The sequence below is a fragment of the Thalia democratica genome, chromosome 8 (assembly GCF_965202585.1).
Source record: "Thalia democratica chromosome 8, ktThaDemo2.hap1.1, whole genome shotgun sequence".
Lineage (NCBI taxonomy): Eukaryota > Metazoa > Chordata > Thaliacea > Salpida > Salpidae > Thalia > Thalia democratica.
The window spans coordinates 39,782,790-39,854,878 of record NC_139172.1 but is presented as its reverse complement, the minus strand read 5'-3'; the positions used below and the strand labels follow the sequence as shown (position 1 = coordinate 39,854,878).

The 72,089-nt window shown below is 24.9% G+C and overlaps 1 protein-coding gene across 1 annotated transcript; it reads right to left on the bottom strand.

Moving 5' to 3' along the window:
* Positions 1-31,027: 31,027 nt before the first annotated feature.
* On the bottom strand, positions 31,028-48,004 carry LOC145842292 (uncharacterized). Its single transcript, XM_082949716.1, has 12 exons — positions 47,905-48,004; positions 40,491-40,752; positions 40,061-40,223; positions 39,722-39,766; positions 39,121-39,367; positions 37,146-38,202; positions 33,402-33,576; positions 33,145-33,237; positions 32,437-32,681; positions 31,907-32,104; positions 31,705-31,793; positions 31,028-31,250 (listed from the first exon to the last, which is right to left on the bottom strand). Exons 2-12 carry the CDS (start codon positions 40,656-40,658, stop codon positions 31,184-31,186), a joined length of 2,547 nt encoding a protein of 848 aa, XP_082805842.1. The 5' UTR covers positions 40,659-40,752; positions 47,905-48,004; the 3' UTR covers positions 31,028-31,183.
* Positions 48,005-72,089: the final 24,085 nt, after the last annotated feature.

The following is a 72,089-nucleotide window of genomic DNA, read 5'->3' as shown; positions in this document are numbered from 1 at the left end:
AAAAACAACAAAGAATTTCAATACTACAAAAATTTTATAGTTTAATCATTTTGTAGTTTATTTGAACACTAAAACGTTTGATGACGTTGTTGAGTCATTATGACGTAATCAAAATCTGTAAGTGCGATAGGAGAGTTTTGATCAAAAAAAACATTTAGTTTAATTTACTTTTAACACAAATAAAGTTCGATAACTCTTAACACCAAATAAATAGTATAAGAAACTTGTTAAATGCAACCTAAAAACTTTAGTATTTTTTCTATTACATGCAAGATTGAATATACTGATGTTAACATTTAAATTTGTTATTTTAATATTACATTACTTTAAAGTTAAACACATTTAGCGTATTTTAATGTGATTAAAGAATAAATTATCATATTATAAGGATCGACTGCTTTTTATGATTCGCGGGTTATTTTCTATTGTTAAAGGTTGCTCAACGTAGACTAAAGCTATTAAAAAGACTAAAGTTGTTTAAGAATAGTTTTAGTAATTCACTTTAAATACTATTTTAAATCGACAATTCAATAAAGTATGCATTAATAGTTAACTAGTGATTACTAATTTATGAATTAAAACTACAACTTTAAATTTATATTATTAAAAGTTTTCTTTTATTGTTCTTAAAAGTATGTCTTTTTAACAACAATAGCTGGAAATGTACAATTTTTAAACAATAAAACTAAAAAAAAAACTCAAAACTTATAGTTTTATTTTTAGTTTTTGTAACTTTTTCTGACTTTTTTATGCTTGTTTAGATTATTGCCTTTTTTTTACATACAAATATTGTTATACTATTCTTAAATCGTTTTGATTATGCATAGTATAATTTTTTATCAAATTTTGTAAACAAAATAGTGTTTGGTTAAACACACTAGTCCGTGTAAGTCCTTTACTAAATATTTTGTTGTTAGTTAATTATATAGTAAACTATCTCATTCATTATTTCTGTAACCTATTCGATATATTTAAACGTAATCTTTAAAGTTTTATTCAACATTTTTCAACACTTTACTTATTTAGTAAATAATTAAGTTACCACATTTTAAGTAATGAAGTTTACCGCAAGATCAACAACAACAGTATCCGAGACAACCTACGGCCGGTTTCGGTAATCAATAATAAATAATGAAGTTTACCACTTATCAGCGCTTTCTCGAGAATATGCCTGCTTGATGAGTCCTAATAAGGACGAAACCGGTCGTAGGTTGTCTTGGATGCTGTTGATCTTGCGGTAAAGTTAATTATTTATAACTGATGGCGCGAAGCATCTCAACTTTGTTGGTGATGGCCGCAATAATATTGGTTGATTTGTTTAAAAATGTAATGTAACACTTTAATATTACTTTTTTAAATTATTTATTTTCTAAATATTTTTTCACATTCATCTATTTTTGGCAAAGATATAGTTTAGTATAGTTTTAAAACGTTCGTGAAAAAAAGAGTAATCTGAATTTTATAATCTCAGTCGCAAATGGCATGTAAATAACTATTATTATGTAACACTGGTATAGAATGCACATTATGTAAACACATATATCGATAAAACTTAACTACTAATTGTAAAAAAACTGTTTTATATATTATTTAGAATTTCTCTGTTTATAACACATTTCAACACTTTTTACGAACATATTTATTATGCTTGTTTGTTTGTTTTCTCTGTGAATAAACTGTGAATTAAATTTTGCTTAATTTACTTTATTTTTTAAATTTAATTACTATGAAATTGCTTCTGCCTAGGTTTCGAGAAAAAAATATGAACGTTTTTTTATTTGACAATGTCGATCTGCAGCACTCCTAACAAAAAGATCACGCGACGCCACTGGTGGGCACCACACTGTCTCCTCATTAAGATTTAATTTTTACCATTATAAAAGAAGCTAGTATCCAGAAGTGAAATCTGCGAAATATTTTTCCCAGTCTCAGCCCACACTTCATAGTAAATTATCCTCAGTTGCCTATATTAGCCAAAAAATCTTAAATTCAACCAAAAACATGCTAACACCACTAGGAAAGTTTTTACTTATTTAAACAATTTCTGTGTATGTAAAGAAGTTAAAATATTTCTTAGCGTCAGTTTACTTATGCAGAACTTTATTTCTTTGTAAGCTGTTTTTGCAGATTAATAAAATGCTGGTTTGTTTTGTTTTTTAATATTTTTCAGCAACTAGTTAAGTACGAGTGAAATAAGGATCAAAGTAAACAAAAATGTTAACTACTATCTACCATATAAATTTAAACGTTGAATTTTTTGATTTTTTTTCACGTTGCTGTTAAGGGACTGCCTAAAAATGCTTGATAAAAGGTTTAACAGTATTTTATGTAACTAAACAAAATACAAATATAAACAAGAACGAAATCATTGACGTTGTGATCTACAAAAAAAATTTAGCTTTTTTTTTGTTTAACAAGAGTCTGCCTAAGTGCTCATTAAACTATTTAACGAAAACTTTTAATTGAATGCTTTTATAAAATATCTAAAACAAAACCACCAAACTCAATTAGTAATACAAAACTGATTAACTTATTAAGTTGAGTGCAATTAATTTTTCAACTTTCATAACATTAAAACGCAGTATATTTTTTACACTTAATTTATTTTTTTATTTTTTTGTAAAACATTATATACTTAACCTAGCTTTTACAGTTAGAATATTAACTTATATGCCATAAAAAATTAGTTCAACTCCGGTGTAATACTAGGCTCGGACACAAACTTTCAATAAAGCTTCACTTTTGCACGATGCGTCATTTTCGGACGAAGTATCGGTTTGCTCGAAGCGTAACTTTTTTAACGAAGCGTCATTTTTTCACAAGCTTTGACTATTCTAAAATGAAATTTTAAATTGAAAAAAACTTTTATGTAAAGTGTTATTTTACAACAATCGAAAAAATTGTCTGCTAACTCGTTTTTAAATTGTATTTGTTTTGATTGCAAACTAGTTGGTTCATGCAAAAGTGTAACTTGCAGAAATTTTCCAAACATTTCGTATACTTTTTATCATTAACTTCAAACTTATTACAATGACTAGAGTAGGGATGGGCAACGCTTATAATGGCAACCTTGGCAGGCCGGAGCATCTCGAAGTGTTAGTCTAACAAGTCCAGCATACACATTCATCCGGATGATCCGTTTTTAGATCCGGATCTGGCCGATAGGTAAGTAAAAGTTATTATTATACTAGCTTTAAAAAACGATTCGGATTCGGCCATATACGAATTTTTTGGGTCTGGTAGATTATTATTTCGAAACCATTCAATGTACAAAATTTCTCAACTATGACATTTGAGTCAATATTTATTAAGTACTCATACTTCTACATTTGTTAAAACCGTGGGCAGAACTAATACTTTTTTTTATAAATACAATAATTTGAATACTAAAAATTACTCGAGACAAACTTTGACTTGTTAAGTTTAACATGAATATTTTCAATTATTTAAGCTTTAAATGTTTCTTTAAGGGTTAAGTTTAAAATAAATTATTTCAGTTATTTTAATTTATTTTTCTTTAAGGGTATTGTCACACTAATGTTCACTGTCACACCAAACCCATTGTAAAGTGAAACTATGGTGTTAATGTAGTTTTGCATTGATATCACTAATTTTTATATATTTACAAGTGTTGTGAAATTCGTCAAGTTATTCTTAATGAGATGACGAGAAAATAATTTGACTTTAATGCATTTACTAAAGGTAATTTCATTAACAAAAGTAACATTCAGATTAGTTTAGTATTCAGTTCGTTCGTATGCCTAAAAAATCTACCATAGATGCAAAATCTGAGGGACAATCCTTATTTTGAAAAATAAGTAAAATCTTTATTCTTTTATTTCATTTTCAAAATATCCGTAGTTTCGGTTTTAGGTCCTAAACGCGTATAAAACTCACCTTTAATGTATTAAAATGTAAAGTTGAGTTGTTTGACTGAAAATAGTTGTAAATTTCTTGTTCGGAAAAATAAATCTTAATTTTGAAGAAACAACTCCCTATTTATTCGGGAAAACTGACATTTTTAACTAGATTATTATTTATGAACATCATTGTTACGGTAGATTGCTAAATGTAGATATGTAAAATATCAGATTTAAATAAAAACTTTGCTTTGGGTAATTTGACAAAATGATGTTCCAACTGAGTTAAAACAAAACAAAATTAGTACAAAACGATGTTTTTATAACAACACATGAATTAAAAAGAAATTATTTTTAAGTCTAACTTTTACGTTTCGTTTGAAAAAATATGGTACAAAGTTTCAAACAAATTTTGTAATACTGACCTCGTTAAGCCGGTCACTTCACTCGCGGGCCGGTCTTTTTAACTCTTCCGTATCTGGCCCGCTAGCCGTAAGTAGTCTCTAAACTAAAGTTTATTAAGCATTCTTAATTCTAACGCCTTTGTTTTATTTTATCCGCTAACAAATGTCAAGAGTAATACGATAGGTACTAAATTAAATTAATTACCTTTTTCATATACTTGTTCAAATTATTTAAAAAGCTTAACATTTATCATAAAAACTACTCACAGAACATTAAACAACTTGCTAAACCCTAGACATATAGCAAGTTGTTGTAAGTTAATCTATTTAATAAAACAAAGTATCTTAAAAATTAGTAAGAAATGGTTGTTATACGTCACAATAATTTTTATTGTTTACTCAGGGTCGACAGCCTTTTGTAAAAGCCATTTTTACTGGAAAAAGTTTAGAAGTTTTCAAACTGTTTTTACTAATCTATCTCGTATAAGTTTTATTTTAGTTTTTTTATCAGTCGTACAAAAACTAATGCGTATTTCTAAAAATTATTTTGTCTACAACACACTAAACTTTTTACAATTGTTTTTTTATTGCTCACTATTTTTTTCTTTTCTTTTTAGATTGTCACTGTAAGTTATATTCTTTGTTTAACTAATTCTTATTTAAGTTTAAATTAAAAAATACTTATATTTTAAACATTGCTTTCTCCTGACATTTTAGTAAGTATATTTTTATATTAATTTTCATTGCCGTTATAGGTTGTACAAGTTTTTTTATTTTTATTAATATAAGAGCAGTTTGGAAACACTTTATGAAACTTATAATAGCTCTTTTTGCAAACATTCTTAATACAAACATTAACCGGTAAAAAATAGTTAGCTTTATTAATGCAATTTATTTTCTAGAACACTTTTATGATTATATGTTGATAGGAATTCGCTTATAGTTACTACTACTTAAAGATAATACTATTAGTTGTGTAGTTTTTTAAGCAGTTAAAAGAATATTAACTTTTTTACTTAAAACTACAAAATTGTTTAACTTTCTAAGTTAAGTGCATCTAATTTTACACTTTTTACAAAATTAAACGAAGTTTTTTTACGTTTAGTCCAAGTATAATGATGTTATTTAAAACTTTGTGTACTTAATCTAGTCGTTAATGGAAGTATTTTAATTTGATAAACAATGAAAAATTAGTTTAACACCAATGTTATACTAGAGAACGAGTCACAAATTTTTGCATAGAGCGTCATTTTCGCGAGAAGCGTCACCATTGCACGAGAGCTTAAACTCTTCTAGTTGAGAACTTTTTTGTTTAAAACATTATATTCACTAAACAAAAGCTCTTTTGTTACTATTTGTAACCCGTTCCCTACTATAACATCGGTGTTAAACTAAACTTTTCACGGCTAATAAAATAAGTATGCTACCAGTAAGCGATAGGTTAGGTACCCAATGTTTTGTACGAGAACTTTAATCATAGAGTAAATATAAAAGAACCGCGTTTTCTTGCAATATTAAGTTTTAAAATACTACGCTTGACAAAGACAGTTAAATATTTTTGTATTTCTTGATAAGTTGGTAGTAAATTCGCTTGCAAAATCATTAGCAAATTTGTCCGATACTTTTTATCGTCAACTTACAGCTTATAACAGTGGACGAATGTTTATTAAACATCTTAAATTTATACACCTAAATATTTTATATCCACTAGCAGGTGTCAAGAGTTATACAACAGCAACTAAATTGAATTAATTTAACTTTTTTGTAAGTTTTTTAAAACTATTAAAATATGTTATTTATCAGAAAACTTATTTACGGAACATTAAAAAATTTAGGTAAACCCGAGACATAAAGGAAGTCGTTGTAAATTATTTTGTTTTATAAAACAAAGTAACTAAATCATCAGTAAGAATTGGTTGTATTACGTCACAATATGTTTTAATGTTTACTCAGGGTCGGCAGCCTTTTGTCACTCACTACTAGTTTTGTTAGAAAACGTTTCTCTCAAAACGTACATTTAAGGAAGAAGTTTTTAGCTTCACAGTTGTTAAAAAAAAATTGTAATAAACTCTAGAAAAATACTATTCTAAACTAAAATTATGACAAAACAAACAATAAAAGATCACTTTCTAATACATTTATTTATCTTAGATGCTCATTGTAACATTTTTTTACCATAACTTTTATTTTATATTTTAAAATAAGTTTTTTTGTACTAGAAAGTACCTCTTGGGTTATAGATTTTGACTTTAAGGGCTGCAGTTAGCTGACCCCATGTCTACTGATTCAAAGTATCTTAGTTTTGAATAATATTTTTGGTTTATCACAACTAAAATAAGTTTTAATAAATATTTACTCAAAAAATTATAAGTATATTTAAGTCGTAGGTCCCAAAGAAAGTATATTTTTATACAGTTTTAACAAACCAATAAGTGCATAAATGATTTTTTTTGGTTTATTAAGTACACAACATAAATAAACATATTGAACAAAGCATTACAAAGTATTATTAAAATGTTTGTTTGGACATTTAAAATTTCATTTATAAAACTGAAGTTCTTAGTACATTCAAAAAAAAACAAAAACAATACAACATAATTCAATTAAGGAGTATAAATAACTAAAAGTTCTATTTTATTCAAAAAAAACAGACAATATTTGTTTTTATAATGTCTTAAAATAAACTCTACTAATGAGTATTAATTTATCCTGAAATAAAAAGTTTTTAAAATGTAAAATTTGGTTATGCAGAAAAAAATATATAAGACTTAATTGTACAAAATATACGCAAAAGAGTAAATACTAACAATTTTAAAACAGTGTTTTTTATTTGTCTTTTTTTTAATTCAAAGTTAACAGGTGAAAACCCTATGCTTATATAGTTTATATTTATTACAAAACATATACTAATTTTTTAATCTTTTAGTACCAAAAAATGTTAAAAATATACAATAAAGAACCAGTTGTTTTCTTATTTTAATAAGAATTAAAAGTGTGTATATAATTTTGATTATGGCTTTAAAAATTTATTTTTTTTCAAAAGATAATATATTGGATAAAACATAGTTTTTTATTAAAAAAAAGGAATTTATTAAGATGTTTTTTGTGTTAAATGTAAACAAAAATTTAAACATCACATAGATATTTAACTAGCAAAACTAAAGTTTAAAAGTATACACGTAATAGTAAAAAGAGATTTAAGCAAACAAATTTTGAATACAAGCTTTATAATTATCTGCTACTTTCAGAAAAATTAATTAAATAAATATTCTACTCTACTATAATTTTTTCTGTAGTTTTAGAAACTTTATAAAAATAATCATTAAATTAACTAAAACAAACTGGAAATTATGAAATTGATTGTTTATATTACATATACTCTTTTTGATTGTTGAACTATTCTTATGGTGTAAAACTTAAGGCAGATGATGATAATATAATCGGGTGATATTCTAGTATTGTGGTGTAATAACTGTTAAGAATTTTGAGTTAGTAATAAAAAACTGTTGATTTGAAAACAATCGTAAATTGTATACGTGATTTAATTGTTACGGTGCTTTTATTGTTTAAAACAAAAGTAGGACAATATAAAACCTGTTTAACAACTTAATTTTAGAAATTAACTAAGATGCAGTTAATTTACATATGTGTTAACACTTTTAAAAACTTTAATTGAATAATTATAATAAAAATGATACAAACAACTAATGCACAGTACTAACAATTTATAAGTTAACAAGTTTATATTTGAAAAATAAAAAAGTAACAACGCACAACAGCTACGTAGCTTTCAAATTATACATCAAAATACTTTTTATAAACCGAAATGACAGGAGTTAAAGTGTTTTGTTACAACTACTTATTTATTAGACAAAAAAGCTTTTGTATCAAAATAAACTTGATTTAAATAAACAACTAACCGGTTAGTAAACACTGGTGGTTGTCCTCTTCTTAATTTGGCTCCAAGTAAGGTTCGATGACCATAACCCCAATCTACTATTTCGATTTCAACTTCCTGTTATGAAAATAAAAAACTTCTTACATTTGAAAATAGTTTATAGCAATTAATATCACAAATTACAACTTTATAGTAACTTAAGTACTAAACTAATTAAATTAAAAACTAACATCATTAGAAACGATGTTGTTTGTTTGGAAGTTTGAAATTTTCTCATGAAATTTTCTACAAATTCTTAGAATTGTTTCACTGTGACCACGCAACCAGATACGAATCTTTTTAATTTGAATTTCATTGATGGAGTTGATTAACAATGAAATAAATTCCTCATTGTAATTGCAATCAAGGAAAATAAACAATTCAACCTTTTTAATTATTTATTACTTTATTTTGATAAAACTTTCAAGTTCATGTTATGCATTTACTAAAATTTTTAGCTAGATACAAAATAAAATGTTATAAATACCATATTTATTTTCGTTACTTTAATTGACACGAAACCAAATCATAATAAATGTATTTTGTCGAAACGATAAATATAAATAAATATATGTTTCAAAACTGTTGTTCGATATTAATTTGTAACATAAAATTAATTGAGAAACAAAATAAACTTCTGTAATATGAAATTATCTAAACAATATTATAAAAGAAAATAACAGTTCATTTTTTTTAACTAAGATTAAAACAAACTTTAATATGTGATGTTGATAAAGTTCTTATCATCCTCTTTAGATTGTTTGTATTTATATAAGGTAAATCGAACTTTCTCATTTGAGTTACAAAGTTTCTTATAAATAATAAGTCGGTTGTAACTTGTGTGCTCTCGGTATCAATAACAAAATGGTGACTTCTTAAAACTGACTTCAGTTCGTTTATTATTTTATAATCACAAATTTCATTGTAATCTTTTCTGACCATTGCTGGATGTAACACTGTTGTAATTTTTTGTTGTTTATTCGTAATTGTAAACTTATGGTTTATTGAGTTTTAATAACAAATTTACTTTGTTTTTTTTTTTTTTTTGCATAAAACAATATTAATATGTTTTTAATTTAAACAAAAACCTTGAAGAATGTTAGTTTTATAGGAATTTTTTAGTAAATTACTATTTTTATTGTCAAATAAGGTTATTTAAACAAAAAGCAATACAGTTTTAATAAAATTCTTCATATGCTAGTACGATAAAATTATGTATTGTATAAGTTGAAGAAACTTAAGTTAAACACGTAGGAATAAGTTTAAAGTAATCAGATAATTATATTATTTTACATCAATTTTACTGTACTTTAAGTTCTAATTATTACGAGCTATGGATTAATAAAATCATTTTTTTCGTATTAGTTCATAAAGTTTAATAAACTTTCAAACTATATTACTAACTATCATATGTTTTATAAACATTTAAACTAATATACTAACTATTACTGATGCTCCTGATAAATTCTGCCGATTTTTCAATAAACTTCATTTTCTTTATTCTCAGTTCATCATTATCTTAAAGAAATATTTTATAAAATAAACTAGAATAAAAAACTGTTCATTTATATTAAAACTTGAGACTGAAGAAAATAACCACCAAATTTAATTTAAACAAAGAATATTTTTCTGCTGTACGAATAAAAGTAAATAAAATGAAACTAACCAAATGATATAACGTTTAATAACGAAATGGTGAACATACGAACTACAGCAAAATCATCTCTTCGATTTTCAGCAGGAAAAATTTGTTGCAAAAATTCGCAAAAATTGTTGAAGTCTAGCTTCAGCCAAGCATGTCGGCTTGTTAAATATTCCTATTTGAAATATTCTTTATTCTATGTCATAGTAAAAGAGTTTTTTAAATTAAATAGTTACTCTTACAAGTAAATATACTAGTTTTATACTGTCTTAAAAAGTGTTTGTTGTAAACATTACAAACATCAAACATTAAAGTTTGCTTAATAAATGTTTAATTGAAGTGTTTAAGACACTTCAATAAAAATGATTTTAATATTAAAGTACAAACAAATTTTGAAATTTATCTTTACTTATGATAAAACAAAAAAGTTAAACAATACAACAATTTCTGCAACAGAATTAATTTTTTAATAACTAGAAAATTTCTAATAAGTGCTTAAAAGTTCTAATGCGTTTTTTCATCATAATGTGGATCAATTTAGTTATTTTGTTTAACACAAACTAAAGTTTTGCAACTGTTTAAATATATATATATATGTATCGAATACAAGTTTATAAAATCAAAATCACAAAAATTACAGCAATAAATTTTAGTTTCAGCCATAAAAAATTACAGCGTATTTTATTTTCATTTGTAATAAAATGAAAATCAAAAACGTAATAAAATGGTACCATTATCAAGTGTTCTGCAAAACATTTTTTTTATTAGTTATTAATTCTTTTTTTTGTTTTGTTTCACTTAAAACTCTATCTTTATATCTTTTTTTAAGTTAAGTTTAATTAATTTTGAAAGTTATGATCATACTTGGTGGCAAACGGTAAAATAAAAAGTTATAAAATTGTAAATTTTAAAAAGTTATAATGAAAATCTAAATACAGTTGAATTAAAAATACTTTATGAATTGTAAATTGGTTATGTATTATAAGTTAATTATGTATAAAACACTGGAAAGAAATTTCATGGTAACACTTTTCTTTTGAAGTTTTAATATTTTTTCTGCTCATTATATGATCTTTTTAAAAGCGTTCTTTTTAAATATTCTTGTATTTCTTTAAGTACTAAAGTTTTAAAGTGCGAATTTAAAATATAGTTATTGACAACTTTTATATTTAAAAGGTTTTTATTGTAAAATAGCTTGTAGTAAGTTTGATAATACCTAATACAAAAAAAAAAAACTTTTGGTGTAGAAAAAACTTCGTTTTCCTATTAATATCAAACAGTTTTGAATAGTTAGCTCTAACGGAATATTTATCTATTTTAAATACAACGTCTGAAAAATAACAAAGAGTATCATAAATCTAAAATAAACCTAGTATATTTAAAGTACTTAATCATAATATGTCAGTTGCATTATACGTCAAAACGTTTAGTCAAAACCAATTATAAGTCTTAACATCTAAAAATAACCTGTACACTTTGATGGGCGAAATAGAACAATCTTGGACCAATAAAAGCTGAGTTTGTATCTCCGTGAACTCCTATAGCTAAATTTTGAATTTTATTTGGATCAATCCTTAAACTAGACAGATCATTTAGACTGATGACAACCGATCTTTCCATTGTCTTTTTGTAAGCAAGTTCCATGATCTTACTCATGACATTTGTGTCTTCAATCTCTCCTGCATTGTGTGCACAATCCTGAAGCCTTCTAAGAAGCTCATCAAAAAGACTTGCAGTGGATTTAGTATTTTTCCAAATTTCATTAACACCAGATAAATTTACAAGTATAGCAAAAAGTCTCAGAAAAAGTGGACAGTAAATAAGCTGTTGGACTCTCGGAGACTTTTCTTGAAGTTTTAAAACTATTTTGTCAACATTTCCTGTTCGGACGTAAAAAGACATCAGTATCCTCATATTAGATTCAGACAAATCATCAAGGTACAACACGAAATCGGGGTGTATCGGTTCAGTGAAATTCAAAATAGAATGAGGTCTAGAAGTTAGTACAAGCCTTACACCGGGTATAATTCTTCGGGAAAGAATAAGAAACATCAGTTCTGATGGTAAATACTTCTTATGAACGTCTACAATTGAAGATTGTTCCACACAAATTATCTCAAACCTTGCCTGGTCCAATCCGTCCAACACAAGAGTAACTTTGTGTTGGTTGGATAATAACCAGGCAAGTGCCTCGTCTGTTTGGTTTTCACTAAAAGTAAGATCACTCGAAAAATATCTTAATCCTAAACTTATCAAGAAATACTTAAGATCAATCGGCTGTCGGGGATTAACAATCATAAGAGGAATAAATAAAGCGTATCGATTGCAATTAAATGTGGAAAGAACATAACGTTTGCTTAGGGTGGTTTTTCCTGCACCAGCTGGACCAATAAGCAAGATATATGGGTTTGGATTGGTTCTTAGTTGTTTACTGCGATCAGACTCACTCGATCCGGAATCACTTGGTTCAGTAGACTGTTGGTTTTGATTTCGACTCAATCTAAATTTATGGTTAGTTATCTATCTTTGTTATTTTACTTTGACATAAATGAAACAAATGTACATTTTTCAAAATTCTTTCAAATATTTGCACAATCATTTAATATGAAATTTAAAAGGTTTATATATAATACTTTTACCGAAAAAAAAGTTTACTTGATATATTAAAAGTGGAAACGGGTGTAAATTGCACGAAGACAAACTGCACGAGGCTACTAAACTGTACGAGGAGACTAAATTGCACGAGGAAACAAAATTGTACGAAGACGATTTTGCACCAAGATTCAATTTTGCACAAGTTACGTTTTGCACAAGAGTAAAAATACAAAAAAAAATCAGCATAAAAAAACTAAAAAATAATTTAACTAATAAAAAAGAAAAAAAAAAAAGACATTGACCGAGGGCAAGGGATAGTGGTAACAGTGATAGTAAAAGTAAAAAAAAATAAAAATAACTAATAAAAATTATTGTTAAAAAAACTTATTAAAATTATTTTTAAAAAAGTTACCGACCGAAGTAAGGGTAAAGGGTAGCAGTGACAGTGAGAAAGAAAAAACTAAATTTAAAAATTAAAAAAAAGTTATAAATAACAAGAATTAAAAATTAAAAAAATAATAATAACCCGTGCCGAAATTTCTCCATGCAAAATTTTCTGCTCGTGCAAAATTGTCTTCGTGCAAAAGCGACCCTTTGTGCAAAAGTACCTTCTTGCAATTTTATCTTTGCGCAATTTTATTTCCTCGTGCAAAATATTTTCGTGTAATTTTGTGCACTCGTGCAATTTTGTACGCTCGTGCAAATTGGACAGCTACCCATTAATAGTATAGTTTAAGCAATGAAAACTGATATAAAAGCTAACCCAACTACGTCATCAAATTGAACTACAGGAGCATGTTTGTAAATTTCTCTTTGTTCTTCAAGAACACGATACCTTCCATCAACAAATGCTGTATTCCTTCTAAAGTGATCAATACTCACTTTCAACACAGGATGGACCACTGGTATGTTTCGATTTATCTCTTCAGTGTCTTTTATTCCCATCGGATCAGCAAGAATTCCACATTTCTTCAAAAGTACATTTTTAATCTTGAGAATCAGGCATTGATCTGTTATTAAATTAACTGACTTAATAGTATTTTTTGCTTTTCCTTGTGGGATAATTAAAAAACTATAGTATTTGTATTTCATGCAAATAGTATTTAATCAAATTTACGATCTTAAAACGAAATCTAAAATGTTTGTTTTTCAAACGTTTACCATACTATTTGTTTGTAAAACGTGGTACTTAACAGATCAAAAGTTTTTAAGTACTAAGTTATCATTTTTTAAAGTTTATTTAAACCACTAATCATAAAAAAAAAATAAAGTTTTAACAATCTGTCAATAAAAATTTATTTTTTAAATTTTTATATTTTGCTTCGCCACACTTAATACTTAAAGTTTAGTTTTTATACTTAAGTTTAACAAAAAAATGTTTAAGTCTAGAAAAACGTGTAAAAAGAAGTATATTTTACCGTAAATTCCATCTTTTTCTTCGAAGATTAAAAAATCATTAGGACCTGTAACAAAAAATTTTATTTAGTTTTATTTAAAATCGTGTTTTTAAAATTTTAATTTAGACCAAACCGTAAATATCAAAATTATTTGAACTTTGATAACAATCCTCAATTTAATATAACAGTACTTTAAAATTTTTAATCTTATAAACTTTAATACTACTAATTAAGTTTTTACACACAATACTACTAACTCATCACTTTAACAAGTTGAAAACAAGTTTTAAATTTTACCTTAATGCCTTATTTAAAATATTTTGTGAAATGTAACAAAACAAAACCGCAGCAACTAACCAGGTCTGACATCATCAGCAATTTCTTTCAAATTATTTTCTTTTAGAGAATTCAGAAGTTTTTTACTCCATCCAGGTAACAAACGACCACATGCTCCATTATGAAGTAATAATTCCACCATCTTGTAAACATTTCCTTCGTTTTGAAGACGCTCTATCCCCTCCTAAAAGTAAATATATACTATTTTACTATAATACTTTTTTGTACGTACTTGCCCTTTTTCGACAACATTTACCTCATTCTTAATTAATAGGTTTAAACTATTAAAATGAGTTTAGTTAAGAAGTGAAAAGAAAAACTTACGTTCATTTGATTGTTGCAAAACTCTTTCAACGGCGTGAAAACTTCGAGTATCTCAATAGTTTTCAGTTTTTCTGACAATCTGGGATCATTTGAGATTTTGAAGATGAAAACTTTATCTCTAAGTTCTTCAGAAACGATAGATCTCGGCTGGTTCATTTGGTTACCCATTTTAATTATCTTATAAGTGATTTATGTATATAATTTAAAAAACTCTGTGTCAAAAATATTCTATGAGCCTATTATAGTTTAAAAATTATATAAGCTTTAATATATTTTTTTATTAAAAAATTGAATCATTTGAAGTGAAAGCCGAATCTAAAAACTACTTTCTCTTGTAACGATTAGTTTTATTGTTTATTTTCTAACAATGAAAGCTAAAGTTTTAAATGAAAGCTACAATATAATGTACTTTTTTATATTTTAAAACATCTAAAAACTAAAACTAAAGCTAATATATTCTAAATGAAGCATAATAAACGCAGTTAATTAGTTTTGATTTTATTAAACAAGTGTATTCTTTAATAAGTAGCTATGAAATTATTTTTATTAATGAATAAAGAAAATGAATGTTGTTTTTGTATGTTGTTTTTTGTAACTCAAGTTTCGTGCCTACGCACTTTAAAACGTCTTTGAAAAACTTCTTTACATATATGTATATATATATATATATATATATATTAATAGTTCTTTTGAAAATTATTCATTAACTTATCTGGATGATAATTGTCGACAAATTGAGTTAGAGCTAATACTTATTTGATTTTATAAATAAACAGCAGGTTATACGACAGTTTCGTATATTAGATACATAAACTCATAGACTTATCAGTAAAACTAAAGTTTATTAACAATTTAAACAGAAATTTAGAATTTGAAAATTTTTAATTGTTAGGACGTTGTAATAATGAAGGTTTTTGTACAGTAAGTTAAGCTTGAAAAAATACGCTAGTCTCGTTAGTTTAAGAATTTTTGCATTTTGATAAGTTTAGAAAGGTTACTTTAGAAAAACGTTTAAAACTGTATTAGAGAAAGTATTAAACCATTCGTGGTCGCTTTATTGATTTCTCTTTTTTCTAAGTTGCAAAGTTTGCAGCTTAACAAAATTGACAAAAGACATACAGCAGAACTGGAAAACTACATTAGGAGTTTATAAGATAACAATAAAAACTACAAAATTAAATGGAAAATACTAAACAGGAAAAAATCAAAATTTCATACTAAATCTGGCTGCAAACTTTGCAACTTAAAATCAGACAAAAACGTAACAGTAAATAAGAAAAGCGAAAGACAAAATATATGCATTTATTACAAAAATACTTTTTTAGCAAAATTAAACTGGCTAAATAGTAAATCAAGCTAAAATTAAGCCGATAACACGAATAGTTTAAAACATATTTCTAATACAGTTTCAAGCGTTTTTCTAATACAACATTTGAAAACTTTTTAAAATTCATAAATTTTTAATATAACTGAATCGGTGTTTATTTTAAAACTTTACTTACTGTCAAAAACGTTCATCATTATCACGTCATAATAGTTATAAAATTGTCTAATTGTTAATTTCTCTTAAACATTGTTAAAAAACTTTAGCTTTTCTGGTGAGTATATGAAGTTATATATCTCAGTGCTTCTGAACCTTTTACTGTTGACGGGACCCTTTTCCAAAGTTCAACTTTTCCGCGGAACCCGTAATTTAATTTTACATAAAATGTTTTATATAATATTTCCTGCAAAAAAACAAAAGAATTTCAGTGAAAAGCGATTTTTTTTTTAGCAAAACTATATCATCGTTATAAATCATACCAGTTGTAATAGTATTAAGTCGAGTCAAACTCAAAGAGGCAGTAGGTATTTTATGATTCTATAATAAATAAACGAAAACAAACATGATTCATCGCAACGTCATAAAATTTTTCCTTGCATAATAAAAACAAAATGAGAGCTACAAACAATAACGAAATGAACATGAACCTAATCGAATTCACAAATTACTGTAATAAACGGGTAAGATGCCTAGCAAAAAATAAATAAAAAACATTTAGTGCTAAACTTGAACTTGTCTCTTAGCAACAAGCATGTCAATGCGCGGCTGGATTTTGGATAGACTGAGACGGAGACAGGCAGATAAGTTTGGAGTTAGCATACAGTTCCTTTGCTTCGTTTCAATGTTTGTTACATGCGAAAAGCCGGACTCGTTAAGATAAGTGGCGGTGAATGGTAAAAAAAATTTTACTGCACGCTTTGCTAAGACGGGGTACTCTGAAATTGCACATACCCAAAAATCTAAAAGCTCCTTCCCTTTGAAACTCAACTTTAAAGACACTAAGCAGATCAATGAATGCTATAATTATATGCGTTTTCCATTTTATGTGTTCCGCATTTTTTTGAAGTTATATGATTGCTGTTTATTTTTCTTTCAAGTTTCTTTTTTATATTTCGAAAGGTTTCGCGGAACCCCTGAGAGGCGTCGCGGAACCCTAGGGTTCCGCGGAACCCCCTTTCAGAAGCACTGATATATCTCATATACGAAACGGTCTATATCGTATAAATCTATTATTTTTTGTATAATCAAATAAATATATATATTTTTCCCTAGATTTATAAATTCTCTACCGGTATTTGTTTTGACTGAACTACAGAATGGAGAATTAAACTAAAATACATTTCGCTTTCTTTTACTTTTATTGTTCGTTTTAATTATTTGCTCCGTTATTTCAAAACTAATTTTATCATTCGAACCGTATTTTTTCATTATTAGTTCGTAACCGTGCGAAACATAATTTGATATAATCGTTCTTTCTGTAGTTTAGTCAAAACAAATATCGGTAGACAACTTATAAATCTAGTAAAAATAATCAAAAAAAAAACCTAATATCTAAGATCTTTAACAAACATACTATGCGAATCGGTTATTTATGTATGGCGAATTTGGAGAGATTAATCAATTCACAAAATCAAAGAGTTTTAAACATAAGTAATTTAATCAAAAATCAGTTTAACTGCGCTGGTGGCTGCAAATATGATTTGAAAGGGGTAATTGCCGTTCGGAGAACATTATTCACAAAGCAACGATTTAACTGTGTCCTTGAAAAGAAGTTCTACATGGCTTATGCTCAACTCAGATTTCGTTAAGCTAATCATAAAAAATCTTTTAAAGGTGATGTATACGAAAATGAGACTGAGCTTTCAAAGTATGTTTGCGGCCTAAAGCGCAAAAACATTAATTTTTTTTTTAACTTGGGAGTTGATAAAAAGAGCACAGCCAATAGCAGATGGTAATACCCCTGTTTGTAGGCTGTGCTTAAAAGTATCAACAGCCGTTGTGCATGCGTTAAAAAAAGGAAGGTTGTTTAAATTAGAGGAGTGAACTCATATCGTCTTTTAGACATATGAAAAATTTCTTCTTAAACTGCTTTAAATTTTAAAGTATTTTGTGTTCACTTAACTGTTGTTTTTGTGAATTTTAGTTGTTTGACTAGATAGATGGAAGAACAATTTTTGTACTGAACTTTTGTAATGTACAATTGTCAATTTTTACGTCATACTATTTTTTGTTTTTTTTTATAACTTTTGCATCTCTGTTTAACAAAGTGCTTTTTATTTTAAATTGAACTAGCTGACGATTAAAGCATTTAGCTTTATGAAACACATGTACTAGTACTTTTTAAATCGTATTTTCCTAATAATTTAGCTTAAAAGTCCTTTTAGTGGGCTCTGTAGAAGGTGTTCAAGTTTGCATAATCACCTTATTTTATGTAGATATATATATTTATAGTACAAAAAAACAACTAACTTTCGTATTGTTTACTAAGTTTCAACGTTAAAACGTATCTTCAGAACGAAATAAAGTACATAGCAGAATTTTTAAAGAAACACACAAAATAACATTATGAGGTTTCAAATAAAATTGAATAAACTTAGTTAGCCTATCTTAAAAATGTACAAGTCAACTTATTTTAGCTTTGTTTGTTTTTGTTTTTTGTTTTACTTTATTGCTACTTTTTGTTATTGATTATTAGTTTTTGTTCTTTTCAAATACATGTTTTGATTGTGGAGACAGGGTTGCTGCCTTTCTTTTCTTTTATTTAATGGTAAATCTCTTTTTATTTTTTTTTTTATTTCGTACTTTTCTAGGCAACATAAATGGCATGTTTTGTTGTTCTTCGGTTTTATTTTAGTTATGCAGAGTATTTCCCATTTTAAATTAAGTCTTTGTTTGCTTCTTTTAATTCTCGTATATAACTCGATAATTCGGTAATGTGTCATTTTAATTTGTTAGTAAAACTTGCCTTACGGTTGCTACATTTGTTTTTAAATGTGGTACTAGTTGAACCCACGTAAAATTTTGTTATATTGTCTGTTTTTATAGTAGCTCGGTAGATTATATTTTTTGACATGCAGTTATGGTTTCAAGGGCACTTTTCTTTCCTGCAGTTGCAGGTTATTTCTTGTTGTTTGAAGTTTAGGTTGTTTAGTATTTTGTTATTGTGTTTAAGAATTTTTGTTTTGAAATTTTCCATACATCTGTTAGAAATTTTGAGTGTATTGCTGTTTAAAATTATGTGGTATAGGTGTTTTGTGTCAAAGTGTTTATTTATCAAGTTTAAGAATTCTTTGCCTATTTTAGTTGCTACAGTTAAGGAAAAAGGTGGGTTGAAATAAATATTTTTTCTTTTTCTTTGCTTTCTAGTTGTTTTATTTGCTTTTTAGTATGTTAGATTGAATTTTAAGCTGGCGGATTTTATATATATATGTATAAAATACAAAGCATTTTGGTAAAAATTAATGCAAAAGTTCTAAAAAAAAGCAGTATGACGTAAGAATTGGATATGGTACATTACAAAACTTCGGTACAAAAGTTGATCTTCCATCTAACTAATCAAACAACTAAAATTCACAAAAAGCACAGCTAAGCCTTATAAAAATCAAAACGCAAATATTATGTATATAAATAAATGTTCTAGCCATCCAAAAATTATTATAAAACAAATACCAAATAGAATTAATCAACGTTTAAACAAAAGATCAAGTAACAATAAAATTTTTAGAAGACAAAGAATGATTACAAATTAATAATGATAAAATGCGGCTTCAATGATAAACTTAATTTTGAAACAACGGAGCAAAAAAATAAAAAGAACAATAAAAATAAAAAAAAGCAAAATAAAATTGGTATAATCCTGTATTCTGTAGTTCAGTTAAAACGAATATAGGCAGAGAACTTATAAATCAAGTAAAATAACATTTTAATAAAAATAACCCATTATCAAAGATCTTTAACAAACACAATATGCGAATTATTAATGTATGGCGGATTTAAAGAGATTAATTAATAGATTATTTTAGGAAAAAACTAAATAAAAAGAAAATTTTAACAAAAATTAATTTTGAAATAGTGTAAAACGCAAAAAAACATTAAACTTAATATTTTCATGTTGGCATTGTACACTTATTTATTAGCTTTCTACGTTTGAAAATAAACAAAATAACAGTTGAGGTTAATGTTTATTTAAAGCACTAAAGTCATAGAAACGTCGTTCACTTGAATAGAAAAGTAAATATTGTAGAATAAGTATTTCATGACTTTCACAATGCTTCTAAAAGTTCGTAAAAATGCGTTTCAAAAATATATGTATTTGTAAAATTTATATCATAAGTGCTGATTTTAGGTAAACAAATAAATCTTAAACAGCCTGTAATTCATTTTGTTTTAAATCACTATAGTTGGTAAATTTTGAATAAAGATTTTAATGATTATCACAACTTGTATTTTTGTTCATCAAATATTCTTAAGAAAGTAAAAAAAAAATCAAACGAAATATACTTATAAAGTAAATAATTCTACTTTTTTAAATTAATTTGAGTTTGTCGGTTTTTACAAGTAAACGGCAATAGTTCAAAATTGCAGAAAGACCAATTTGCACACAGAAACAAAATTGCACGAGGGGACAAAATTGCAAGTAGACAATTTTTCACGAAGGGTCAGTTTTCCACGAAATTTAATTTCGCAAGGAGGGTAATTTTTGCACGAGAGTAAAAAAAACAGAAAACAAGTATTAAAAAAAAACAGAAAGAAAACAAAAAAAAAAAGCAGTCACTGACCGAGTAGAAGGGTTAAGGGTAACAGTGGAAGTAAATATTAAACAAATAATAAAATAAGAAAGTAACCGACTAAGGTAAAAGGTTAGGAGTAAGAGTGATAGTAAAAATAAATGAATTTATAAAAAATAATTATATAATAATATAATAATATATAAATATACTATAAATGTTTTGTTGTTGAATAAATATAATCAATAAATATATTTGCTAATAAGAATTTTATTAATAAATAAATTATAATAAACTAATAAATATAATATAAAAAGAATAATAAAAAACTCATCCTGTGCAAAAATGTTTTTGTGAAAGTGACCCTTCGTGCAATTTTGTCCCCTCGTGAAAATTTCACAGCTTACCACTAAAACAGTATTGAATATTGTTAATAGCAATTTACTTTAATTTATTACAAAATAATTGAATAAAAATAACAAGGTCATAACACCAAATTCTATTACTACTTTTACCATAAACTTTTTTGTAAATCTTTTTGAACTTAGTATCATAAACATCAAGTATTAAGTACATTAAGTATTATAAACGTTAAAAGTATATAAAAAGTAAACAAACTTTTTAAAAACCAAGTTAAATAATTAGTTATATTAAGAACCAAAACAAAACAGCTATACTGTTAAATTTAATTTCTATTACATTAGGCATATAAAATACTATATTTTATGATAAATAGAAACTTGGTTAAAAACAAATAACCAATTATGTTTTTATATTCGTATTGTGTTAATCACTGTAAAAAATATTTATACACTTTTAACAAACTAAATTTAGGTATGACTCTGTTGCTTTTAAAAGTTTGTCAAAAAATGCTTTAACTCGTTTGAAATTTATTTGTTTGTTGGTATAACTTGATAATTGTCAAACTACAATAACTATAATTATTACCTAACAATTAATCTAACCAGGAAATTTTTAAAACAAACAAAAACTTTTTTTATTCAAAGATGCAAAAAAAAAACTATATCAAACACTTATAGTTAGTTTACTTTTTAGACTAAGTTTTAAAACATTTTCTATACATAAATTCAAATAAAATGAATAAATATTAATTAAATAATCGTTTTATATTTGTTTTTAGAATTTAGCAACTTGTTTAGTTTCAAAAGTCTACACAGTTTAAAAATATACTTTTGAATTATTAAGAAACTACCTACTTTGTAAAAATTTGTTAAAATTAATTGTGTACAAAACTAATTATGTATTTCTAATTTAATAAAATATACTGAATCAGTCAAAAAATTATTAGCTTCTTTTTTTAGTTTAATTCATTAACTCTAGTTTTTATTGAGAAATGTAAGTTTAAAAAAATGTATATGTTATTAACAGGTTATAAAGTATCCTTTTTTAATTACACTAACACATGTTTTTTTGTGTTAACGGATTAACACACTTCGAACGAGCTTCGAACGAGTAAAAAAAATTGTAATTAAAGAATAGAAGCTAAAGTAGGTATAATAAAGAAAGAATACTGCATTAACTGTTCCTAGTTTAATTTTTATATTTCATAACAGTCTTTTCACAGAGTTCCGTTTAAGTAAGTTAATACGTTAACACACAGAAACATGTACTATTGTAAAAAAGAAAGGATACTGTATAACTTTTTTTATTATTTATTCCAGTGAACTTGTTTCGCGAGGATGTTTTGTTAACAAACGATTAAATTTATATTTTCGAATAGTTTTACTTTATTAACAAAGTATTAATAGTAACCTTCATTGTTGGATTTTAGTTCTTATGTTTATTTTGAATAACATTAACTATTAAAATACTTATGCTAAACTTGAAATCAAAGTTTAGTTTATAATTTATTAAGAAGTATGTGGTAAAAAAATAAAACCAGTAAAACTAGTTTAAAATCTTGGAAAAAATCTGATTGATATTTTATACTTGCGTATATTTTTATGTAAAGTAAGAGTTTAGAACGACAAAACAACTTATAAACTTCAGCCATTTATCAAGGCTTTATAATGTTTCACAGTAACATTAGTATAAATAGTTTTACAACAAATCTCTATTTTAAAGCCTTAATTATTCTTTCTTTAACATTAGATAAAAGTTTAAAAATATATAATTTTACAATGTCAAATAACCTCAACACTTTTCCTTACTTCTTATATACTTCTTTAAATTGTGTCACCTCTTTTAGAATCATCCTTCGCACTTTAATAGAAACTTTTCATCTAATAGTATATATTCAATCATCACTGTCGAAATTTTTTTTTATCTTTTATTAATGAAAATAGTTTGAAATATTTATTTCTATAAATATTTGTTTTATTTAAACATTTGTAAAATTATGAGATGCAGCATTAATGCAATTATTTTAACTTACAAGATTTATATAGTTTCAAATAAAATTTATAATAAATATACAGTATTAATTATACAACAACCTCGGTGGTACGTTGTCTAATTCTAAACAGTTTCGATAACTTCATACTAACAACTTAGTTCGTCTAGTTGTGAGCTACCTTTCTTCAAATATTACTACAACAAAATGTTAGTTTTATATAGGTTTATATTTCTGTAAATTTTATTCTCGTTTAAGCTTTATTTAACACCTAAAACTATTTAAAAACGTTTTTTGGATAACCTAGCTAGACATTTTTTTAATTTTAAACAATTTAACAAAAAATCGGAGGTTGTAGTGTTAAATAAGATAATCGTTTTAAAATATACATGTTTTCATATTTATAGTAATATTTTAACAAGCAAGTTTTTTTTATAAATCAAATAATAGTTTTCTAAACCTAACAATAAATATTTAAATTGATAACAAAATTTAAAAAACACATCTTTTTGTATCAATAATTTTTCTAAATTAATTAAAATTTTAACAATATTTTAATAAAAAGTGCTATGTACCATGTTTTTCAAAAAAAAAAAAAAAAAAACATTAAAAACTATACCTAATACGTTTTTAGTTATTGCTAATGTACTTTCATAAGTAGTTTTGATTTCACTTAGTAAGTATGTTTTTTATATTCTGTAATAAATTTATAAAATTATGCTTATAATAAGGAAAGACAACTAATATGGTTTTAAATATGATTTAGCAACATAATAAAACGTTTATTACAGTCTTATTAGGTTGTAAAATGCAACTTTTATATTATAAACAAAAAAAAAAGTTTTATTAATTTTAATAATATTTGTAAACTTAAACTTTGTTTTAGTATGGCTTAACTAAAATCTTAGCGACTGAACTAATTGTATGATATAAAGCTTTTTATTTTACATTGTAAAAAAGGGTTCCTTATTGTTTTTCAAATAAAATGCTTTAAACCTTTTTACAAGAAACTAAACTTTTAAATTTTCTAAAAAGCTTGTTACATTTTTTTTTTTTTTTTGAACTTCATCATAGTTATTTGTCTTCACTAAAAAAGATTGATTAATATTTATTTCAAACTTCAACAATATTAAACAATTAACTTAATGCATTGTATAAATTAATTATTATTCGTTTACACATACAATTACATTAAAACTGAAAAGTTATTTAGTAAATAATAAAATAAAGATGCGATTTTATCTAATATAAGTTTTTACTTTAACACATACGATGCCAATTTTTTTTATTGGTCTTATTTATGTTTAAGTTGTTTGAAATGTTTTATTTTGAACAGGTTAAATAAAGAAAAAGTTAATATTTTGCTTGATTTAAACGAAAAAATGTTTTAAAATTTTGTTTTATTTTAACAAAAAAATGACACATTTCCTCCAAAACTTACCAAATGTTTTAAATTGCTATAAAATCTAATTTAAAATTCTTAATTAGTTACAATTTAAAAAAAAAAAAATTATTAATTTAGCATACATTTCAATTTACAATTTCAAAATAGTTACTGTTTTTTTTAAGAAATTTTTATCAAGTTTATATCGAATAAAAATCAGACAAATTTTTCGTTACATAATCAGTTATTGTTCAAATTGATGCTAGGTCAGAAGATAGATATGAAAAAAATTTAATAATTAATTTACTATTAAAGAAGTTGTTGTTTCTTCTAACATATCTGTTACGAATCTGTTTATTATGAGAGATTACTTAATAAAATAAGTTAAAAAAACCAAAGATAACAAAAATTAATTTTTTGAATAGCAAAAAAAAAATAACTTAATACTCTTAATGTTAGAATTTTGTCCAATCATTGTGCATTTATTAATCAGGCTTCTAAGTTTGAAAAGAAACAAAATCACCGTTGAATTTATTATTTATCTAACGCGTTAAAGTCATAGAAACGTCGTTCACTTGAATAGAAAAGAAAACATTGAACAATAAGATTTTCCTGTTTATTTCAGTGCTTATAAAAGTCCGTATAAAATTATATTCAAAAAAAAAAATCGTGAAAATTAGATTATAAGTACTGAATTTAGGTGCACTATTAAGTATTTAGTGTTTAATATTCTGTAATTTTTTTTTTTTAATTAATGTTTTTAGAATTTTCGAAAAAGATTACAATGAGCAAAGTACTAACATTAAGTAATAAAAGTTTGCAAAAGTTAAGCAATCACTTAAAAAAACAAACAAAGCTAAAAAGATCTAGACTTTAATTTAATTTTCAATTTCATTAATTTAACCTTAGGCATATAATGTTTATAAGTTTATGCAATTATTTTTCATATAGAAAAAATTAAAAAATGATTACCAATCAGGTTTTAAAATTCATTTATTTTTAATCAATGTAAACAATCTTTATAAACTTTAAGCAAACCAAAGTAAGACATGTCTCTGTTGCTGTTAAAACTTTTACAAAGAATATTTCATCTTGCTCGATTTTGTTTTATTGGTTGGTGTAACCTGACAATTGTCAAATTAAAATAACATTAAATATTAGACTAATAATTTAAACAATTTTCAAATTCTACATCTAACAAAATATTTTCTACATACGTACTTTCACATAAATTAAAAATAATTTTATTAGTTGATTTATATTTGTTATTGAAATTTAGCAAATAGTTTAGTTTCAAAAGTCTATACTGTTCGAAAAAATATTTTTTAAATATTAACAAACTACCAAACTAAACGTTAAAAAAAATTGTCAAAATGATTGGTGCACACAGCTAACTATATAATTGTTTTTGAGTCGTACAACATGTACAGACTCAGTTTAAAAATTTTTAGCTTTTTTTCTATTTAATTCATTTTCTTTCAGTTTTTATTGAAAGTTATAAATTGAATAATAATATTTGTTACTATTCAGTATAAATATTATTCTTTACAGTTTGAATAAAGTTCTTGTGTTTATTATCATTATAGTTTATATTAATCAAAATAATATGTTTTTTCTCAACTAACAGTAACTTTATTTTTTAACTTCAGTTTCAATGTTTTAGACAACTTTGAAACAGGGTTTCCATTTTAAAATTTGATATACTAAACTTGAAGCTTTGTTTTAAACTTTAAACTAATTAATAAAAAAATTTGTTAATTATCTCTACAAAATAGCTAATACTAATAGCTCAAAATATTTTACAAATACAACACATATTTTAATATTAGTTATGTAGTTATTTTTTTAATAATAACTCCACTATAATAAGTTGTAATGTATAATTTTTAAACAACTATAAACTTTAAATTCACTATCTCTGCTCTGAATTTATCTAAATTATTTAAAAGAATCTATAAAACGTAACTTTATATATTAAAAAAACAAGTTATTTACTTTGACATTTACCATAAGATAATGATGTTAGTTAAGTAACAATCAAAGCAGTACTAGACCATAATAACACATGACTAATTAGAAAAAAATAGTTTAAATTATATCTAATTTTGCGTAAAATATAGTTAGATTAGTATAATAATTTGAAAATATAAAACTAAGCAATAAAACTAAACTTCTATGTAGTATAAGTTTCAGTTTATAACATTATAAGTATAATGAAATGACAAGGTTTAACTAAATATTACAAACTATTTACAAAACTGGACATCATACTGAACTGAATAGAAGAAAATAATTTTTTTCCAAATTATGCTAAACCATTTAATTTAAGTGATATACTAAAATATTTCGGACTCAAACAACTAGATACTTTAACAACTAAACTTACAAAAAAAATTTTGTACACATTAATTCAAAGCGTACAACATTAAACTGATAGCTTCTGTATTCAAACGCGCATCTACGCCTAAAAAGAAAACAAAAGAATAAAAGAAGAATGTTTACTTTATGAAATACAATATTAGAAACGCTTAGTTGCAAACCTTACAGCTGGTAATAAGTTTTTTTGTTAGGTTAGTGTTTGTTCAACTAGTAGAAAGTTTCAAAACTGTTGAAAAATCATATATGAATAATATTAAACGGGTGCATTAAAAAACTTGCAATTGATTTGCTTTTTTTACAATACAAAATTTCGGAGAAATAATTAATTACTAGTTTTAATAAGTAAAAAGTATTGAAATTGCTAGTAACTGAACAACGATAAAGAAATTTTTCAGGTCAACTTTATTAGACTCTTTTTCAAATTAGTATTTTTCAAACTTAAAAGCGGTTAACTATTACAAATATTATAGAAATTACATTATATTGCCTAAAAACTTAAATAATTAAGAGTTTGAACCGTTTTGTTTTATCTTATTTGGATTATTTATTTTAGAATATTTAAACAACATTTACTTCATTTTACGTGAAAAAACACAATCTAATTTGGATTTTTTGTTATGTTTTTAGTTTTAAACTTTAATTTAGTTTAAAATATTTGTTATTTTAATTTAAAAACAAAATGATAACTAGTACGTAACACTAGTATAGATTACTTATGTGTACATGAATTTACCGTTAAATTTAAACTTCTAATCGCTTTAAATTAAAAGTTAGTTTGTGACCTTAGACAAGTAGTATGAAGTCTTTTTTAGTTACAAAACTTTTTTATCGCGATTTGTCAATATTTTTAAAGCCGACGCAAGATTAGAAAATCTCTTATATCAAGTTGTTCACTACTATGTAAAAAATATAACTTCTTATTTTTTAATGTCAGTAATTAATAGAATCCATTAAAATTTTCACGTAAACATTTATCTAGTTTATTTTTATAGTTATTCAGACCAAAATTTATTTATTTTGTGAAACGATAAGATATTATAATTAAAAAATTGAAAAACAATGATCTATTTTTGTTACTATAACCGATGTTTATTGAACGATTAAAAAAAAACGTAAAACATACTTATATATAATTTTTTGGTTACTTTTTTCTAGTTTATCATTGTGGTAATAATTTAGACTTCTCTGATTTTTTTGTCTTTTTTTCCTTTATACTTAAATTTTCTTTTTGATTTTTATTTTGTTTGAAAGATTCACTAACCATTTTTGAAAATTATTTTATTTAAAAACCTCTACTATAATTAATACTATGTTTGTTAAAATCGTTGTCCCTTAATTAAGTGTTTGCTAATGTAAAAAAGTTTAACTAGATTGAATATTAAATAGCACATACATTAAAAAAAATGTACGTTCCTGAAATTAGGGTGTTTATTTCAATTTTGATTATTTGATAAATCTAACTACTTTGATTACTGATAAACTTTAGTTATTAAAGGATAAAAATTAGGAAAGTATACTTAAAAATCAGTCTAATTGCATACTTGCAAAATCAGAAAAAAAAAAATTTATAATTTTTTTGATATTTATTCTTATCTCTCACCAACTAAAAAATGAAATAAACGTTTTTTGCTGACTCAGAAAATATGCAAATCAGACTGAATTTTAAGTATACTAGCCCGAAAATGTTTTTATGGGATATGTTTACATTATCAAGTTTTTCTAAATAAATCTAATACAAGTATCCTGTGCCAGGCTTATTTAAACAACTGATTTATTGAGCTAATAAATTTTTAAACTAGTTTTACTCAACTATTTCGTTCAAGTGTTGTTTTAGTTTTCTTACCAGTTGTACGAAAAATATTATTCATTTTTTTAGAAATCTTCTCTCTGAAACACACTAAACCTTTAACAAGCATTTTCAAATTGCTCATTTTACATTTGCTTCTCACATTAATAAACTGTAAGTTATTCTTCGTTTAATTAATTCTTTTTTAAGATTAATTAAAAAGGAACTTCTATAGTAAGCAGTGCTTTTACTGATATTCTAATAAGTTATTTTTAAATAATTTTATGTACACTTATAGTTTTATACACGTTTTTTTTACTATATTAGTGTGTGAAATGTTAGAAAACGTTTTATAAAAATTTTTTGCAAACATACTTAATCAGATATTAAGTTGTAGAAAAAAAATTGATTTCACTGCAATTTACTTTTACACGTTTTTATGTTTTTGTTGATAGTAATTTGCTTATAGTTTACATTTTACTACTTAAAGATAATACTATTAGTTGTGTTCTTTTTAAAGAGGTTAAAAGATCTTGTAACTCACTAAGCAATACAAAATTATTTAACTTACTTAGTTAAGCGCAAGTAGTTTTTAATTTTTTACCAAATTAAAACGCAATTATTTACACTTTGTCTACGTTTAAAGCTTGTACATAGCATTGTGTACATAACCAAGCTCTTACTAGTAGCATACTAACTAATTTTGTAACCCATGAAACTTTTAGTTTAACACCGATGTAATAAAACAAATGGGTTACAAATGCACCTACAAAATGGGTGAGAAAGTTTTGAACAAACCCTCATCTCATAACATCGGTGTTAAACTAAATTTTCGTGGCTATTAAAATTTATTTGATAGAAGTAATAGATAGGTTAAGTATAATATGCTTTGTACAAACACTTTAAAACCAAATTAAATATGAAAGAACCGCGTTATCTTATTATACAAGGTGCAAAATTATTTACGCTTAACTTAGTGAGTTAAATAATTTTGTATATTTTATAAGAGTAAGCTGTAAAATCGCTCGCAAAACCATTAGCAAATTTTTCCGAAACCTTTTATCGTCAACTTACAGTTCATTAAAATGGACAAATGTTTATTAAAAACTAAAATTTTAACACATAAATATTTTATTTCCACTAGCGGGTGTCACGAGTAATACAACAGCAACTAAATTTAATGAAATTTGCTTTTTAATAGGTTTTTCAAAACTATTCAAATATGTTATTTTTCAAAAAACTTATTTATAAAGTTATTTTATTTTATAAAACAAAGTAACTAAATCGTCAGTAAGGAATAGTTTATTACGTCACAAAATATTTTTACTGTTTACTCAGGGTCGGCAGCGTTTTGTAACTCACTACTATTTTTGTTAGAAAACGTTTCTCTCAAAATGTAAATTTTCGGAAAAAGGTTTTTAGACCCACAGTTATCAAAAAAAATTGTACTAAACACTAGAAAAATACTAAACTATAATTATATCAAAATAAGCAAAACACTTATAAAATACATTTATTTAATTAAGGTGCTCATTGAAGTTTTTTAATACAATATCTTTTTTTTTATAATTAAAAAAAAACTACTTTTTAAATAGAAAGTACCTCTTGGGTTTTGATTTTGGCTTTGAGGGCCGCATTTAGCCAGTCCCTATGTTTATTGATTTAAAGTATCTTAGTTTTAAATAAAAAATTCTTATTTATTACGACTAAAATTTGATTGGTATTTAATCAAATAATTACAAGTAGATTTAAGTCGTACGTCGATACAAAAGTATTTTTTATATAATTTAAGCAAACCAATACGTGTACTAATGGCTTTTTGGTTTATTAAGTATACAACAACAAAAAAACTTATTGAACAAAGCAATACAATGTTTTATTAAAATTTTGGTTGTAGATATTTTTTATTTCATTTATAAAACTGAAGTTCTTATTATATTCAAAACTATAAAAACAAAACAACCTAATTCAGTTGAATATATAACTAAATTTCAATATTTATTTTTATATTTTCTTAAGTTAAATTTTACCAATGAGTATTAATTTATATCGAAATAAAAATTAGATCTGTCAAATATAAAATTCAGTTTCTGTGATAAAAATCTTTACGACTAAACCGTACAAAAACAAAGAATATGCAAAAGTTTAAATACTAACACTTCAAAAACACTTTTTATTTAAATCAAACATTAACAGGTTGAAACACTAAGATTACTTAGTTTATATTGATTACAAAACATACACAATTATTTTTAGTTTTTTAATACCAAAAAATGTTAAAAGTATACAATAAAGAACCATTAAGGAAAATCCTTTTTTTTTGTTTTTTTTTGGAAGAATAGAAATTGTGTATATATATTTTTTTTTTTTATCAAAAGATTATGCATTTCATGAAACATAGTTTTTGATAAACATTTAAGTTATTAAGATGTTTTTCGTAATAAGTGTAAACAAACAACAAAACAGCTAATAAACATTAAACTAATAAAAATAAAAGTTTGAAAAAAAACACGTAATAACAGAAGCAATTTTAAGCTAAAAAATTTGAATAAAAGCTTTATAATTAGCTGTAACATTCAGAAAAAGTAATTAAATAAACATTGAACTATACTAAAAACTTATTATGTAGTTTTCAAAACTTTATAAAAATAATCACTTTATTAGTTAAAAAAACTGGAAATTACAAAATTGATTGTTTATATTACATATACTCTTGTTTGGTTGTTGAACTATTCTCATGATGTAACACTTAAGTCATCTGATGATATTTGATGGTGATCTTCTAGTATTGTGATGTAATCACTGTTGAAAATTTTTGAGTTAATTATAAAAAACTGTTGATTTTAAAAAAATGGTAAGTTGTATACGTGATTTAATTGCTTCAGTGGTTTTATTGTTTAAAACAAAAGTAGAACAATATAAAACCTGTTTAACAATTTAATTTTAGAAATAAACTAAGATGCAGTTAAGTTACATATGTAGAAACACTATTAAAAACTTTAATTGAATAATTATAATAAAAAGATACTAAGAACTAATGCATAGTACTAACAATTTATAAGTAAGCAATTTTATATTTGCAAATAAAAAAAAAAGAGTAACAACGCTCAACAACTACGTAGCTTTCAAATTATACATTAAAATACTTTTTACAAACCGAAATGATAGAAGATAAAGTGTATTAATGCAATTACTTATCAATAAGACAAAAAAGTTTTTAAAACAAAATAAACTTGATTTAGATCAAAAAACTAACCGATTAGTAAACACTGGTGGTTGTCCTCTTTTTAACTTTGCTACAAGTAAGGTTTGATAACCCCCATATGATATTTCGATTTCAACTTCCTGTTATGAGAATTAAAAACTTGTTACATTTGAAAATTATTTTAAACAATTAATATCACAAATTACAACATTATACAAACTTGAGTTAAAAAATAATTAAATTTAAAATTAACATCATCAGAAGCGATGTTGTTTGTTTGGAAGTTTGAAATTTTCTCATCAAATTTTCTACAAATTCTTAGTTTTGTTTCATTGTTACCATGCGACCAAATTATAATCTTTTCAATTTTAATTTCATTGATGGAGTTGATTAACAATGAAACAAATTCTTCATCGTAATTTTGATTATGATACAAAATAAACGATTCCACCTTTTTAATTATTTTTAACTTTATTTTGATAAAACTTTCAAGTTCATGTTATGCATTTACTAATATTTTTAGCTAGATACAAAATAAAATGTTGTAAATATCATATTTATTCTTGTTACTTTAATTGACACGAAACCAAATCTTAATAAATGTATTTTGCCGAAACCAAAAATATAGATAAATAAATGTCTCAAAACTGTTATTCGATATTTGTTTATTACATGAAAACAACCTGAAGAACAAAATAAACTTCAGTAACATGAGATTATCTAAACAATATTATAAAAAAAAATAACAGTTCAAATTTTTTTTAACTAATATTAATAACGAACTTTGATATGTGATGTTGATAAAACTCTTATCATCCTCTTTAGACTAATTGTATTTAAATAAATTAATTTCAACTTTTTTATTTGAGTTAAAAAGTTTCTTATAAATAATACGTCGGTTGTAACTTGTGTGTTGTCGGTTTTAATAAAAAAACGGTGACGTCTTAAAGTTGACTTCAGTTCGTTTATTATGTTGTGATCACAAATTTCATTGTAATCGTTTCTGATTACTTCTGAATGCTCGACTACTGTTGTAATATTTTGTTGTTGGTTTGTTCTAAGTAAATTTATGTTTTATTTAGTATAATTAACAAAATTTGTGTTATTTCAATTAAAATGAAATTACTAGTTTTTTAATTTAAACAGAATGCTTAACAACGTTAGTTTTATGTTTTTTTTAGTAAATTACGAGTTTTAATTTCAGATAACGCTTCTTAAACAAATAGCGATATAATTTCAACAAAATGCTTTATATACTAGTACGATAACATTATGTATAAAAACAAATGGTAAGATGTTTTCATATAATAAATTTAATAAATAAAAGTTAAACATGTAAGTATAAGTTTAAAGTAGTCAAATAATTTTATGATCTAACATCAATTTTATTGTACATTATAAAAATTACGAGCTATGGATAAATTAAATTTCTTTTAAACGTATTAGTTTATTAAGTTAATGTTAAATTAATTTTGAAACTAAATTACTAACTATGCATTGACAAGTTATGTCTATGACAACTGATAATATGTACTGCTGACTTTTCAATAAATTTCACTTTCTTTCTTATCAGTTCATCATTATCTAAAACAATTATTTTGGTATTGAAAATAAAGTAAAAATTTAAATAAATAAAGTAGCACATTTTACTATGTGTATTGAAAACTTTAGTCTGATTAAATACACCACATAAACTTAAATGTAACCCTAAGAATTAAACAAATTTAAGAAAACAAGGAAAAACTAACCAAATACTAGAACATTCAATAATGAAACTGTGAACATACGCACAGTTCCAAAATCATATTCATCTTCTCTAATTGGAACGCCATATTCATCAAGTTCAGGAAAAATTTGTTGTAAAAAGCCACAAAATTTGTTGAAGTCTAGTTTCAACCATGCGTGTCGGCTTGTTAAATATTCCTGTTTAAAATGTGATTTTGGTCGTAAACAGTGTTTAGAAATAAATAAAAAGCTTATTCAGTTTTCCGATTCTACTAACTTTTTTTTTAACTTTAAATTAAACCCATAACATTTTATTTATATTTCATTTATATATTACTGATATCATTAAGTTCGGTTTGAGTTGTACCGATGGTGTGGGAACTCTTAAAAATAATCTATTTAAAACGAGAATCATAAGTAATAAATGCTTTATGATTTTAGGGCGTGGGAATATTTTGTAAAAATAATGCATTTTGATAAGCTTTCCGACAATAAAATTATTTGTATGAGAGAACTAATGCGTTTTTTAATGCATATATAAGCAGTTTCGGCAGAGCATTCGGCAGTTATTAGTGTGCTTTAAATTAAGATGCATTTTAAACACGTTAGATTTAAGAACTAATGTTTTCATGTGTGTTTAACTTTAGTTCTCGTATAGAGTGATGTAATTGTATCTTTGTGTTGTTTAGTTTATGTAAATAAGATATAAGTGTTGTTTTAATTGTTGTACTAATCTACTTTACTAATCCCTAACACCATGATAACATCTGTGTAACGGGATAGAGTAATTCTTTTTAATGTTTTTAGACAAAAAAAAAAGTTAACATTTTCAAAAAGTTTAGTTCTATTTAATAACCTAACAAATAACTTTATTATACCTACTTATATATTTTATAAAATACCTAAATAGAAATTTAACAACAGAAATTTCAAACTATAAAAAAAAATAGTTTTTTTGAACATCCCTATTAACTGAAAGTTTATGAAATGACGACTATTTATAACAGGTTTAACTTTTTTAATTGTTAATGTATCTTTTCCAACTACTTTTAAATCTTTATCGACATAAAATTTAGAATTTTACTATCTAATTTCTAGCTATCACCACTTTTTTTTTGAGGAAAACACACAAAAACCTAGTGATAAAACCAGTTTATTTTATAAAAAACTGCAGAAATTTTTGAGTTTTATACTAATTCGAATTAAAAAACATTTAGTAAAATATTATTTACTGTTATCAAAAGTTATTTTAAAAATGTTTCTTTTGCTTTATAAAAAAATTATTACTATTAGAGGTTTTAACTGTTTCTAATTGAACTTTTAAATTCTTTTATGCTATATTTAAGAAGTATTTTAGTTAGTTTATTAATTGTTGTTTAATTTTGTAAATTAAAACTTAAAACTCAATGTAAATTAGCACAAAAGCTTTTTAGTTGTAATGCTTAATAGTATTTATATGAAAATGTAAGTGAAATATCTGCTTAATATAGTTTCAATATTAATCGAAAAAAAAAGTTTTCTAAAGTTTAGTAAAAACTAAATGTTTTGTTTTTAACTTTGATTATGTTTCTTAAACATTAAAGTTCCTAATCAATACTAAACCAAAGGAAAATATGTAGCTGGTATACATTGTAACATAAAAAAAATTTGAAATGTAAGATTGATAATATATACCACATTTAATAATTCGTACAAAATATAAGTATGTACAGTATAGAGTAGGAAAAACAAAGTATAAAGTATAGAGTACTTTTTTTTGTTTATGAGTGTATACGAGCTTATGTTTTTATTTGCTTTGGTATTGTTTAGGAATGTTAATGTTTAAGAAAGAAAATCAAAGTCAAAAACTAAAAATAAACATTATTATTAATTTTGTTATTTAGTTTTTGACATTGAATTTGTTACGTGTTTTTTATTAGTTATCTGAACTTTACAGTAAAAGTGCGTAACTAAACTAGAAACCGTAACTAAACGAGAAGTAGCAAATATACCTACCATACTGCCCGTGTTCTTTTAACGCGTTTTCTTAAGTAAAATAACATAAGTTTCCCATTTTTTATCGTTTATAAAAATAGTTTTCATTTAAATTGTATATACACGTGAAAAGTGTTTCTATTAAAAATTGGTTATACGTATAAAATAGAAATTTATTAAAAAATAAATTAACTTTACTTCTATTTATAACCTCACAAAAAACTTTTATTTTATCTAATAATATTTTTTATAAAATACCTGGATATAAATGAAACAATTAAAATTTCGAAAAACAAAAATTTTTTTTTTTTAAATATCTTTGTTAGATGAAACTTGATCAATTAACCGACATTTGTAACTATTTTGTAACAAATACCGTTTGCAACTACTTTTGACACATTTTAATCATTAAATTTAGAATTTTTCAAACTAATTTTCAGCTATCACTAATTTTTTTTAGGAAAACATAGAAAAATCGTAGCAATAAACTGAGTAGTAAAGTGGCTCTGGTAGGCCATGAGGTTATAACTTGAAACCTACACTAGATACTCCGGATTTAATGGTGAAAAGGAAATAAAAAGGTCTTAAGCGTTTTTAATGGTGGTTTTGAAACTTATACTAGATATTGTAGAAAAATTTTGGAAAATTAGGGAGCCACAAGCCGTTAAAAGGGAAACAACAAGACCATAATTTGAAACTTACTTTGGAAATGATTGAATTGATGATGAAGAGCAATAAATAATGTTCTCAGGCGTTTGAGAAATGGTAGTTTTTTGAGAAACCTTGTTTGACGGGGCTATAGCTTTTTTAACTTCTTTAAAAGGGGCCTTTTAAAAATAGGTTTGGGAAACCTTCGTCTAAACCAATATATAGCTAAATTAGCACTTAAACTTTTATGAAAAAAAATCAATAAAGGCTCATGTGACCATGAGGTCATAATTTGAAACCTACATTAGATATTCCGGATTTAATGGTGAAGATCAAAAAAAAAAGGTCTTTAGCGTTTTTAATTGTGGTTTTGAAACTTATACTAGATATTATGGAAAAAAATAGGAAAATTAGGGAGCAACAAGCCGTTAAAGGGGAAACAACAAGGCCATAATTTGAAACTTACTTTGGAAGTGATTGAATTGATGATGAAGAGCAATAAATAATGTTCTCAGGCGTTTGAAAAATGATAGTTTTTTGAGAATTCTTGTTTGGCGGGGAAATAGCTTTTTTAACTTCTTTAAAGAAGGCTTTTTAAAAATAGGTTTGGAAAACCTTCGTCTAAACCAATATATAGCTAAATTAACACTTAAACTTATATGAAAAAAAAATAAAGTGTTAACTCAGTACATAAAACAAATTTACGATACTAAGATTTTTCAAGTTGTTTTTTGTACTTTTGGAAAAATCCAAAATACATAACTAAACAAGAATGCGTAGATTTGTGAAATGTAACTGTATTGTTAAACGTATGAAAACTAGTAAGTTTGTATATAAATTAAATAATATATTTTTATTACAATCAAAAACAGTGTTTAGGCTTTAAATATAATCTTGTTTCTATCCGTATTTCAATTTATTAAGCCATAGCTTTACTACTTATACCTACAGATTTTTATAGTGGATTATAAATAAACTTATCTTTTTAAAAGTGTTAGACAAAAATATAAACAAAATAAAAGCAAGTATATATAGAAGTAGTAAAGTTTAAAATTTAAAATCATACTAATCATAAAAACTACTATAGCTTTTATCACTTTTTAAAACTTTAGCGAAGATAAATACTTAAACAAAACTAGAGTAACCTGTATACTTTGGTGAGCGAAATAGAACAAACTTGGTCCAACCAAGGCTGAGTTTGTATCTCCATGAAGTCCAATTGCGAGATCCTGGATTTCATTAGGATCAATTCTCAAACTCGACAGATCATTTTGATCAATGACAACCGATCCTTCCATAGTCTTTTTGTAAGCAAGTTCCATGATCTTACTCATGACATTTGTGTCTTCAATCTCTCCGGCATTGTGAGCACAATCCTGAAGCCTTCTAAGAAGCTCATCAAAAAGACTTGCAGTTGACCTTATTGTTTTCCAAATTTCATCAAGACCAGATAAATTGACAAGCATAGCAAATAGCCGTAGAAAAAGTGGACAGTAAATAAGTTGTTGGACTCTCGGAGACTTTTCTTGAAGTTTTGAAATTATTTGCTCAACATCTCCTGTTTGGACGTAAAAAGACATCAGAACCTTCATATTAGATTCAGATAAATCGTCAAGATACAATACGGAATCGGGCTGGATTAATTTACTAAAGTTTAAAATAGAATGTGGTCTTGAAGTTAAAATAAGTCTCACGCCAGGTATCATTTTTCGTGAAAGAATTAGAAACAACAGTTCTGAAGGTAAGTACTTCTTATGAACGTCTACAATTGAAATATCTTCAATGCAAGTTATCTCAAACCTTGCCTGGTCCAATCCGTCCAACACAAGAGTTACTTTGTGTTGGTTAGATAATAACCAGGTAACTGCTTCATCTGTTTGATATTCACTAAAAGTAAGATCACTTGAAAAATATTTTAGTCCTAATTTTAATATGAAATACTTAAGATTTATCGGCTGTCGAGGATTAACAATCATAAGAGGAATGAATAAAGCGTACCGATTGCAATTAAAAGTGGATAGAACACAACGTTTGCTTAGGGTGGTTTTTCCTGCACCAGCTGGACCAATGAGCAAGATGAATTGGTTTGGGTTGGTTCTTAGTCGTTTATAATTACTTTTAGTTTCTTTACTGTAACCTAAGCATCTACTGAACTGTCTGAATATTGAATTAGTAGACTGTTGATTCTGAACTCGTATCAACCTAAATTTTGTGTAAAATTTTTGTTAACCACACACTCTGTTACAAAACTAAAGTAAAGTTCTAATTGAGCTTTTCAAGCAATTTTTTTTTCTATGTATATAAAAATTTATTAACAAAAAACTTTTAGGACTTAGTTTATTAGACCTTATTGCACATCATGGCAAAATTTTACACAAAAGTTTATAATAAAATACGCTAAGGCATAAATAAACTTTTAAATCCTATTTTAAAAGCCACTTCAAAAATTTACACATGATTCTTTCAGAGTTTTTCTTGTGTAACTTAGAAAACTTTTCGACTGTACATTAGCTATTATCAACAATAAAACTGAGCAAATGTTATTGTAATGATACTACTGTTTATAAGTTTTTGTTTACTAAATTTATTATAAGTCTTGTTATCTCAATTTACTGTATAATCTATAAAGTAAAATTTTATATATCCAGTTAGTAAATTTGTTTTACATACTTAGTTTTTAGCATTAGTTTTAGTTTTGTTTTTTGTACAGTTTTATTATTAGCAATGACTAATAAAAATTGAAACTTCGTCAAAATGACTATATAAAATAAAAATAAACTATGAAAAAATCATGTGTATATCGTTAAAAGGGTTTTCAATACAAAAGAGTAAACTGATTAACTAAATAGTTTAAACAGCAATGTAAATTAAGTAGTTTTATTAACTTAAAACGTTAAGTCTATACCTCTAATTTTTACAAAACAAATTGTTTTTATAAGTAAATTAAAAAATTATCATTAACTTTCATATAATAAAGACAAAAAACCTAACCCAACTTTATCATCAAAGCAACTAAATATAATTCAAATTCAAAACTTATAACATTAAGTGATTTGTTTACTGATAAAAAAGCTTTTTTTATTTTTTAAAGTAAAGGTATTACTACCAAACAAAACTAACCCGACAACGTCATCAAAATAAACTACAGGAGCATCTTTGTAAGCTCTTCTTTGTTCATCAAGCACACGATACCTTCCATCAACAAATGCTGTATTCCTTCTAAAGTGATCTTTACTCACTTTTAACACAGGGTGGACCACTGGAACGTTTTGATTCATCTCTTCAGTGTCTTTTATTCCCATCGGATCAGCAAGAATTCCACATTTCTTCAAAAGTACATCTTTGATTTTGAGAATAAGGCATGTTTCTGTTATTTATTTTATTTATTTAATAGTATTTTAGTTTGTTTAAGTGGTAATTTTTTAAGTATTAAATTATTACTTATAGTATTTCTAAATTTTTTGCAACAAAACAGCATTCAACTAAAATTAAACTTCGTGAGACGAGTTTTAAAGCATTTAAAGAAAACTGTTTATTTTTAGAAACCATAATACATTGTTATCAAACATAAAAACAATCTTAAATTAAAAAAATATTGCTAGTAATAAATTGGTTTATTTTCTTAATTTTTGTTTAATTTTAAGACACTAAAACTTTATTAAAATATTTTTTTCGAAAGCCTAAAAAAGTGTCTTAAAAGTTAAAAAAAAAAAATCTTTACCATAGAGCCCATCTTTTTCGTTGTAGTTTGAAATATCATTAAGATCTGTAATAAAACTTTTTTTCATATAATAGAACCAAGTTATTGTTAATTTTTTATGCTAAAATGTTCCTTCTAAATATATAAAAGTTTGCTAAACCATCATAAACTAATGATACTTTACTTAAAAATTCTAAGATAATAAAACTAAGTTTTTGATACGTCATACAAGTAACTTATCCTAAACTTATTGTTTTTTAATTTTAAATTTGTAACTAAAAACATTAAAATTGTACCTTCATGTCTAAGATTTTAAAAATATTTAATTACATCTGATAAAACTGGAACGTATTAACTTACTAGGTTTAACTGCTTGAGCAACTTCTTTTAAATTGTTATCTTCTAAAGATCTCAGAAGTGCTTCACTCCATCCAGGTAACAAACGACCACATGCTCCATTATGAAGAATCAATTCCACCATTTTGTAAATACTTCCTTCATTTTGAAGGTGCTCAATTTTTACCTTCAATAAAAAATAGTTCAAAGCTAAGAAAACAGGTAAGCCGTACTCTGGGGTCCGAAAACAACTCCAATTAACTATTGTTTCAGACAAAGCTATACTTAAATTTTCAAATACAAAAAAACTAAAAAATAGACAGCTATTTAAGGGCTATTTTTTAGCTTTTTTGTAGTTCAAAGCTAAATTTTATTAATAGATATAAAAAGTATTCTTTAAGAAAAATGTAAAACAAAACAATTATAATGAACCAAGATACACATTTATACCAACTTGCAATAGTTGTTTGAAAAATTTTTTCAACGGTGTGAAAACTTCTGGTAACTCAACAGTCTTCAGTTTTTCTGGCAAGCTGGGGTCTTCTGATATTTTAAAAATAAAAATCGCATCGTCCCTTTTATCAGAAGCTATTGATCTTGTTCGGCTCGTTCGGTTTCCCATTTTAGAATCAAGGTTTCAATTTTATAAAAAAAGTATTGTACAATTGTACAATTACTTGTATGTACAGCTAAAAAAAGTATATCTATACTTCCTGCTGAAACAACTGTTTGATTATTTAAGCTGTTTTTAGCTGAGGGGAAATGCTTCTAACAACAAATCTAAAACAACATGAAAAAAAGCTGTTAAAATGAAGTAAAATTAATTAAGATTGATTGTTAACGTTCTTCGTAGCTTCCCACAAATCTTATACAAATGCCAGATAGCGCCACACGACCATCCAAAAAATTTGAGATAAAATTTAAAAAAAACGCTCATCAGAACTCGCTAGGCAGACATAGTAGTGATCTATAAACCACTTTATCTATAAAAATAAATCTAGTACTGCCGTATTGAAGCATTCGTTAGTGGTTACATTTAAGCAAAATGTCAGCGGTTCTAGTTTAGTTTTTTATCTATGATGACGAAAATAGTAGTGCTAAACATAGCAGAAACACTATACTAGAGAAATCGGAAAAATCGGGCTTGTCCAATACTTTATTTTAAACTAATTTTTAGTAAAACTATCTACGTTTGTTATTACTTGTATGTACAGCTAAAGTTAATACCAATGTAATTTTATAACAAATAGTTTTAATAATTTACAAAAGTTAAGTTAAAGTAATGAATTAGCAAAAGTTTGGTAACTAACTTTATTAAATTTTTTTGTGTAAAAACAATAAAAGGTAAATTTAATTCGAAACATCATTAACTATATTTTCAATTTTAAACATCAGATACTGTAACATATGTAGAAAATGTTTAAGAACCGTCGAACACAATGTTTGGTATTAGGAGATTAGTTATACAGTCATGCAACTGCGAAACTTAACTTTCAAACTTACTTCTGCATTCTTTTCAATTTTCTTTAGTATTTTAAAACTACGTAGAAGTAAGTTTTAGACTTCGGAAATTAATTGATTTTAATTAATCGTTAAAATCTAATTTTAAAGAAATAATTATATAAACCGAGTACTACTCACACATTAAGAAATGATGATTAAATATATATATCTTTATAGTCTGTATAAATAATAGTGTCGTTATTTTACTGTCTTATATAATTCTAATGTGTAGTTGTATATATTTCGTTACTTAACCTGTTACAAAGTTTCTTAACACTAATTTTATTTATTCTGCACAGATTTGTTTTTGATAATGGATAAGGTAAAGTCGAAATGCCGTCACAATGAATTAAAAGCTACTAAGTTATTATGTGTATCTCTTTAAAATGGTTTTTAGAAGTTCAAACATCCCCTCCTGTATTTTATTACAGTGAAATAACATTTATCAATTAGCTAGTAAGTTTTGAAGTCATAGTAAACTTGCCGAAGTGAATTTCAAAATGAAGCGCTTCAATATTTTAATGACTTCCAATGTTTGAGTTACAAAAAGATAAAAAGTTTAATGACTTTTCAAACACTGTATTGATTGTGGTCTTGAACTTTTTGAAAATTTAACGCGCTGTCGCTCCTGTATAGAGCAGGAAGCAAAGTTTTGTTAATAATATAAAAAACCAATTCAACATTTTATAACAATATTCTGGACGTGAGCTTGAAATTTTCTGCCAATGTTTTTACATAGAAAAAAAAAACTATTTTAAATGTACATAATATTTATGCTTAGTATTTATTTTTCAATGCTTTTCATTGTTACGCGTAACTTGTTTGATAAAAACAATATTTATGTAGTTCATTGAATAATGTCTATAAAAACTTTGCTAATCCTTTTTTGATTAGTCTCTTTAATTATGAAGACACAATTGTAAAAATGATCTTTAAAATTTTTTTTAGTAATAAAGATAAAACGTTATTAATAACTATGGCATAAGATTAAGTCAGATATTTTTATTAGTTACATTAGCGAGGTTTTAGTAAAAACAAAGTATTAAAAGTAATTTGTTTAAAATCTTGTATAAATCTAAATATACCAAAAGTTAAGTAAATTTCACAAAAATGTTCACAAGATAAATACTACCCTATCGCGGAAAACTAGTATAGAAATAAGACAGAGCTTTCAGCTATTTAGACACGGATGATTAAGTATAAAGCTTTGTACTTTATTATCAAAAAACACAATAGAAAAACGCTTGGCTAATTTTAAGCGTATGTAAGCATACATGTTGGTATGATTACATGTTTAAAAGCGTCATTCAACACTATAAGAAAATCATGTTGAATATTTATACGCGGTACAATGCAGCTGGATTAATTTTCATTTAATCATTTGTACCAAAAATACATTGTATAATTATTTGTTTTTTTTATTTTATTTAAAAGCTATTGGTTCACTTATTTATTGTTTTCTCACAATTTCTCACAAGTATTAACACTTAAAAATAATAAAAAGTTAAGTCTAATAGTCAGGTAAAAAGTAGTACACTAATCTTCAAAATACTAAAAAATGTTAATTGTTTTAGGTCGAGCTGTTGCTACTACAATTTTAAAAATTATTATTTCAGTTGTGAATAAATTAGTTTTTAGCAGTACAGTTATTGAGCTCTTAAAATGAAAACATTTTTGATAAAGCTAAAGATTAATCTTTATTTTAAGATCAAACCAGCTGTTAATACAATCTTAAAACCAGCCAACTATTACATTTAGAAAAATGTAAAGACAAATTGAATTATATCATGCCAACTTACGGAGCAGGTTAGAATAGCACAGCGTCACTTTAGCACGGAGGAACACTTTAGATAAGCGTCATTTTACCACAGATGGTCACTTTAGCACGTTGGGTTACTTTTGCACGGAGTGTCATTTTTGCACGGCGTCATTTTGGCACGGTTGGTCAATTTTGCACGGCGTCATTTGAGCACTTTGGGTCACTTTTGAATAGCACATCATTTTTACGCGGCGTCAGTTTATCACTAAGCGTAAATTTTGCACCGTTTTTTTATCTTTTATTTTTGGTTGAACTGTTTATTTTTAACAGTTTCTTTTTGAACTGATCGTTATATTGTACTAACTAAACTTTTTTAAACCTTCATTTGAAAATTTTTTAAAACTTGAAAAAAATAATGTTTTAATTATAAATATCTAAAACATTGTAAACTTAAACATGTGTTTAAATAATAAATTAAAGGTGAAAAAACGCATTAGGTTCGTAAACATTCAAATGTAATTTACAACTTTATTTTGAAGTATTTTATTAATTTTTAATATGTAGCATAACGTTTTTAAACAAAGTCAAATATAACTTAAAATGTTAAGCAAACACTGCACACTTAAATAAAATGTTAACATGTAATTAGTTTTACTGGTATACGTATTACAACATTTTATAGTTAACCAAAATTATTTATCAGGCTTAAAAAGTAATAGATTAAAAACTTGAAAACTAAGTTAAATTTACTTCTTTAGTTAAATTCTTTATTTTAACTGTTGTAACAATAAAAATATTTAAATATTTTAAATTATAGTTGCTTGATACATTAGTTTTAAATTCTTAAAATTAAGTTCATAGACAACATTCATACACACATTAAGAAATCTTAAGTTCCATTTTTTTACACACCACTGCTTATCATGTTTATGTATTGAATAAAAGGCTTATAAAAGGGGTTTTTAGAAATAATAAAACTAAAACCAAAGATGTTGTACAAGAATATAAAGTTAGAAACACACGGTAAATAATTATCTTCTGCAAGAGTTACTATCAACAACTACATGTTTTTAGAGTTAAAATACATGAAATCCTTAGAATACAAATGCTGTATTAGTAAACATACTAAATTATATAAAATATAATTTTATAAATCTTATTAAATGGGATTTTTGAAATATAAAGTTGTTATAAAAAGTAAGAATGATTATTGTGCAATAATTCTATAAATCAACACATGTTTTAATGAAGTTACTTAAAACATATGTTTAGACACCTATTTTCATGTTGAAAAGCAGATTACATCAAATTCTAAAATAAGTTTATGTTGTATGAAATTACATTCAATACTTAAAAAAGTATAATTGTTTTAAAATATAATATACAACTTTCAAGTTTTTGAATTGAATTTAATTGAATTAATTATCAATTGATCAATTGAATTAAAATTATAAGGTTTTATGTAATCAAACAGGGTTAATACTTAATGGCATTTATTAGTTTTACTAAACTTGAAAATTAAACTTTAAACTGTTAAAAACTGTTATTTTACTACCATATGTATTATAAAATTAAAAAACATTGTATACTAATTACAAAATCAGTAAATGAAAATACACCAAACGTCTCTAAAAGTATATTGTAGTTCGTTTTTAACTATTTTGATACTTTATATTCTTTAGTTTTTTATTAAGTTTTAAAACTATAACCTTTCTTTTGATTAAAAAAGTATATTACCTTAATGGTAAGTTAGTACTTGTACTACCTTATCGTATTATTTATTTAGTTAAAATGTATACAATTGTTAAGAAACAAACTTTAACCTTTAAAGGTTTAGTATGAAAAAATCTAATAAATTTAACACTATAACAACTAAAAAGTACAAAAAAAGTATAAAAATAAGTTTTCCTTGAAGTACTTTTATACATAATAAAAAATATTAATTCTAGCTTAAAATTTATAAAAATTTAAAGTATACACATTTATTTTTTATCACTTGAATAAAAAGTTTCATTAATCCTCCTATTGAAAAGCTTTATGTCGTGCTAAAATAACACTCCGTGCTAAATTTACCCACCGTGCTATAGTGACGCCGTGCAAAAATAACACTCCGTGCAAAATTGACCCAACGTGCTAAAGTGACGGCGTGCAAAAATAAGACTCTTAGCAAAATTGACCCACAGTGCTAAAGTGACGCCTTGCAAAAATAAAACTCCGTGCGAAATTGACCGACCGTGCTAAAGTGACGCACCGTGCTAAAATGACGCAGTGCAAAAGTGATGCAACGTTCAAAAGTGACCCACTGTGCAAGAGCAACCAACCGAGCTAAATTGTCGACCCGTGCTAAAGTGTCGCTGTGTCAATCTGACACCCACCTGCCAGCTTATAAAAAAGTGAAACAGAAATTGTGAATACTTTTAACCAAATGTTATGCTTCATTACATAGAAGCTATTCTATAAAACTTGATACGTTGCCTTGAATTTTTTCGTTTAAAAGATCTTTTTATTTTTTTAATTTTGTTAACCTTTGCGTTTACTGCATTAACTAAAATCATATTATTTATACTTTTCAAGTTATATTAAGTTTATCTAATATATATATTCAAATTTAAAACAGTTATGTAAACACACTTATAAGGTTCAAAAAAGGCGTTAACTTATGAACATTTATATATAGATAAAGATAAAAAAAAGAAAGACGGTTTAAGTTATAAAAAATTAAATCAAATTAAATAATGTATTATTTAAAGTAAGTTTTAATTATAACATAAGCTTTTAAAATTTTTGTTGGCTTACAAAATTTAAATTTGAAAAAACAGTTCTGTATTTTAAGATAAACTTTAAATAATTTCAATTAATTAGTGTATTAAACATATAACTTTAAAAAAGAACTTTTAGACCAATATGTTTCGATTGAACGGATCTTACAAAGTTAATTTGTGTAAACATTTAAAATCATCAATAAAAGTAACTAATAAAATCTATTTTAATTGTTATATATTCAATATATAGTGTATATTATATAAAATACAATAGTTTTTATTACAATTGTTTTTTATAGTAATGACTTTACAAATCCATTACATTAGATTTATTTTAGTTTTTGTGATGTTTCTGTTTAGTCTAAACAGAAACTTATATATAGTCCTGTAGTTTAATATTTTAATGAAAAAATAAATAACGCATTTTAGTAATTTTCGTTCACTTTAACTTTCTTTTGAGTTTTATTAACAAATCCTTCAGTTGTCATTAATTAAACTAGTTAATGAAATATACTTTACGCAGATATTGAGTCATATGTGTTATGAAAGAAAAGTAAAACTATTTCTTTAAAGTTATAAATGGCATTTATACATGTTATCTAACTAAAAATTAGTCTGGGTGATTGAAAAAAATTCATCGGAAGAAAAATTTCCTCGAAATGTTTCATAGTTTAAGTCAAGCGATTTTTCGGAGCTTACAAAATTTCAATAACTCATAATTGTGCAAGAATAATTTTAGATGACAAAAATAATCTAAAAAAACTTTATAAGCTTAAAAATCTAATTTATAACGCATTGTACATATCTTGCAAAATTTTTTTAAATTTAATCTATAGTTTATTTTGATTTAATAGACCCTACAAAACAGTAGTATGTGAACTAAACTATATTCATTACTAAAAAAATCAAGAATTAAAATAACAATAACAATCGAGTTAAACTAAATCAGTTAACTGAGTTTTTTCTATCAAAGTAATTTCTCTAACTATCCTTGTAGTAGCTTTATTAATAACTAATTTTGGGAAAAATACTATTTTTATGAGAAAATAGTTGTAAGTTTTCTAAATTACTCTAATATTTGATAATTGCAAGTAGTTATGCAAATGAAAGTTATAAAACAAAACAAAACCACTTTTTACGTTAGTAAAACAAGTTACACTTATACTGTTGATATATTAAAACATTTTTTTTATAACTTGTTATGATGTGATTTAGTTATGATGTTTTAGATGTGATTAATATAAATAAAAAGTTTAAAGAAACTTTATGTCTTGTAACAAAACCATTTAAAATTTTATAGAATTTTAAGGCCTTCTACGTTCTAATGAAATTTTTCCATTTACTCAGATTAATTTTTACATAAAGTAAATTAAAAAGTATATTTAAAACATGTTTTGAACATTACTAATATAATTTAGCTGTATATTGTAGAAGATGACTCATTGTTTGCCTAAAGTATATTTTATCAACTATAATTTATAACACTTTTAGAGTTCGTTTATTAAGCTAAATACGAATTTATAAGTAATTTTTAAACTTTTTAACCTGTGCATCTAAAGTTTTTATATAATATTATACTAGTAAAAGAAATACATACTTTAAGCTAAAATAAAAATAGTACAAAGTAAAATTCAACGCAGACTACTTTCAAACTGTTCATTTAAAAAAATAAAATTTTGTTTAACAAATTTAGTAATAAAAATAAGATGCTCTTTTTTACAAAGTGTAATATAAGTAACTTAATATTATCAAAGTTTTTATTTTTAGATTGTAATAGAAATAAATAATAAAAAACTCATCTATATAAGAGCAATAAAATTTTCGAAAATTAATAATTTACTAACCAGCTTTATTGATACAAGAAGTTGGATGAAGTTATGGTAGTTTTCAAAATCAAGTTTCTATACGATGCAACATTCTTGATTTTTATTTTAACTTATTTCTGCAATAAATGTTATTGTCAGTTTTAAAAAATCTATTTAATTTTTAACACACAAACATTTTTTAAACATAAAAATAACATTCAAATTACGTTTAAGTATTATTCTTTCTATGAAGCATAACATTGGCTAAATTCAATCTGATAACTATAAATAGCTACAAAATTAAAATATGTTATTGTGGCCTACTATCTTTAAACTACAAAAATAAAATGTATAAACTTAGCTAGTTATCTTTTACTAAAACAGATTTTAACAGCTTTTAAAACTACGAAAAGTTTTGTTAATGCTTGACTTACTTCAGGATTAAAGTTTAATTCAAGCATATCAAGAAAAAAAAATTGTAATACTCTAGTGTTCCCAATGCATAATATTAAATCTATTTTTGCAACAAGATGCAAACTTTAATACCAATAATATTTTGAAAACTAATAAACATGTCTTTTTCGGGACAATAAAATTTATACGACTTAAATACGTCATTCAAAGCATATTCAAAATCAAAATACATCTTTAATAAGGTACCAAGCAATTTTCCTATTTCTCAGTGTTTCGTTTTACGATAAAAAGAAACTTTTTTTTAACCTATGCGTTAACTACACTAACTAAAAACATGATATCATATAATTTTTAAATCTCTTTAATTAGACTTAAGTTGAAGGATATCTAAACTTTTAAAACTTAATAAAGACATGTAAAAGCACTCAAAAGGTTTAAAAAAGGGCGTTAACCTATGAACATTTTTTAAATATATGAAAAGAAATAAAGTTTGTTTTATAAAAAAGATTAAATAAGATTAAAGAAGTCAAGGATAAGATAAATAATTACTTTGTCTGTCATATATTGATGTTTTCAAAGATTTTAAGCAAGCTTTAAATCTAACATAAGCTATTGTAATTCTTATTCATTTGCAAACTTTAAGTATGACAAAACAGTTCTGTATTTTATTTTCAACTTTATAAACATAACATTAACAATAAAATATTTAACTTGAAAAAGAACATTTAGATTAGTATGTTTTGATTGAGTTTATCTTACAAAGTTAATTAGTGTATGCGTTACTATTAGTTAGAACGATAAAAGTAACTAATATAATCCCTATAACTTGTAATATTTTTAATATATGGTATATAATGTAAAAAGTACTACAATAATAAGTTTTTATATCAACTGTTTTTGATTGTAATGACAACGTAAAGCCATTAAACTAGATTTATTATTAGTTTTTCTATTGTATGTTTTTTTTGTTTAATCTAAACAAAAGTGTGGTTTTTTCTTTCAGTAGACTAATGTTTCATTGAGAAATTTTAAAATACAGTTTAGTATTTTTAATTAATTTTAATTTTCTTTTAAATCTTCAGTTGTTTTAAATTCAAACTAGGTAATGAAGTATACTTTAAGCAGATATTAAGTCATGTGTTTTCCACAAATAAAAAAATTAATTATACCATTAAGGTTAGCAATTAAAAATTATACATTTTTAGTTCACTAAAAAGAAAGCTAGTAGATTTTAAAAATTTTATCGGAAAAAAAATCCTCAAAATGTTAAACAGTTTAGGTTAGGCGATATTTACGGAGTAATAGTTTTCGAAAACTCATATTTGTGCAACAATAACACCTGAAGATAAAAAGTAATCTAAGAAAAACTTTTAACTTTTAAAAAGTATATTTACAACGCGTTGTACATAGCATTGCAGATTCTTTTTAGTTTTAAACTTAAACTGATTAAATTGACTTTACAAATATGTAGTGTGTAGACTATACAGTACTCATTACAAAAAAAGTCAACATTGAAAATGACTTTAAAAATCGATTTTAATTTATTAAAACCAATAAACTAAGTTTTTCCTATTAAAGTAATTTCTTTAAATAACCGTGTAGTCGCTTATTAGTGCTTTTTTTTTTGCAAGTAAAAAAAAAACTTTTATGAGTGAAAAAAGCATTGAGTTTGAAAAATAAGTTAAAATTATTAAAAAAACATAATTTTTTTTATTTTATTTTATGTTGAATAAAAAACTTTAAGAAACTTTAAATAAGTTATAGGATAATTTTAATAGAAACTTAATTTACATTCTAACGAACTAATTATGACATTTATATAAGTAAAATAAACTTTGTTTTCTACCCATTAAGCATCAAAAGTTATTTCAAATAACTTAAAGATGTGTTTTATAATCTACAACAAATAAAAAGTTTAAAAAATTAAAAACTGTAACAAGCTCGCTTGAAAGTTTATATTAATTAAAGATTTTTTATTTTCTAATATAAGTTTTCCAGCTACTTAACTTACTTTTTGTTTTGATTAATCTTGAAAAAAAACCTGTTTTGACTTTTCAACATTAGTAAAATAATTTTATTGTTAGTGTAAAACACAGCATGAATAATTTTATTTCTTAAAGTGTATTTTATTAACTAGATTTGAAATAGCTAAATATCGTATTTATAAAACTGATAACAACATTATAAGTAATTTTAAAGTTTTTAAAGCAGTGCTTCTAAAGTTAACTAATAAATATTATACTGGTAGAAGAAAAACAGTTTTCAATTTGAGTAAAAAATTATCACAACATAAAACTAAGTAAATCAAAATAAATAACTGTAAAGTCTTGTAAAAAACTTAATATTACAAAGTTTTATTTTAATAAAATAAAAATAATTTACCTACCAGCTTTATTGATACAAGCAAGTTGAATGAAGTTATTGATATTTTAAAGTTACAAGTTGTTTCTTTACGATGCAATATCTCGATCATTTGTTTTACATATTACTGCAATAATATTTATTTGTAGTTTTGATAAGCTAATTCATTTTATACAAACTTTTTTTCAAACATATAACTAATATAAACATTATTTAAATATTATTTTTTCTATGAACTTTTACATCGGCTACCTTTCCTTCAATCTGATAACTTTAAATAACTACAAGATTAAAAATTGTTGTTGTGGTGTATTAATGTCATACTACAAACTAAAACTATGTATAAACTTAGTTAGTTAAATTTTATTAAAACAGTTTTGTAACAGCTTTTAAAACTACTTAATGCAACTATTTCTCGATAAAACAAAACTTGTACCATTTAGATTGAAAGACATCGAGAAACTTCAAACTGAGTTTATAAAAAAAATGCACGAAAAAATTTGTCAATGCTTGACTTACTTCAAGATTAAGATTTTGTTCAAGCATCGAAAGAAAAAAAGATTTTAATACTCTAGTTTTATCAGTGCATGATGTTAAAATTATTTTTGCATTAAAACGTAACCTTTTATGCCAATAATATTTAGTCTTTTTCGGGAAAAGAAAAAACAAAATGTTTTCAAATAATTTAATAACTACTTAAATAGAGTAAATAAACTTAAGTTACAAGCTTAAAAAGTGATCTTAAAAAGAAATCAATAACCCTTTATAAAACTAATGATAAACTCTTTAAATTTTGAAAAAGTAATCAATATTATATTAAGACAACAAAAAAAACATTTACTACCTTATCATAGTTCTTGTTTAAACTTGATAACAATTCAAAATATTTTCAAATTGCAAAAAGTTTTAGACTTACTACATACTATGATCACTGACTTATTCAGTTGTATAGTTTTAAATTGATATTGATTTTTATTTAAACAATATCGCGTTGTATTACTACATTGCAATGACATTATAGTTAAATAATAAAGCGGTTTATTTGAATACTAAAACATTTGATGACGTTGTTAAGTCATTATGACGTAATAATAATCCGTAAGTGCGATAGGAACACAATAAACATTTACAATTAGCTATATAGATACTGATCTCAACATTTAATTACTGTAAATGCAATACTGTAAAGTAAATACATTGATAGGTATTAAAAAAATTGTAATAGAATAAATTATCTTAGAATAGGGTCGGCAGCTTTTAATGAGTCGTGACTCGTGGGCCAACTTCGTGAAAAAAATTGCTCGCCGTTGACTGTAATACAACAGATTTTAAGGGCTAATGCTGTTTTAGAATATTTTGCATTAATAAAATACATTTAATTAGTAAGTATTTTAATGTATGCTTATCTAAAGTATTAACTTGCCTGTGATTATTTTCAATTTGCAGGCCGCATTTTCCCGACCAATGTTGTAAAACGATAACTAACTTGTTTCAAACCAGTTAAAACTATATACTTTCTTTTACACAGTAAACTTTTTTAACTTCGTGCAATTTATTGTAGAAAGTATAAGCACGGAAGTTTTAATGCTTGTATATGGTTTCTAGAAAAGACAGAAGTTTCGTTATCACTGCTTTTTTTAACTAAAACAATATTAATATAGTTCATTGAATAATTCCTACAAAAATTTGACTAAAATTTTAATTTAAGATGTCTCTTTAATTTAAATGACACAATTGTATAAAAATGTTTTATAATATTATCATTTTAAGTTGTAAAAAATTAAACGTAAGATTAACTATTAGAAAAATAGATTGAGTCTGAACTTTTAACTTATCAATTAACAAGGTGTTAGAAAAAAAGTTTTAAAAGCGTCTTCATATTTCAAAGTATAACAAATTAAGTAGCTTCCTCGAAAATAGTTCTCAGTATAAACACTTCCCTATCGCGTGAAAACTTTTAAAATAAAACAGAGCTTTCAGCTGTTTAAATACGGATGTTGTAGTAAAGCTTGATATTTTTCTACCAAAAAACTCAATAAAAAACACTTGACTAATTTTAGTGTAGAGGTAATTAAGCTAGCATATTTATATGATTACATATATAAAAACGTCATAAAACACTATTTTGAACTTATATTGAACATTGATATGCCATGCAACAAAATTAGTTTAATTTTCATTGAATTGTTTGTGCCAAAAATACTTTATATAAATACTTGTCTACTTAATTTATACAAAAGGTAGTTTTTTTTTTTACTTATATATTTCTCATAGCTTAAAATAATTAACAACACCGAATAATCTTTTAAAATATGTCGAAGAGGGTACACTAAGCTTTTAATACTACTTTTTCTAAAATACTTATAGCAATTATCGTTGTACTATATAAAAATTACAATACAGTTATTGAGATATTTTAATTCAAACATTTTAAAAGTTATTTTCAAATCTAGTAAAAGTTGATCTAGTAAAAGGCTAACTTTTATTTCAAGTTCAAAGTAGCTACCATTAGAATCTGGAACAAATTTAACTGTCAATTTTGAAAAATATTAAACATAACATTGTATAACTATTGTGTGCCAACAAACAGGAATTAAATCAGAAATTTTACATAATTTTAACTGAATGTTGTGCTTTAACACATAAATGTTTTCCTATAAAACTTGATGCGTTGATATGAAAAAGGTAAAAAAAAACGATTAATCAGTTTGAAGTATAACGATTTTTTAATGTCCAAAAACTTTAAATGCGTCATTCAACGCATATTTGAATTCAAATTACGTTTTTATTTAGGTACAAAGCAAATTTTCTGTTTATCAGTGGTTTGTTTTACGCTGAACTAATAACTAACTAAAAACATGATGTCATATAATATTTCAGTGTCTTTAATTAAATTTAGTTTAAAGGAGATATAAGAATCTAAAATTTAATAAAGACATGTAAAAACACTTATAAGGTTTATAAAGGGCGTCAACTCATAAACATGTTTTTAAATAAAGGAAAAGAAAGAAAGTTTATGTTATAAAAATTATTAAATGAAATTTGAGAAAGTAGGTTTAGGATAAATAATTACGGTGTCTGTCATATGTTGATCTTTTCAAAGATTTTAAGTAAGTGTCATATCTAACATAAGCTTTTAAAATTCTCGTTGGTTTGCAAAATTCAAGTATGACAAAACAGTTCTTTATTTTAAACTCTATTAGACTTTAAATTTTTAGTTTCTTAAACATATAATTTAAAAAAAGAACATTTAGATCCGTAGGTTTTGATTGAGTTGAAATTACAAAGTTATTTTATGGAAACACTACTATGAAAATCAACAATAAAAGTAACTAATAAAATCGATTGTTAATAAATTTGTTACATATGTAATAGGTTTTAGGTCCTAAAGGCGTTTAAAACTTACCTTTAATGTATTAAAATGTAAAGTTGAGTAGTTTGACTAAAAATAGTTGTAAATTTCTTGTTTGAAAAAAATCTTAGTTTTCATACAAACAACCTTCTATTTATTCGGGAAGATTGTCATTTTTAACTGGATTATTGTTTATGAATATCATTGTTATGGTAGATTGCCAAATGTAGATATGTAAAATATTGTATTTAAATAAAAACTATGCTTTGGGTAATTTGACAAAGAATGTTCTAACATAGCAAGAACAAAATAATATATTAGTACAAAACAATGTTTTTATAACAGCACATATATTAAAGTAAATTACATTTGTAAACATTTTTTCAAAGTCTAATTATTACGTTTCCTATGTAAAAGTATGGTACAAATCTCCATACAAATTTTATAATACTGACCTTGTTAGGCCGGTCACTTCACTCGCGGGCCGGTCTTTTCAACTCTTCCGTATCCGGCCCGCCAGCCGTAAGTAGTCCCTAAACTAAAGTTTATCAAGCATTCTTAATTCTAACGCCTTTGTTTTATTTTATCCGCTAACAAATGTCAAGAGTAATACGATAGGTACTAAATTAAATTAGTCACCTTTTTTATATACTTGTTCAAATTATTTAAAAAGCTTGACATTTATCAGAAAAACTACTCACGGAACATTAAACAACTTGCTAAACCCGAGACATATAACAAGTTGTTGTAAGTTATTTTATTTAATAAAACAAAGTATCTAAAAAATTAGTAAAAATTGGTTGTATTACGTCACAACTCATTTTAATGTTTACTCAGGGTCGGCAGCCTTTTGTAACTCCCGAGCCATTTATACTGAAAAAAGTTTAGAAGTTTTCAAACTGTTTTTACTAATCTATCTCGTATAAGTTTTATTTTAGTTTTTTTATCGGTCGTATAGAAACTAATGCGTTTTTCTAAAAAATATTTTGTCTACAACATACTAAACTTTTTACAAACGTTTTTTATTGCTCACTACTGATTTTCTTTTCAGATTGTCAACTGTAAGTTATATTCTTTGTTTAATTAGTTCTTATTTAAGTTTGAATCAAAAATACTTATATTTTAAACAGTGCTTTCTCCTGACATTTTAGTAAGTATATTTTTATATAAATTTTCATTGCCGTTATAGTTTGTACACTTTTTCTTTATTTTGTCAATATGGGAGCTGTTATTATATGTATGCTGGAGTGTTATGGAAACACTTTATAAAACTTATAATAGCTCTTTTTGCAAACATTTTTAATACAAACATTAACTGGTAAAACATATTTAATTTTATTAATGCAATTTGTTTTTTAGAACAGTTTTATGATTACGTTGATAGTGATTCGCTTATAGTTACTACTACTACTAAAAGATAATACTATTAGTTGTGTACTTTTTTAAGCAGTTAAAAGAATATTAACTCTTTTACTTAAAAGTAAAAAATTATTTAACTTTCTAAGTTAAGTGCATCTAATTTTACACTTTTTACAAAATTAAACGAAGTTTATTTACGTTTAGTCCAAGTAAAATGATTCTATTTAAAACATTATGTACTTAAGCTAGCTGTTACTGGTTGTATTTAAATTTGATATAGATTGAAAAACTAGTTCAACCCCAATGTTATACTAGGGATCGGTCACAAAATCTTCCGTAAAGCGTCACTTTTGCAAGTCACTTTTGCACGAGAGCTTAAACTCTTCTAATTAAAAACTATTTTGTTTAAAACATAATGTTCACTAAACAAAAGCTATTTTGTTAATATTTGTAACCCATTACCTAGTATAACATCGGTGTTAAACTAAACTTTTCACGGCTAATAAAATAAGTATGCTACCAGTAAGCGATAGGTTAGGTACCTAATGTTTTGTACGAGAACTTTAATCATGGATTAAGTATAAAAGAACCTCGTTTTCTTGTTATAAAAAAAGCAAAATTAATTACGCTTAACTTATTTAGTTAGATAGTTTTGTATTTCTTAGTGAGTTAGCTGTAACATCGCTTGCAAAAACATTAGCTAATTTTTCAGATACTTTTCTCGTCAACTTACAGTTTATAAGAATGGACGAATGTTTATTAAAAGTTTTAATTTTTTACATTACAATATTTTCTATCCACTAGCAGGTGTCAAGAGTAATACAACAGCAAATAATTTGAATAAGATTGGCTTTTATTATAAGTTTGTTAAATATGTTATTATCAGATAACTTATTTACCGGACATTAAATATTTAGCTAAACCCGATACATAAAGCAAGTTGTAAGTTATTTTATTTTATAAAACAAAATAAAACAAAGTAACTAAAATATCAGTAAGAATTGGTTGTATTACGTCACAAAATGTTTTTATGTTTACTCAGGGTCGGCAGCCTTTTGTCACTCACTACTATTTTTGTTAGAAAACGTTTCTCTCAAAATGTACTTTTTCAGAAAAAGGGTTTAGACCCACAGTTATCAAAGAAAAAATTGTGTTAAACACAAGAAAAATACTAAACTAAAATTATATCAAAAAAATCAAAGCACTAATAAAATACATTTATTTAATTAAGGTGCTCATTGAAGTTTTTTAATGCAATATCTTTTACTTTTACAATTAAAATAAATCACTTTTACAATAGAAAGTACCTCTTGGGTTTGGATTTTGGCTTTGAGGGCCGCGTTTAGCCGTTTCCTACGTTTACTGATTCAAAGGATTTTAGCTTTGAATAATAAATTTTAATTTATTACGACTAAAATTTGATTGATATTTAATCAAATAATTACAAGTAGATTTAAATCGAACGTCGTAATAAAAGTATTTTTTTATACAATTTAAGCAAACCAATAAAAGTACAAATTAATTTTTTGGTTTATTAAGTATACAACAAAAAAAAAACTTTTTGAACAAAGGAACACAAAGTGTTATTAAAATTTTGTTTATAGATATTTTTAACTTTATTTATAAAACTGAAGTTATTAGTATATTTTAATTTAAACAAACAAAACAACATAGTTCAGTTGAATAAATAACTAAAGTTTAATATTTATTTTTATATTTACTTAAGTTAATTTCTATTATTGAGTGTTAATTTTTCTCGAAATAAAAAGTGGATTTAAAAAATTTAAAATTCAGTTTCTGCAATAAAAATCTATACGACTAAATTGTACAAAAACAAAGTATATGCAAAAGATTAAATACCCACACTTTAAAAATATTTTTTTTTAATAAAATATTAACAGGTTAAAAACACTATGATTACTTAGTTTATATTGATTACAAAACATACACAATTGTTTTTAGTTTTTTGATATTAAAAAATGTTAAAAGTATACAATGAAGAACAATGTGAAGAAAATGTTTTTTTTTAGTTTTAGGCTTTGAAAGAATGGAAATTGTGTGTATAAGTTTTTATTTGGCTTTTAAAGATGTTTTTTTATTAAAAAGATAATGCATTTAATGAAACATAGTTTTTCAATAAAACAATTAAGTTATTAACATGTTTTTTGTAACAAATGTAAAAAAAACAATTATACAGCCCATATAAATTAAACTAATAGAAGTAAAATTTGAAAGTTAAGACGTAATTTTAGAGAAATTAAAAGCAAAAAAGTTTTGAATACAATCTTTATATAACTATCTGCTACTTTCAGAAAAAGTAATTAAATGAACATTCTACTCTACTAAAATGTTTTATGTAGTTTGAAAAACTTTATAAAAAAAATCAATATATTAACTAAAACAAACTTGAAATTACCAAATTGATTGTTTATATTACATATACTCTTTTTTATTGTTGAACTATTCTCATGATGTAAGACTTGAGTCATCCGAAGGTATTTGATCAGAATCTTATAGTATCGTGATGTAATCACTGTTGAAAAGTTTTGAGTTAGCAATAAAGAACTGTTGATTTGAAAACAATTGTAAATTGTATACGTGATTTAATTGTTACAATGCTTTTATCATATATTACAAAAGTAGGACAATATAAAACCTGTTTAACACTTTAATTTTAGAAATAAACTTAGATGCACTTAAGTTACATATGTGTAAACACTTTTAAATACTTTTATTGAATAATTATAATAAAAATAATTCTAACATAAATTGCACAGTACTAACAATTTATAAGTAAACAAGTATATATTTGCACATAAAAAAAAAAAGTAACAACGCTCAACAACTACGTAGCTTTCAAATAATATATCAAAATATTTTTTACAAACCGAAATGATAGAAGATAAAGTGTATTAATGCAAGTAATTATTTATAAGACAAAAAAGTTTTTGTAACAAAATAAATTTGATTTAAATAAACAACTAACCGGTTAGTAAACACTGGTGGTTGTCCTATTTTTAATTTTGCTACAAATAAGGTTTGATAACCATTATCTTCTATTTCGATTTCAACTTCCTGTTATGAATTTTTTCTTTTTTTAACTTAAAATAACTTATAACAATAAATATCGCATATTACAACTTCATAGTAATTTAAGTACTAAACTAATCAAATAATAACTAACATCATTAGAAGCGATGTTGTTTGTTTGGAAGTTTAAAATTTTCTCATCAAATTTTCTACAAAATCTTATACTTGTTTCATCGTCACCACACAACTCGATATGAATCTTTTTAATTTGAATTTCATTGATGGAGTTGATTAACAATGAAATAAATTCCGCATCGTAATTATGATTATGATACATACTCAACAATTCAACCTTTTTAATTATTTATAACTTTATTTTGATAAACTTTCCAAATTCATGTTATATTTTTACTAATAGTTTTAGCTAGATACACCAAAAATGTTATAAATATCATATTTATTCTTGTTACTTTAATTGACACTATACCAAATCTTAATGAAATGTATTTTGCCGAAACAGTAAAAAAAATAAATAAATAAATAATTTTTTCAAAATTGTTATTCGATATTTATTTATAACATAAAAATAACTTAAAGTACAAAATAAACTTCAGTAACATAAAATTATATGAACAATGATATAAAGGAAAATATTTGTTCGAAAATATATTTAACTACTATGAAAACTAACTTTGATATGCGATGTTGAAAAAGTTCTTATCATCCTCTTTAGATTGATTGTATTCATTAAAGGTAAATTCAACTCTTTTATTTGAGTTACAAAATTACTTATAAATAATAAGTCGGTTGTAACTTGTTGGTCGTCGATCTCAATAACAAAACTGTGACGTCTTAAAACTGACTTCAGTTCATTTATTATGTTGTAATCACAAATTTCATTGAAATTTTTTCTGATTACTTCTGAATGTGGATCTGTTGTAAATTATTTTTGTTGGTTTGTTACTAAGTATATTTGTGTTTTATTTAGTTTAAATAACAAAATTTGTGTTATTTCAAATAAAATAAAATTATAAGTTTTTTAATTTAAACAAAATGTTTAACAACGTTAGTTTTATATATTTTTTTAGTAAATTACTAGTTTTAATGTCAGCTGACGGTTTTTAAACAAACAATAGCAATATAATTTAGATAAAATGCTTTGTGTACTTATACGATAACATTATGTATAAAACAAATGGTTAGATACTTTCATAAAATAAATTTAATAAATAAAAGTTAAACATGTAGGTATAAGTTTAAAGTAGTCAAATAATTTTATTATCTAACATAAATTTTATTGTACATTCTAAAAATTACGAGCTATGGATAAATTAAATCACTTTTATACGTATTGGCTTATTAAGTTATATTAATTTTAAAACTAATTTACTAACATGCAGTATATGAGAAGTTTTTATGACAAATAATAATATGTTCTGCTGACTTTTCGATAAATTTCATTTTCTTTCTTATCAGTTCATCATTATCTAAAACAATTATTTTGGTATTAAAACTACAGTATAAGTTTCAACAAATAAAATAGCACATTTAACTCTGTGTATTGAAAGCTTTAGACTGAATAAATACACAACATATACTTAAATGTAACTTTAAGAGTTAAACGAATTTAAGAAAATAAGTAAAAACTAACCAAATACTAGAACATTCAGTAATGAAACTGTGAAGATACGCACAGTTGCAAAATCATCTTCTCTAATTGGATCGCCATATACATCAAGTTCAGGAATAATTTTTTGTAAAAATTCGCAGAAATTGTTGAAGTCTAGTTTCATCCATGCGTGTCGGCTTGTTAAATATTCCTGTTTAAAATGTGATTTTAGTAATAAACAGGGTTTAGAAATAAATTAAAAACTAATTCAGTTTTTAAATTCTACTAACTTTTTTTTAAACTTTAAATTGAATATATAACATTTCATTTTCAATTCATTTATGTAGTACTGATCACAATAAGTTATGTTTAAGTAATTCCTTTTATTGGTTTTAGATTAAGAGTAAAATCAATACAAAAAAATTTATAATAATAAAAAAATTATTTGTTTTCTTAAAACCAAAACGTATAATATTTAAAAAAATAAACTTGACAACCTAACAAACAACTTTCGTTTAATCTAACTATATATTCTTAAACCTAACTAAACCTGGATATAAACAAAACAATTGAAATTTCAAACTACAAAATATTTGTTTTTATAAATATAAGTGAAAATTAATCAAATGACAAGTATTTGTAACAAATTAAACTTTTAAGAATTATCAATGTATCGTTTACAACTACTTTTGAAATTTTATAATAAAAAAAATTAGAACTTTAAAAACTATTTTTTTAGCTATCACTAGTTTTTGTCTTGAGGAAAACACACAAAAATTGTAGCAATAAAATCAAATCGTTTTATAAAACATCTACAGGAATTTTTTAAAAATCATATACTTGTTTGTATTAAGCTATCACAAGTTCTTGTAAAACCTTTGTGTTACTTACTTTAAGAACTAAATAACTTTTAGAGGTTTAATTTGTTTCTATTTTAAACTTATTTTTGCCATAATTAAGTAGTGTTATAATTAGTTTATTAAATTTTGTTTAGATTTATAAGTTAAAGCTTAATATTCAATGAAAAACAGCACAGCATTTGATTATATTAATGGTTAACAATCTTTACATAAAAACATAAGTAAAACTTTTACTTAATATTGTTTCAATATAAAATATAAAAAAGGTCTTCGAAGTCTTATTAAAATCTAAATATTTTTTTTTTCAGCATCAACATTCCTGAACAATACCAAAGCAAAAAAAATTTAAGCTTTTTATACGCTTGTTAAACTACGAAACTTTTTTGAAACGTAAATATTAATCATTATCAACCACATATATTAATTTGTACAAAAGTATAAGTATCTTAAGTATATAGTAAGCAAAAGTTTTTTTTTGTTTATGAGCATAATTTTGTTACTAGATTCATTATTTACTTTTTGACATATAACATGTTATGCGTTTTTAGTAAGTTATCTAAACATTTAGTATACAGTCGCCTCTCACAATTCCACGCACATTGTGTCCAAAGCAAAAATCGAAAATAAACGATAGAACGTAACTATAGTTTTTATTCAAGATATACATATATGTGGAAAGTTTTGATAAAAACTTTTTATATGCACATATTTTTTTCCTTGCGCACTTAAGACTAAAGTTGTCTTATATGGTATAAGAGAAAGATTTGTGTAATGTTTATTCTTGTTTTTATTTAACATCATTACCATATCCTACTAAAAGTTTCTTTTGAGCCTTTTCTTTAGAAAACTATTTATATTGCTGTTAGCTTTTATTATTGTGAGTCAATATTTTTCTAGCAGAACTTTAAATAAAAACTGTTTTTAACTATTTAAGCTTATGCTACACTGGGACACAAATAAATGTTTATTTAACCGTCAATGAACATAAGTATAAACAAATGTAAAGCTAGTTTATCATTTAAACTTATTAAAAAAAATAATATTTTATCATTTCAACTAATACAACATATTTAGAATACTAAGGATTATTCAATTTTGTATATTTTTTGAGAAGTCTAAAATACGTAACTATACGAGAGTGCGTAGATTTGCGAAAAATGACTGAAATGTTAAAACCTTTGATTACTACAAAATTTATTCATAAAATCAATATTTAGTTTTTAAAAGATGTGTTTAAAATCACTTACTAGTTTAAACGTTAAAAATTTATAATAAACAGTTACTAGTATAAAATAAATTCACCTTAATGAAGTAAAATAAAAATAAAAAATCTATCAAATAGGAAAGCTTAATCAGTTTTTAAGACTTTAAATATACTTGTGTTTTTTGCGTTTTTTTGATCGAATAAGCCTTAGCTTTATTAATTATACCTATCAGTTGTTTAGAGATAATTATAACTAAATTTTTCTATTTTAAAACTTTAGAACAGTTTAATGTAAATGTTTTACAAATATTCAATATAAATTATGAACACGTAAATTTTAAATTAACTAAAAATTAAAAACCTCTACTAATTATGAAAACGTAAAAAGCTTTGATCACTTAATAAAACTTTAACTAAGATATATGTTTTGTAAAAACAAAACTAACCTGTATGCTCTGATGAGCGAAATAGAACAAGCTTGGACCAATTAAGGCTGAGTTTGAATCTCCATGAACTCCTAAAGCGAGATCCTGGATTTCATTGGGATCAATTCTCAAACTAGTCAAATCATTTTGATCAATGACAACCGATCCTTGCATTGTCTTTTTGTAAGCTAGTTCCATGATCTTACTCATGACATTTGTGTCTTCAATCTCTCCTGCATTGTGTGCACAATCCTGAAGCCTTCTAAGAAGCTCATCAAAAAGACTTGCAGTTGACCTTATTGTTTTCCAAACTTCATCAAGACCTGCTAAGTTTATAAGCATAGCAAATAGTCGTAGAAAAAGTGGACAGTAAATAAGTTGTTGGACTCTCGGAGACTTTTCTTGAAGTTTTGAAACTATTTGCTCAACATCTCCTGTTTGGACGTAAAAATACATCAGAACTTTCATATTAGATTCAGACAAATCGTCAAGATACAATACAACATTGGGCTGAATTAATTCACTAAAGTTTAAAACAGAATGGGGTCTTGAAGTTAATATAAGTCTCACCCCAGGTAAAATTCTTCGCGAAAGAATAAGGAAAAGAAGTTGTGAAGGTAGATACTTTTTATGCACGTTTACTCGTGAAGACTCTTCTATGCAAGTTATCTTAAACCTTGCCTGGTCCAATCCGTCCAACACAAGAGTTACTTTGTGTTGGTTGGATAATAACCAGGCAAGTGCTTCATCTGTTTGATTTTCACTAAAACTATGATCACTTGAAAAATATCTTAATCCTAATTCAATCAAGAAATACTTAAGATCAATCGACTGTCGAGGATCAATAATCATAAGAGGAATGAATAAAGCGTACCGATTGCAATTAAATGTGGAAAGAACACAACGTTTGCTTAGGGTGGTTTTTCCTGCACCAGCTGGGCCAATGATCAAGATGTAAGAGTTTGGAATGGTTCTTAGTTGTTCACTGTAAAGAGATTCGGAATCACTAAATTCATAATCGCTGTATTTAGAATCATCTGATTCAGAGTCATTTGGTTCATAATCATTCGGTCCAGAATCATTCGGTCCAGAATCATTTAGTTCAGAATCATTTAGTTCAGAATAATTTTGTTCAGAAACATTTGTTTCAGACTCACTTGGTTCAAAAACATTGGAATCGGAATCGCTCAGCTCAGTTCGCTGTTGATTTAGATTTCCTCTAAACCTACGTTTTTAATTCGACATTTACTATGTAACTTTAATTTTAAAAGCTTAATAGTTGTTTAAAAATAAGTTTTATTATAGAAAGGAAATATAATTATAGATTATTAACTTTTTTTCATAAAAGCTATTTCTAAAATAACTTGATTAGTTTTAGCATGAGAGCTTATTAAATAAACTTCAGTTTAACAGAAATAAACTCAGAATAAATTAGAAAATCGATGAATAAACTAGCTAAATCTAAATAATACAGTTTTTAGTAAAGTTATTAAAAAACAGTTTTTCTATGTCATATACAATTTTGTACAAAATTCTTCAGTAAGGAAACTTGTCGCAACTTTATGTTTAGTCTAACTAGGAATCTATTACAAACCAAAAGACAAAAATTTAGTAACCATTTTAATCCTACTGGTTTATCTAAATTAGGTTTCTATGCTCATCTTAACTTAAAACTTAAATAGATACTTTTTTACAGAAACTTTTTTTTTATTTCTATAACTGAGCTTAATTAGATCGTGTTACAAAATTTAAGATTTTAAGAACCAGTTAAAACTAACCCAACTACATCATCAAATTGAAGTTCAGGAGCATCTTTATAAGCTCTTCTTTGTTCTTCAAGAACTCGATACCTTCCATCAACAAATGCTGTATTCCTTCTAAAGTGATCTTTACTCACTTTCAACACAGGGTGGACCACTGGCACGTTTCGATTCATCTCTTCATTGTCTTTTATTCCCATTGGATCAGACAGAATGCCACATTTCTTCTGAAGTACATCTTTGATTTTGTAAATAAGGCATTGCTCTGTCATTTATTTAGTTGACTTTTAAGTACTCTTTTGGTAGGTAAATAAAAAAAAGCTTTAGTATTTAATTCAAAGCAAAAATATTATTTTATTATAGTTAAACGTTATAAAACTAGTTTTAAGTCATTTTATTTGAAAAACCATAATATAAAGTTATGATCAAAAAAGCTGTTGAACTTAAAAAATATTGCTACTAATAAATATTTTAAATTTTCAATATTTATTTTCAAATAAAGTAACTTTTGTTAAAAGACCATAGAACTTTATTGAAATATACTTTTCTAAAATTTAAAAAACTTTGTAAAAATATCAAAAAAGTTTATTTTTACCATAAAGTCCATCTTTTTTAATGTAGGTTGAAACATCATTAGGACCTGTGATAGAACTTTTTATCAAATAGTAGAACTAGTGTTTTTATTTTTTTTTTAGGTTAAAATGTCCCTTCAGAAGTTAAAAAAAACTTGCAAAACCATTATCTATTAATGTTACTTTACTTATTTATTTTAAAACAATTAAACTTTGATTTGTATGAAACGTCATACAAGTAACTTATCCTGAATTTATTTTTAATTTTGATTTCTTATGAAAAAACCTTGAAATTGTACTTTATGCCTTAAATTTTAAAAAGATTTGGTTACATGAAATAAATCAGAATGTATAAACTTACCAGGTCTAAAAGCATCAGCAATTTCTTTTAAATCGTTTTCTTCCAAAGATCTCAGAAGTGTTTTACTCCATCCAGGTGACAAACGACCACATGCTGTATTATGAAGTAATAATTCCACCATTTTGTAAATACTTCCTTCATTTTGAAGACGCTCAATTTCTACCTAGTACAAAAATATTGACTTACATACTAAACTGTTTTTGAAAAAGTGTAGAAGAGTTTACACACTTTTCTTCTTTTCCGGGGACTACCCTCATTACCAACTTCTCTTGTTTCTTCCTGAAAATTAAAAAATAAGTTAAGGTGTTAACTGATTATATTTAAGTTAATGCAAACTTGCAATTCTTCTTTGAAAAACTCTTTTAACGGTGTGAAAACTTCTGATTTCTCAACATTCTTCAGTTTTTGTGACAAGCTTGGATCGTTTGATACTTTGAAGACAAATACTTTGTCTTGCAAATCATCAGAAATTGTTAGTTGCCTCGTTCGGTTCTCCATTTTAGTATTAAGGTTTTAATTTACAAATCTATATAAACTTACACTTCCTGTTTGATAATTTAATTAATTTTAACTGAGTAAAAACACTTGAAAAAACAAAAAAATCTAATAGTACGTAAAAAAAAATTCTGAAATAAGGTAAAATTAACTAAGACTGATAGCTGACTTGCCACGGAAACTCTCATATTGTACAAATTTTATACGAAATGCCAGATAGTACCGCAAGACCATCAAACATTTCCTTTAAAGTCCAAAAAAAATTTGTTATAATTCGCTAGACAGACAAAGTAGTGAGAAACTGCTACATTTATGAAAATGAATTTAGTACTGCCGTGTTAAAGGATTAGTTTGTGGTTACATCTAAGCGAATTGTCTGTGGTTGTGGTTTTAAATACCTGTTATGTACAATAGCAAAAATAGCTTTGCTGAAAATAGCAGAAACGTTCTACCAGAGAAATAAATATTTTAAAATTGAAAAAACTCCGGCTTGCTTAATACATTTATTTAAACTGATCTTCAGTGAAATTATTTACTTTTTTCATTAACTGTATGTACAGCTAAAATATTTTTTATGTTTTTCCAAAACAAATAGTTTTGCTAGTTTACAAAAGTTTAGTTAAATGATAATAAATTAGCAACAGTTTAGTAACTGAGTTTATTAAAATACTTTTTGTTAAAACGTGCATAACAAAATTTTGTATTAAATTTAATTCGAAACATCATTAACTATATTTTCAACTTTAAACATCAGCTTTGTATGTAGAAATTCTTTAAAAACTGTCAAAAGCAATGTTTGGTACTAAAAGATTAGTTATACAGTCATGCGAAACTTTACTTTCAAAGTTACTTGTGCATTTTTTTCAACTTTTTTTTAAACCATGTGTAAGTAAATTTGAGACTTCGAAAGTGAAGTTACAATCTAATTTTAAACAAACAATTATTTAGATCGGGTTTTACCCTCACATAAAGAACTTTTGATTAAACATATATATCTTCTAAATGTGCATAAACATTAATATCGTAGTTTTACTGTTATTTATAATTTAAATGTATAACTGTATATATTTTATACGTGTCTTATAATTTTAATTGTTTTGCACCAATTTTAGTTAGTTTGCACAGATTTTATTTTTTGATAATGAGTAAAGTAGAGTCGAAAAGTCAATGTCGCAATGAATTAAAAGCAATTAAACTGTTATGTGTATCTCTTTAAAATGGTTTTTAGAAGTTCAAACATCCCCTCCTGTATCTTATCATAGTAAAATAACGTTTATCTATTAGTTAGTAAGTTTTCAATTCATTGTAAACTTGCCGAAGTGATTTTCAAACTGCTGCGCTTCAATATTTTGATCATATTCGATATTTCAGTTTCAAGAAGATAAAAAGTTTAAAGACTTTTCAAACATTTTATTGATTGTGGTCTTAAATTTTTGAAATTTTAACGCGCTGTCGCTCCTGTATAGAGCAGAAAGCAAAGTTTTGTTAACAATATAAAAAAACAATTCAACATTTTAGAACAATATTCTGGACGTGAGCTTGAAGTTTTCTGCCAATATTTATAAATAGAAAAAAAACTAAAGTGTAAAAAAAAGTTATACTTAGTATTTATTTTTCAATGCTTTTCGTTGCTACTCGTAACTTGTTTGATAATAACGATATTGATGTAGTTCATTGAATAATGTTTATAAAAACTTTGCTAATCCTTTTTTGATGTTTCTCTTTAATTATGAAAACAAAACTCTAAAAATGATCTTTTATAACTTTTTTTAGTAATAAAGATAAACCGTTATTAATATCTATGGCATAAGATTAAGTCAGAGCATTTTATTAGTTACATTAGCGAGGTTTTAGTAAAGACAAAGTATTAAAAGTATTTTGTATAAAATCTTGTATAAATCTAAACGTACCAAATTCCACAAAAATGTTAAGATAAAAACTACCCTATCGCGGAAAACTAGTATAAAAATAAGACAGAGCTTTCAGCTATTTAGATACGGATGGTTAAGTATAAAGCTTGACATTTTAATATCGAAAAACACAATGAAAAACGCTTGACTAATTTTAAGTGTGTGTAAGCATACATGTTGGTATGATTACATGTTTAAAAGCGTCATTCAACACTCTTAGAAAATCATATTGAATATTTATACGCGGTACACTGCATTTGGATTAATTTTCATTTAATTATTTGTACCAAGAATACATTGTATAAGTTTTTTTAAAAGTTGTTTGTTCACTCATATATTGTTTTCTCACAATTTCTCATAAGTATTAACACCTAAAAATAACATAAAACTAAGTCAAATAGTCAGGTAAAAAGTAGTATACTAACCTTTAAAATACTAAAATTGTTAGTTGTTTTAAATTGTAATATTGCTACTACAATTTTGAAAATTATTATTTCAGTTGTGAATAAACTAGTTTTTAACAGTACAGTTATCGAGCTGTAAAAATAAAAACATTTTTGATCAAGCTACAGATTAATTTTTATTTTAAGATCAAACTAGCTATTAATACAATCTTAAAACAAGACTAACTATTACATTTAGAAAAATGTAATGACAAAATTAAATTATAGCATGCCAACTTACGTAGAAGGTTAGAATATCACAGCGTCACTTTAGCACGGAGGAACACTTTAGCTAAGCGTTATTTTACCACAGATGGTCACTTTAGCACGTTAGGTTACTTTTGCACGGCGTCATTTTGGCACGGTGGGTCACTTTTGCACTGCTTAATTTTGGCACTTTGAGTCACATTTGCATTAGCATTATTTTTACGCGGCGTCAGTTTATCACCAAGCGTAAATTTTGCACCATTTTTTTTCTTCTATTTTGACTAAAGTGTTTATTTTTAACAGTTTATTTTTGGACTGTGCGTTATATTACACAAACTAACTTTTTTAAACCTTCATTTAAAAATTTTTTGAAATTTGAAAAAAATAATTTTTTATTTATAAATATATAGAAAACTGTAAATTTTAACACGTGATTAATTAATAAATAAAGGTAAAAAAACCCACTAGGTTCGTAAAATATTCAAACGTAATTGACTACTTTATTTTAAAAGTATTTTATTAACTTTTAACATGTAGTACTATAATTTTTTTAAAGCGATGTAAAAGTAGATATAACAAAGTTTAATAAACAAATCTAACTAAAAAGATTAAGCAAACACTACACACAAAAATAAAACTTTATTATGTAACTAGTTTTACTGTTATACGTATTAAAACAATTTGTTGTTAATTAAAATTATTATTCAGTTTTATTAAGTAATAGATTAAAAACTTGAAAACAAAGTTAAATTTACTTCTTTAGTTACATTCTTTAGGTTTCGATATTAATTATTGTAACAAAAAAAAATATTCTAATTGTTTTTAATTATAGGTGCTTAATACATTAGTTTTAATTTCTTAAAAATACAAGTTCACAGAAAAATTCATAAACACAGTAAGAAAGCTTAAGTTTCATTTTTTTACATATCACTGCTTATCATGTTTATGTATTGAATAAAAAGCTTATAATGAATGTTTTCCAGAAATAATAAAACTAAAACCAAAGATAATGTAAAAGAATATGAAGTTAAAAACACGTGTTAATTAATTATCTTCTGCAAGAAATACTATCAACAACTACAGAATTTTTAGAATTGAAATACATAAAATCCTTGAAATACAAATGCTGTGTAAACATACTAAATTATATAAAATATTATTTTATAAATGTTATTAAATGGGGTTTTGAAATATAAAGTTATCATAAAATGTAAGAACGATTATTGTGCAAAAATTCTATAATTCAACACATATTTTAATGATGTTACTTAAAACATATGTTTAGACACCTATTTTCACGCTAAATAATTCTAAAACAAGTTTATGTTGTATGAAATTACATTCAATACTTAGAAAAGTATAATTGTTTTAAAATATAGTATAAAACTTTCAAGATTTTTGGTCAATTGAATTAAAATCATAAGGTTTTATATAACCAAACAGGGTTAATACCTAAAGGCATTTATTAGTTTTACTAAACTTGAAAATTAAAACTTTAGACTGTTATAAACTGTTATTTTACTACCATATGTATTATAAAACATCGTACACTAATTACAAAATCAATAAATGATAATACACTAAACGTCTCTAAAATTATTTTGTAGTTCGGTTTCAAACTATTTTGATACTTTTTATTCTTGAATTTTTGTAAAGTTATAAAAATATCACCTTTCTTTTGATTTAAAAAAAATCATTATCTTAATGGTAAGTTAGTACATGTACTACCTAATCGTATTATTTATCTAGTTTAAAATGTTTACAATTGTTAAGAAACAAACTTTAACCTTTAAAGGTTTGGTATAAAAAATGTAATAAATTTAACACTAAGACAACTAAAAAGTACAAAAAAAGTATAAAAATAAGTTTTCCTTTAAGTATTTACATACAAAATGAAAAATAATAATTCGAGCTTTAAATTCATAAAAATATAAAGCATTCACATTAATTTTTTATCAGTTGAATAAAAAGTTTCATTAATCTTCCTATTGAAAAGCTTTACATCGTGCAGAAATAACACTCGGTGCAAAATTGACCCACCGTACTAAGTGACACCTGCAAAAATCACCCCCGTGATTAAGTGACACACCGTGCTAATATGACGCAGTGCAAAAGTGATGCAACGTGCAAAAGTGACCGACTGTGCAAAAGCAACCAACCGAGCTGAATTGACGACCCGTGCTAAAGTGTCGCTGTGTCTATCTGACACCCGTCTGCCAGCTTATAAAAAAGTGAAACAGAAATTTTGAATACTTTTAACTAAATGATATGCTTCATCACATAGAAGCTATTCTATAAAACTTAAAACGTTGCTTTGAATCTTTATGTTTAAAAGATCTTTTATTTTTTTAAATTTTATTAACCTTTGCGTTTACTGCATTAACTAAAAACATATTATTTATATTTTTCAAATTATATTAAGTTTATCTAATATATAATATTAAAATTTAAAGCAGTTATGTAAACACACTTATAAGGTTCAAAAAAGGGCGTTAACTTATGAACATTTATATATAGATGAAGATAAGATAAAGAAAGACGGTTTAAGTTATAAAAAATTAAATCAAATTAAGTAATGTATTATTTAAAGTAAGTTTTAATTCTAACATAAGCTTTTAAAATTTTTGTTGGTTTACAAAATTTGAATTTGAAAAACAGTTCTGTATTTTAAGATAAACTTTAAATAATTTCAATTAATTAGTTTATTAAACATATAACTTTAAAAAGTAACTATTACACCAATATGTTTCGATTTAACGAGTCTTATAAAGTTAATTTGTGTAAAATCATCAATAAAAGTAACTTATAAAATCTATTTTAATTGTTATATATTCAATATTTAGTGTATATTATATAAAATACAATAAGTTTTTATTACAATTGTTTTATATAGTATTGACTTTACAAATCCATTACATTAGATTTATATTTATTCTTTCAAAAATTTATTTTGCAAACTAAGTTTCGGTCAAAGACCTCGTCAGTGCTTAAATAAATTTAAAAAAAGATATGTGACAGTCATGGAAAATAGCATTTAAACAATTAAATTAAAAGTTAAGATGCATTTTAATTAAGCTAAATTTTATTGTGACTTGAATATTGTAAATTTATGTATTTTTGTGCTTGTAATAGTTACCAAAATTTGAAAATTTTGCTTGAATAATTTAGAAAAAAAAAATAATAACTTTAAGAAAATTATGGTTACAAAAATTAAAAAGCATGCATAAAACCTGTATTACGAGTAATTTAAGTTTTGAAGTGGAGTTTTCAGAAGTGCGGGCAGGAATAAAAGAGTTCGTACCGTTTGTTTAGATTATCCCTTCTGTCTGCTTTAGCGATCGCGACCTTTTCTAATATGCAAGTTCTGCAAATGCTTTGTGGGTTTTTTGCTTTGCCAATGTGGTGGATAATTTCCCAATCTATTTTGTATTCAATGTTCTTATTTTTAAGCTTCCATATATACTTCGATAATTCTGTTCCGTTCTCTTAATAGTTTTTAAAGTCACTAATATGGTTGTACCATCTTTTTTAAAAAGTTCCACCCGTTAAGCCTAAATAGTTTTTTGTTTCGTTTTCCGATTTGATTGTCGCTTTATATACCACATTTTCAACTAAGCATTTATTCTTAAGGGGACATTTGTTTTTTGTTCGGCAGTTGCAAAGTGTTTCGTTTGGATCATCGTTTCTTGTTTTTAAGTATTTTCGATTGTGTTTTTGGATTAGTTTCTTAATATTGCTCATGCAGCTATATGAAATTTTACAATTATTTCTGTTTATTATTTTGTTTAACTTGTGGTCTTCTTTGAAATGTTTATCTATTAGTTGCAGAAAAGCTTTACCTATATTAGTTCTCACTGATTGA

Bases quoted from the DNA above. Each gene is read 5' to 3' on its own strand.
- LOC145842292 (XM_082949716.1), bottom strand. From the start codon at position 40,658: ATGGGAAACCGAACGAGCCGAACAAGATCAATAGCTTCTGATAAAAGG. The intron at 40,224-40,490 runs GTTGGTATAAAT...TTTTTATTGAAG, and splicing joins TTTTCAAACAACTATTGCAA to GTAAAAATTGAGCACCTTCA. The intron at 38,203-39,120 runs GTTAGTTTTGTT...CACAAAATTTAG, and splicing joins TATTTTGATGACGTTGTCGG to GTTGATACGAGTTCAGAATC.